The following is a 71,104-nucleotide window of genomic DNA, read 5'->3' as shown; positions in this document are numbered from 1 at the left end:
TTGGCCACTGAACTAACTGCCTGCCATGCTGGAAGCACCAGGATACAACTGACGAGGAACATTTGCAACAGAACCCTGTGACCCCATCTGTGGCTCGCTGAACACAGGGCATTCCCTAGCAAAGTGACCTGGTTGGCCACACCTGAAGCATACTCCTGAACCCATCATACAAGGTCCTGAATGTCCTCTTTCACACTGTGCACAAGGTGCAAAGGAGGATCCTGAACCAGACCCAGAACTGTTGTACCCCGAACTGTGACCACTGCTGGATCCGTACCCTGGTCTGAACCCTCGAGATTTGTGTCTAAAATCACTCTTCTTATTTCTACTTCTTCCTCTGTAATTACTCTGGCCACCACTATCCGGAGCACCCAAGTGGGGAACACCTGAAGAACCCTCTGCTCTGTTTTTCTTTGCTCTTCCGCTGTTATCCACAGCATAGCTAATCTCTATCTGTCTGGCTTGATCAACTACCACATCAAAAGACTGATCAGACATCATGGCCAGGTTTGCATACCTCCTGTCAAGCCCCTTTAGGAATCTCTTCACCTTCATAGTTTCTGTAGCTACTGCTGTAGGGGCATACCTGCTCAATTCCAGAAATTCTGTAGCATATTCATCTACAGACCTGCCATTCTGTCTTAAGGCCTTAAAGGCCCACTACTTTTGATCTCTAAAGCTTTCTGGTACAAATCGGTTGATGAACAGTTCCACAAACTGAGTCCACGACAAACCATCCATCCAAGGTAATACGTAGTCATTCATCCATTGTCTAGGCATAGGCCCCATGACATGCTGCATACACTCTATAAGTCTTCTATCAGTCAACTGCAATTCTGTTCCTGCCTGTCTGCAGGAATCCAAAAACCGATATGCATCGTCTGACACATCATAAGTACCAGGCACCAACTTCTTGAAATTTATGATCTGTTTGTAAGGTTCTCCTCTTGGTGCGGTGGACTGCTGCTGCTGGGGAGGGTGGACCATATACTGCGCCATCATATCGATGGTTCTCTGCAACCCAGTTAGAGTAGCTGCCATTGGGTCCATGGGACCCTGTGCCACAAAAGACTGATCCTGAACTGGTGGCAGCTACTCTTCTACTTGAGCAGCTCTAGGCCTCCTACCCCGCCTCCTCGGGGTAGGTGCCTCATCATGTGCTGACACCTCGTCAGGCACATCTGGTTCTGGTGCAGTGGCAGCTCTCCTGCTTCTATGTATTTTCCTGAAATTTAGCAGCATTAGCCCACAATATTGAAAACAGCATGTTACATAGCTCTATAGACTCATATTACACATAATTATATGAAGCAGAAACTAGAAGCAAAGATGACAATGTAAGACGAATGTGGACCCTATTTTCCGTATGTGACTCCTAGTAGACTCTTCCCAACACTTTAGACAAACATTCCCTATGAATCTGGAGCCTAAGCTCTGATACCACATTTGTCACGACCCAACCTATGGGCCGGACCGGCACTAGGACCTGGGCCAGCCTAAAGCCTCCAAGACCCGTAGTAAGCCTAACTATTCCTTAACCCAACTCTAAAGCCCATTTGGGCCCAATTTCAAGAAATCAACCGGACAGAGTCCGGCCATAAAATGGATCTTTCAACGGGGAGTTTTTGACTCACCCAACCTGTAAACACAATAAATACTCAATTGGGGAGCTCAGCTCACCCTTCACATACTCATATCATCATAAAAATAAATGGGAGCTCAGCTCCCTCATCCAGTCCATCAAACATGCATGTGATAATAAATTTACAGGTCCAAAATAACAATTTATATTACATTCCCAATTCAAATAAATATTTCTAACACATGCAAAAATTCTAGAAGTTTATAGAATTACACAAACATGAATAGATGAGCTGCGAGGGAGAAAAGCAGGTTAACCTCAAAAATATCCTCCTGTGGCCTGGAAAAATATTGAACAGGAGTGAGCGTTCGACTCAGAGAGTAAAATATCAATTTTAACCATAATCTCTATAACTATCTAAAGCTAATGCATCCTATAAAGTGAAATGCAACATCAGCAGTAAATTCACATCATAATAGCAAAAAGGTAATTTGGAGCACTCACACACCCAGTAATATCAACCATAATATATGGGAGCTGATCTCCTATACAGCTCTCTTAAATCCAACCTGTGCCAGCGAAGAACTCAAGCCGGACTTTCGCTTAATAAACCAAATCGGGGTCCCAGCAAAGAACTCAAGCCGTGTCTACCCCGAAAGATTGGGTCCCAGCGAAGATCTCAAGCCGTGTCTACTCGTCCTATCCATAGTCCACACCACATCACACGCACGCCAACGCACGCACACTGCTCTAAATTACCACAACAGCATCCATGGCACTTTAACAGTTGTGAATGCAACATAAAACGTGCCTAGAGTTTAACTACATAGATATATACATATAAGTGATGCATGGGTATGCTTGAACATATAATAATATCGAAATTACAATTAAAATTAATATTTTACTCACAGACTTGACAGCAGTCACTGTGGCGACTGGGCGGAGGAAGAAGGCTGTCCCGGCTCACTTGACAATTTTATTACAATCATTTAATAAATTGACTCAATACAAATCAAGAAAAGACCAAATACTTCCTAAGTCGTGCTGAAAATCTGGCAGAGTCTCTCCTATAACTAGAACCTACCCAACCTGTAAAAGGGCTCAAAACACACTTCTATATTCACAACCCATATATCCGCAACTCAATCACATCACACAGCCCCTCCTGGGCCCATCAAATCAGTCATCCATCACAATATGTAAAATTTCAATTTAGTCCTTATAATTGATCATTTTTGCAAAAACTGCCCAAATAAGCTCTAAAAATTATAAAACTTTGCCCCCCGGTCCTTAGCAATATTACTAGGCTATTGCAAAAAGAATCAAAATTTTCTGAGCTACCAAGAATATTTTATGGATTTTTAATCCTATTTAAGCACTAGAAAATTACGAAAAAGCAAGGTTTGGGTTTACCTTTGCCGATTCCGACTCTGGGGACGCACTCGGGACGTCTGACAAAGGTGGGGTAGCCAAAACCTCGATTCAATTCGGAGACTTTTTCCTGTAGCTGGTCTGTCTGGTCGGAAATTTATAGACCCGGACAACTGTCGAATTTCCGCAAATTGAAGATACCTACACAAAGCTCACAACATGACGGTTAGTACATAAATTTTACGAAATTTTCTAAACTCATTTAATGCTCATAAAAATACTACGAAGTTCCATGAGACCCACCGATAAACGGTGTTGGAAAAATTTGAAATTTATATCGCCGCGAAGCTCTCGACGAGTAGAACGCTCTGGTACTCTCGGTTTTCTCGTGGGGTTCACGGTTTGCGAGAAATCTAGCCCAAAAGTCAAAATGGGCTAAAAGTTCCCGGGCAAAAATTGTACAAACCGCTCAATGGATTTCGGTGTTCTTGTTGTCTATGGAAAGCTCTCAACAAGTAGATGGAGTTAGACACAAGACCCGGTCCGATTGGTGGCCAGATCGACCGGATTTCGGTTGGGAAGACAAAGCGGCTCCCTTGCGCGTCGCGTCGCTTCGGGCGCCTTTTGCCGGTGTTCCAGGCGGCGGCCAGAGAGGGGAGGTGTGCCGGTGGGCTGAGGTGGCAGGGGAGGCGGCGGCGCGGCAAGGGAAGGAGGGAGGATAGAGAAAACGGAAGAGAAAGAGAGAGGGGTCGGGACGCGCGCGGGGAGGAAGAAAAAGGAAGAAGCCGGTCCGATTCGATCGGTCCGATCTGGTCCCGTTCGATTCAGCGGTTCAATTCAGAATACAAAATTTTGAATTTTTCCTCTGCCTTGGGACCGAAAACGAGGTCCAAAATTTTCGAAAAAATTCCAGAAAACTCAGAAAAATTCGTAAACTCCAACTATATTTTTAGTTTTGCCACGTGGTCTTTAAATTAATTTTTAAAAATCATCAAAGTTTTATATTTTAGGGAAATCAAACCCGATTTCGAAAATCCGAAAAATTTCAAATAATTTCCTAAAATTTAAGTAAAATTAAAACATCAATATTTGCCCAAAAATGATAAATTTAAAAATTAGGGGTGTTACAAAATTAAATTTAATTAGCTTAGATATAGAAATAGACTAAGGATTAAGAGGGATTAATAGATCGATTAAAGAACTTAATGAGTCTTGGTTGATTTTAACTCTATGAAAGTAGGATTAAGTTAATTAAGGCACTCTTTGTCTCACTCGAAAGAGATTTCAAATGATTTTAAAATTGATCTCTTTTAAACCCATAAATTTCATAGATTGAGCTAGCTAAGAAAATCCTAAATTGACTTGAATATGAACTATTAACTCTAGAATTGTCTTTTATCAATTGTTGTTTGAAATTTTACTCTTGAGTGCTTAATTCACTCTTATTTCATCAATTTTCATTATTAATATTCTTAATTTCTTTATTTAGTCGATTATTAAATTAGTTATTGTTCAAATTTAATTTTGCATTCTCATATATTAAATTTCAAATTCCCAAATTTCTTTTATTTGTTTAATTAAATTACAATGTTAATATTATTCATTTTACATCAAAAATTCAATTAAAATAATAATTTTCTTTGGAAACGATATCTCTTCTGTGTTATTTGAATGGCCGTATACTTGCTGTAGTCCACGTCAATGAGTCATGCGTATAGACCAAACCCCCTATACAACCCTCTAATACCATCAGACTTCAGAATTTTCCGAGCAACATCCAGACCCCCATTATACTTTGCGTGTCCAGAATATTCTTATACCATCAACTTTTGGCTGACCTGGACAGGGCAATTACAAAGAAGTTCAATAGAATTGCTTCAAAAAAATTCAGCATTTATTTTCACTAGTTTTTTTTTTTCTTTTATGGCAACAAAAGAAAAGGAAACGGAAGCATAGTTACAAATTAAATTGGAACAACAGTAGTAAGTATATATCAATTAAACAAACGCAGCTTAGTTTTTTTTTTTTTTTATTATTTACTTTGGGTAGAAGGCCACAGTGCCCACAAGAGATAGCATGCCACATCAATTGGAACAAACACAGCTTGAGAAAGAAGTGATGCCATCATGCCAGCAATACCATTTGCTACAGCTGCTTGCACAGGTTCAGATAGCTTAAATGGTTCAACCATCTTGAAAGCAGCCACTTTTGCGGTCTCCAAAGCAGTGAGAAAAATAATCCTGACAGGAATTGCACCGGTAATGACTGTAGAAAACCCTCTGTAGAGACCAGCAATCCCATCTGTTTTCAGTATACCTCTGACAACAGAAAATGCATTTCTTTCAACAGTATCCTTTGCGGCCACCTGAAGCCTGGTTTTTACAACAGACATCGGATACAATGCCAACGTAATCCCTGTAAAGATGCCAGGTCCAACAATGTAAAACCTAGTCTTATCAAGCCTGCAAAAACAGGAGGAAATGATAACCACATGAATGATGCAGATCTACAATTTACAGCAAAAAAGAACCATCAATGGCAAGAAAGGTAGATATAAGTGTCCATCATAAGGCCAACCAAGATGATCAGAAAAGTAGGGGAAGCCAAAATCTGCATTACTGGAAAGAGAGAATCAAGAGTGTCCAATCATTTTGAGAAAGGATTAACCTTCTTAACCTCCAGTATGTCTCGAGAAAGCATATATCCTAGTAATTTCTATTCTTTTTTTTTTTTTAATGATAAGTAATTATATGTACTTAACCATCGTCCCTTGGTATGACAATAACATTTTGAAAGCTTGCTTAAGTTAAGATTAGCTAACAAGAAGTTTAAGTTCATGTTTAGATATGCATAAATCATGCTTAAATACATTAATGCAATATTAAAATGCGAGACAAGCTCATTCAAATGATATTGAATAAACTACAGGACATTCCACTGGATGCATTACAAAAATTTGCAGAAGTAGAAGTAACACAACAAGGTGCAGTTTGACCAGGACTAGTGAGAGATAGAATGGTGTCATAAAGAACAGAAGCGTGGATCTCATGGTTATCTGTTCTAAAATATTCCATATAATCTGACAACAAAACCACCACAAAAAAAATGATATATAGACACACGTAGTGAGAATACAGATAGCGTTCAATTACTGGGCTGATTGCTATAAGTTGTCTAATTCATTACTTGCTCATCAAATTCTTAGTACGATATATATCCAAGACAGGAACCAGAACATAGAATTTCAAAAGCCTCATGTTGTATCTGACAGTTCAAACTAAATGTTAGCAGTACTTTTCATCATAGCATACCATTCCAAGTTCCAACAGAAGAAGGTTAATTTCATTTTTTTAAAAAAAATGAGAATTGGATATATCAAGTTTTCAATTTACTCATTAATTTTTGGGAAAACATAATTTAGTCTCATAATTTGAAATGGGTCTCAATTTCAAATTCCAACTTCTGACAGTTGTCCTCTGAAAAGCTCAAATATTGGTCAATTTTAATACTATCTTAAAAAAAAGGGCTGAACCTAATTCACCAATAAAGACTAATTCAAGGGGAGGAATTTTCAAGGCCACATAAGAGTATATTACCTTATTTTAAATTAATGTGGAATCTTAATAGAGAAGTGATGAAAGCGAGTAGCTCATCCCGTAGTTGAAATTTACCATTGCTATCTTCACACACCAGTACTCCTCATGATTGAGCTTCAAATGCCAGTGAACTCGAATTGGGCAGGCACATATGGTGTGTGCATTGGAGAAGAGGTGTGGTTTCTTTCTTTGACTTGTTTGCTTCCACCGCTTTAGGAAATTTGGAATCACGACTTCAGGATGAGAAAGAGACGTAACCAGAAATTGTGAATATGCGCATAGTTCATAATCTCTTACAAGATTTTAGAGTTAATAATTTTTAAAATTTTTGTATTGATTTCAATTTTTAAAGTAGTGATATATGTGAAATTTTATTTTATTTAATTAAGTTTTAATGCTATATAAATAAAACAATCAATTATTACTTAAGTCGATTTGAGTTGTATAAAAAACTTCTTTTCATTCAATAAAAATATTGTTTGTTTCTCGGATTTTATTTTTGTAACACAGGTTACCTTCCAAGTCACTGTATAAAGAAAAAGAAAAAGATAAAAAAAAGAAAGGAGAAGTGTTATTCTCAGGCTAAAATCAACAACAAAGATATCATCATCTGTAACTGAACAAAGAAAAGGACAAACAGAACCAGCAAGGCACAGAAACTTACTCAGGGCTTGACTTTTCTGGCACAAGCTTTGCAGGGCCACAAGTGTATCCAGGTCCTGGACCAAGCAAGGTGAAGTTTTTGGGAAGTTTAACAATCTTATTTGAAGTACCAGCTAACCCAACAGTAATTTGTAACTGGGAAATAGAAGCTTCGGGATCTTGGCCCCATGCTGACACTACTCCACCTTTGCAACAGTTGGTGAATTGTTGGTTGTATGGAGCATCAAGCGTCCAATCTGCAGGAGTTCTCTTGCAGCAGTGAGGAATGTCGCTTTGAACTTGGAGCAGTAGCCTTCTTCAGTAGCTTGAGCACCAAGCATGGACCATATTATTTCTTTCTTCGTTCATGCCCAGCCTATGGTCCAGCCAGGTTTTAAGATGTGCCGGAACGTTTGGAATTGCACAATGTCACCAAAGCATGGAAAATATTTGCAACAGAACCATGCATATCATCACTGAGAATTTTAATCAAACAAGATTTGTTAGTTGGTGCATGTGCAGGCATGAGCACACTCCATCATGAGATTAGGTGTATCCAATTCCTGATCACTCTCTCCTCTCGACCGTGTTGCCACCTGAAGTCCAAGCCATGATATCCCATTGGATGCTGATATTACCAGCTGGATCCAAGGGATCATATGCAGCTGCAATCAAAACCAAAAGCAAGAGATTCAATAAACACAACTAAACAAAATCAAAACACAGCCTGTGGATCGCGAGATAGAGGGAAACACCTGATCCACATATCCGCCTATATTTTAATTATTTAAAATATAAATTTAATATTTTATTCATTAATAATCAATTTTACTATTTTTTAACAACATTGATTTTAAATTTATCTAACTCAAATTAAATTATGAAAATTTTGTTTAACTGTAAATTTTTTAAAAGATTAATATGATTATGATTTTTCTTGATTATATCCGAATCTATATAGATTTAAGATACAGGATGTGTGGTGGGATTCACGTGTTAAATAGGTGAATCTTATATATTTGTGTTTTATATTCATAGTAGATTTGGTTTAGGTCATATGACTATTTACCAAAGTTAAGGCTCAAAATTACTCTTTTGCCTTCAAAATAATTTTCAATAGCAATTTCAAGAACTCTCCTCAAACCGGCCATCAAGTGTTCAATGTTCTTATTCTAAATTGACCCATTCAACTAAAAAATCTTTTAATTTCTAGAATTTTGATCACCAAGTTGATTTAAAAAATTTAAAATAATAATAATAATAATAATAATAATACAGTGGGAATTAAGAAATAAAAAAGGTTACCAATCCATTAAGCTAAGTATATATTCGAGTATATACATTAAGTCAATCAATAAATGATGTATTAACTATAATTATAATAATTTTCTGTTGATAAATGTATATTGATTTGGTTTGATGTAGATAAAAATTTGTCGAACAAATGGCTTGAGATGAGACAAGATACATAAAGATATGCACTGCGAGGATATAAAAGTCAAATGGCATGATAGAATGACCTGCCTAGCCTGTGCCTATGTTTCCCATACGTCAAGGAAGCAATATTAAAACTGCCTCTTGCGTTTGGATTTAACGGATTAATCCTAAATTTGTCAATTTTTGAGAATATATTTCACTTCCAATCCATAACACATATATAAAATTTTCAACCGGTTTCATCGCCACATTAATTTTTGTATTTTGAATATTAAAAGGGAATTATAAATTGTAGTCAGATAGGTTCCAAAAGCTTTTACTTGTCAACAAGTTACAGAATTGAGTTTGTTGATAAAAACATGAGGCTAATGCCCCTGGTTTTGCGCCTGCACTAGTCGATATGGGTTAACTTCAGCCCACTGAAATGTGTAGCTTCAGGTTGCGATCAATGTCATCCCATAACACTATATATATATATATATATATATATATATATATATAATATATGCAAATTTACAATATAAATGAAATAGTAGTTGCCTGAACACTTGTGCCTAAAGTTGCAAAATCTTTCCAGGTAGGAGGAGCAATTAAAGCATTTCTTTAATTTCACATAGCTAGACTACAATTACTGTCTCATAATGGGGCGTTGGATGAAACCAGAGGTAAGCACTAATCAGGCATTAAACATTTTTATATTTATTAATTTCAATTCCTTAATCATTAGAACAGTAATTTTTGGCTTGTGCCTCCGTAATTATGAATATGTACATGTGATTATCTTATTACTCACATGTTATACCAGGTCTACCCTTTAATGGCTGCAATGACCTTTGTAACAAGCATGTGTATCTTCCAACTTACTAGGAACATATTACTGAACCCGGATGTCAGGTATTAAATTCAACAACAATTCTATTCTTTATTGGCAATGAAAGAACTAATTCATTAACTAAAATTATTTTATTTTCTTGACCAACGATATAATTCTTTGGCGCTGCAATTGATTCACAGGATCAACAAAGATCACCGCCGCATGGCAGTGCTGGAAAACGAAGAGGAAGGAGAGAAGTATGTCGAGCATGGCCTCCGGAAGTTCCTTCGAACTCGCCGCCCAGAAATCATGCCTGCCATTAACCATTTCTTCTCCGACAACGATAAATAATATCATGGCTCCAAAACATGTACAATCCACAGAAACTATACTTCCAAATATAGAAGCGTATTACGTCGGTAACTTCATTTTTCCAGTTTTTATACAGTTGTGCAAATTTGTGTTTGTTTCCAGAGACTGCCCTTGTAATTAGTACATTATGAATAGAACGAGGTTATTAAGTTGCTTCAATCGTAGACTAATAATGGAAAGTCTTCTTTAGATTACAAGCTAGCACTTACAATTTCGTTAATATGCTTGATATCCAAGATTTTTTTTGAAATCTTTATCATTAGGAAAATAGTTATAACGAAACGCAAATGACTAAGGCCAATCCTTTAACGTAAGACTTCCCTTTAAAATAAGTCACAAGGGATGATAGAGGATGTTCTCGCTTTCTTCACATCAACGGTCACAAGTGGAAAACATTTTTTTTTTCCCCCAAAAAAAGAGTTGCTCGAACCGAATCAATAAGCCTAATCACTGATTTTGGTCTGCTTCAAGGTTCAATGGCAAATATGGTTTTGGTCTGGCTTGAGCCCATGAACCATTAATCGATTTCGATCCCGAGTTTGATCCTAGCGCGTCTGGGCCCAATCCAGACTATGGCAGGGCTGTCCATAAGGATTTAGGCATGTCCATGGAAATTGGATCAAAACTAGTCCAATCAAATTTTAAATTTGCCAATAAATACCCACCAAATCAAATTTTCTTACCACACTAACAATTCTTTATTTTCTTCTCATTCTTCTAATTTCTCAAGCTCCGCTTATTCCTCTAATTTCGCTCATTTCTCATTACTTCAGTACCCACAAATCTCAAATAATTCATTTATTGACATAATTTTTCTCCCATTATTTTTTCCCAAATTCTCTATATTTTAAAATTATATTTTCCCAAATTATTTTTTCTTTTTTTTACTTATCCAAGCATTTAAAGAAAATGTCAAATAGAGGTTTTTCAAAGTGTTCAACAAGTTACAGGGACAAAGGAAAATTAGGAAAATTGAATTTTCCTTTGATCAAAGTTTTGGAACAATGGGTATCCATGCTTTTGATCAAATGTTTCAAAGTCAAATATCCTTCTCTTGACCTTGTCAATTTCCATCTTAAAAGAGTCAACACATTAATCTACAGATATATAAAATTTTTTTCACATCAATACTGGCGTCGATATATTTAATAATTTTCACTTAATCAGATATATGAATATAAAAAATTATTGTGTGTTTTTGTTTAAAAATAATTGAAATGTCTACAAGAAAATACTAAATATTTTACAAATTTTCAATAATGTTATGCACAAATTTTCTTGTGTTTATTGTCATATTGGTCATTTATTTCTTATTGAGGCTATTAATATATATTGATTCAGTTATTATAAAGAAATTTTATTTAAATTTTTTATTTTCTTAATTTTAAATAATACAACATAATTTTAAAAAATATACTTTTTTAAAAAAATTAATATTTGCCAATTTAGAACTAAGCCTGCTCAAACTTGCCACAGAAAACCACATACAACCTGGGTCGAAACTGTTAGAAACTGGCCTCATTCAATTTGGTTTATGTCCCTCCCTCTCATGAACCATAACTGCCCATTTCGATCAAAAATCAAACCAGAATCGATCCAAATTTTTGTTGCCAGCTTCATTGAATATTTTTTCTGTTGAAAAAAAAAGGAAAAAAACTTTTCTGGACCTTTGTTATTGTACTTAACAGAAAATAAACAAAAGAAGCTAGCTTATAAAATCAACTACTAAAAATGTTCATTTTGTTTCTCCTAATAGGCTAATATGCCCTTTCATAACGTGTTTGACAATGCAAAGAAGGCGTATTTAACAATACAAAGGCAAGCTGCCAAAACCCCAAAAGCTTTATAGCACTTTCCTATGGACATCAATGCAATTCGCTTAAGACTTCCCTCCTAACGTCCTTTGTCATTGATTTGGATGGCCAACCCTTCCCCATTTTGCTCTTTTTGGCATTTTCCATTTGACACTCTCGAACTTGTACATGATTTCCCTGGAATTTCCTCTGTTTCCTCGCCAGAAATCCCATAATCCTATGCTGTGTACACCTATCACTTCTACCCCTGCCCTTTTTTTGGGAATTCCTTTCCCTTGAATCTTAAAATTCTGAGTTCTTCTTCCATTAGCTTAGATGGGTATTTATCGAAACTTGATTTTGATCACAGCTTCATTGCTTGTTAGAGTTGCTGCAGCTTGCTCCAATGGAGAGTGCAGGGTATGTGCAAGTCTCCCTGTTTAAAATGTCAAGAAACAGTTTTCCTATTTCTTATTTTGGTAAAATTTTGATCAAATTAAAGAAACTTCTGATTCTGTTTAGTTTCAATATTTGTTTTTAGCTATTAGATGAATGCTCATCGGACCAAGATTGTGAAGCCGGACTTTATTGTTTCTCTTGCCCACAAGGATTTTCAGGTTCTAGATGTGTAAGATCAACCATCACTGACCAATTCAAGCTTCTGGTATCCCCTCTCTCTTTCTATCTCTCTTCATAGCTTTTTTCATTCAAGTATGGAGATAAACATTTGATCCCATGAAATGTTGATCACTAATAAAAACATGACTTTTAGGCAATTGGGCACTTTCCCACTTTTTCTCAAAGGAGTCCACAATTCACAGCCACATTACTTTCACATTACTTTCGCGTGATGTTTTCTTTTAATTTTTAAGAAATTAACATTGAGTTTAAATTTAATTTTTGGCGAGTAAACACATAATCATTGAACTCACTAACATATCATATTTACTTTGTAAAAAAAGAATACAGTAATATTATTTTCTCTCTGTTTGTAATAGAACAATTCTCTTCCTTTCAACAAGAATGCATTTTTGACAACCCACAATGCTTATGCAATTGATGGATATCCATCTCACACTGGAGTTCCTAGAGTCACTTTCACCAATCAAGAAGACAGTGTCACTCAGCAGCTAAATGTAAGCTTCCCGCAACTCAAACCATATTTCTTTTTTTTTTTTTTCCAGCAATTTTTGTACTTGATCATCAATTAAACTTTCAATATGTTTGGGTCTTTTTTTTTTTTTTTTTTGAATTTTCAGAATGGAGCTCGAGCCTTGATGCTTGATACGTATGATTTTCGTGATGATGTATGGTTGTGCCATTCATTTAAAGGGCAATGTTATGACTATACTGCATTTGTATGTATGCTAATTCCTTGGTGATTTTAGATCTTCTCATTCTTCAGTAAATTTTAGGCAAAAGTATGAAATGCATATCCATTTTTTCCCTTCCTAGTAGGGTCCTGCGATTGACACACTAAAGGAAATTGAAGCTTTCTTATCAGCAAATCCATCAGAAATTGTGACAATAATCTTAGAAGACTATGTTCAAGCCCCTAATGGACTGACAAAAGTGTTCACCGATGCTGGGTTGATGAAATACTGGTTTCCAGTCACAAGCATGCCTAAAAATGGCCAAGATTGGCCTCTAGTCAGTGACATCGTTAAAAATAACCAGAGGCTCCTTGTGTTCACTTCAATTAAATCCAAGGAAGAAAGTGAAGGAATTGCTTACCAATGGAATTACATGGTTGAAAATCACTGTAAGTTGTTCCCAATTTCATTGTAATTAAACTGATTGACCATATATTAGCGTGCAGTAACTATTTGGGAACATTATTTTGTGCAGATGGGGAAGATGGAATGAAGGCAGGAAGTTGTTCAAATAGAGGAGAATCAAGTTCCCTTGATGACAAGAGCAAATCCTTGGTGTTAGTAAATTACTTCGGGTCTATTCCCATGAAGGAACTCACATGTCAAGATAACTCCGGGGATCTCATAAATATGCTTCACGCTTGTTATGGTGTTTCTGGCAACAGATGGGCTAATTTTGTTGCTGTTGATTATTACAAGGTAGTATTACTATTGGTTGCAATCTTCAAGTTTCCCACCTTTACTTTTGAAAATTTACACTTGATTATTTATGCAGAGAAGTGAAGGAGGAGGATCATTCCAAGCAGTGGACACTCTGAATGGGAAGTTGTTGTGTGGTTGTGATGACATCCATGCTTGCCTGGTAATTAAGCTACCATTTTTCCATAGATTAATCTCCTTATCAATTATTATCAAGTTAATTAGTTAAATCTTCTTCCAACTTCTTGCAGCCTGGATCAACTTCAAGAGCCTGCACTTCCTGAGATAAATTTCTGTGAGATGAAATTTGCATAGTTGTTTTTGAATAAGATTTGGAGAGTGTTCTTTATAATAAAATTGAGATAGATTAATTTGTTAAAGTTGCTATATTGTTCTACACCAATCTTGATCCCAACTTATAATTGTGAAAGAAAGAATTGGCAGCTGCACAGCATCATAAATTTAATCTTCATGAAGAAAATTTCAATTCTGTTGAACTAAAATTTATAGATAAATTTAATTTATATTTCATTTATCTTATTTTAATTGCAAAGAGATCCCATTTGATCAACATTATAAATAAGATTAAACTATGGATAAAAATAAAAAATAACAGTGAAATATGTGGTCAATTATATGATGAACTCCTTCCCTCAAAAAATATAATTCAAAAGATGACCTCCGTTATGTAGAATCTTATTAATTTAATTCAAATTCAAATTATTAATTTTATTTTAAAATTTTATTAATAAGATGTTATAATAATGATGTTGATAGAGCAAATTTACATCTTCAATTTCCATATTTATACAGCCTCAACTCAAATTTGAATTATATTTAAAATCAATTCCCTCTCATTAAAAAATCAATTTCATTTTTTTTTTTCCAAAGCTAAGTCACATAAAACTTATTCACTTTAATAGAGTTAATATGCCAAATTAAAGATTATTATAAGTTAACTAAAACTTAAACAAATTTTACTAAAAAAATTATAATAATATTAAAAAAATCAAAAGGCCTATTTAGCCTTAAATTATTAGCTAAAATTCAAATAAACTTTTAATTTTTTTTTGAATTTAAAGAAGCCCTTATTGAAACGCCGTTTAAATTGAAGCAAACTCAACCTGCATGAACCCTGTAACGACGGCAAAGGCCTCTCCTATGAACTGTCCATTCTTATTGACTTCTTTTTCACCTTGTTGAGATAGCTGGTTATAAATAAGTACATCCGCAGTGTCTAATCCAGCAAAGAACTTGATGTCTATATCAGTGCAGTTGAAAGGAAGCCTCCTCAGATGAACCACTAGAAAGGCAGGGAATTGAAATCCACCACCATAGCTGTAAGGTTGAAAGCCACTAAGATCACTGCTCACCTCTAAATCCGTACATGGTTGTCTTCATGTACGTGGCATTTTTGGCAGACGATGAACATTTGGGGTCTGCTACAGAACCAAGAAGACTCCTTTGCCCACTTGAATTTTATGCATGGTTCCTGGGCCTGCATAAGTTGTGCATGAGCATTAGATATCAGCTTCACTTCCAATAAATTTATCACGATTAGTGGAGACAGTTGCAGCTTGCCTTGAGAATCAACTTGATCGCCCAATGAGAATAAAGCTTGGCAACATAGGATTTTTTTGGTCTTAAGATGACGATAGATTGTTGAAGGGAACAGACGCTGGTCATTACATGATCACATGACTAATGGTTGGTTTTTACATGAACTGATATATGTTAGTTTTGGAGTTAAATATGCTATTTTAAATAATTGAGGGCTTCTTTGAACCTACAAAGAGTTTAAGCGCTGAGTTTAAAGTCAAAATAGACCTTTTACATATTAAAAATTAGTATTAAGTTTTTTTTAATCAGAAAAAATTATTATTAAGTTTAAATTGAAAATTTTAAATTATAATTTCTTAAACAATATAGTCCAAATCGTAATTAATCAGATACTTTAATACTAAAACCACAACATAAATAGATATATTATATGAAATAAAATTTTACATAATAATAAGCCATCTACCAAGTCCCAACTACAAATAAAATAATCAAATCTCTTTATCAAAATAAATAAATAAAATAATCAAATCTTTCTCCCAACAATTCATGCTTTCATTTTCATGGCACCTCTCTACGCCAGTTTCCGTCTCGCTGATTGGACGCCCCAACCAAGTTTCAATAATTTTCTGGCATTTTAGTTTAGCATATTCTCCTGGACTTTCCTTTCCTTATCTTTGCCAAAACCTATCGATTCTACATCACACATCGATCCCTGCCCTTTTTGCCATTCCCTTCAATCTTTCCCTTAATGGGTCTTTCTGAAAGCTTTATTTTTATTACAGCTTCGGTGCTTACCTGCAGTCTTGCCACAGCTACAGCTTCTGCTTGCACCCATGGACAGTGCGGGGTTTGTGTCGAGATTTTATTTTCTTCTTCTTCTTCTTTTTCAGGTTAAGGAACATGCATATTCTTGCAGGTTTTTGTTTTGATTTGTGTATAGTTTGAATGATTTAGCTGTTGGAGAAATGCTCATCGGACCAAGATTGTGAATCTGGGCTCTATTGTTTCTACTGCGTTGAAGGATTTTCAAGCTATAAATGTGTGAGATCGACTGCCACAGACCAATTCAAGCTTCTGGTACTTTCTCTCTATTTCTTTTTTTTTTTTTTCTTTTAATATGCTGGAAAGGAATGGATTCATGGGAGTAGGATACCATTAGCAAACATGACTTTTGGGATTGGGCTGTGTCTAGGAAGTTCACAAGAGATAACACAATAGCCATTGGGCTATGGGTGGGTTGGTTTAGCGGTTGCAATAAAAAGCAAGGGCCATTCTCTGGCCTATTTTTAAAAATGAAGTTAATAGAATTTTTATAATTATTATTTTTTTTAAAAGGTATTATTATAAATAAAATTAATTCTTTTACAAAATTCTAAATTATAATATAAAAATTTTAAGAATTTAGAAAAATATATTTTCTTAGTTAAAATATAAAATTATTTAATTATACATTATTTAGATATAATTATTTCTAATATTTTAAATATAACTTAATATAAAATTATACCCTGCGAACTTTGAGGCTTAATAAAGCATATAAAGAACAAATATCCTGAGAAATTTGTAATTGAAGTTTCACATTTAGCATATAAAGACAGAATATCCTGAGAATTTTGTAGTTGAAGTTTCACATTTAGCTGCAAAATTACATTTTAATATTTTTAAACAATACCCTTTGGTTTGTTGGTTAACTAATGCAACTCTTACTATTTTTCCCCCTCTTTGTCAATAGAATAATTCTCTGCCATTCAACAAATATGCATTTTTGACAACCCACAATGCCTATGCAATTGATGGATATCCATCTCACACTGGAGTCCCTAGATTAACTGTTACTAATCAAGAAGATACTGTCACTCAACAGCTAAATGTAAGTTTTCTATTCCTTTTTCTTATGCATTCCTACACGTTCATTATTAATTAATTTTTCTTTTATCATTTATTCTTAGAATGGAGTTCGTGCCTTCATGCTGGATACCTATGATTTTCGTGGAGATGTATGGCTGTGTCATTCATTTAAAGGACACTGTTATGACTATACTGCATTTGTATGTATATTTATCCTTAAATTTTCATTTCTTTTCTAGTTTAGGACTCTGTTTTTGTTCTTTCTTTATGGGGATGTCTGAATAGATATATGTTTTTCCCCCTCCATAGTAGGGGCCTGCTATCGACACCCTGAAGGAAATTGAAGCTTTCTTATCAGCAAATCCATCAGAAATTGTCACAATAATCTTGGAAGATTATGTTCAAGCTCCTAAAGGATTAACAAAGGTGTTCACTGATGCTGGATTGATGAAATACTGGTTTCCAGTAAGGAACATGCCCAAAAATGGGCAGGATTGGCCTCTAGTCAGGGACATGATCAAAAATAACCAGAGGCTACTTGTATTCACATCAATTGAATCCAAAGAAAAAATTGAAGGAATTGCTTACCAGTGGAATTACATGGTTGAAAATCAGTGTGAGACTCTTAATTAACCGATTTTTTCTTCCAATTTTGTTCTTATGTAGCTATAGTGGTACTGTATATAATGATAGGACATCAATTAATTGTTTCTGCAGATGGGGATGGTGGTATGCAGGCAGGGAGTTGTCCTAATAGAGCGGAATCGCCTTCCCTCAATGACAAGAGTAAATCATTGGTGTTAGTAAATTACTTCAGGACTATTCCTATGAAGGAACTCACATGCATAGATAACTCTAGGGAACTCATAGACATGCTTCATACTTGTTATGATGCTGCTGGCAACAGATGGGCAAATTTTGTTGCTGTCAATTATTACAAGGTACGAGTTGCAAATTATATGCAAGCTTTTATTAAAATTCATGGCCTAAAGTTGAGTCGTGATACCACCTTGTCTTAATTTTAAATTTTATACATGTATTTATTTATTTATTTGTGTAGAGGAGTCAAGGAGGAGGATCATTCCAAGCTGTGGACACACTAAATGGGAAGCTCTTGTGTGGATGTGATGATGTCCATGCATGTGTGGTAAGCTAAAATTTGGCATTAATTGGTTGATTTATCAATCCCATATCAAAGATTTAATAGTTGCAATTTTAATAGCATGAACAAATAAATTTCAAAAAATCCACCCATGTGCTAAGCTTTGTCATCTTCGTTAGGGAGAACTTATCTAGCCCAGCAATTTATATTTTCTTTTCTCTTTTTTTTTTTTTCTCTTTTTTTCTTCATGCAGCCTGGAACAAGTTTCTCAGCAGCCTGCTCTACCCAAGATAAACTGCAGTGAAAGAAATTTTGCATTACACCTCAATTTGTGATATTGAAATGGATTAACACTTGAATGAAATGATAGTTTAGTATTCTGTTCTCTTGATAATCAGAATGTGTTTTAGCGCCAAAAGACTGAAGACACTTGCATGCAAATTGGGTGGGTGCCAGATACCATATGAAAATTTTTATTTTTATTATTATTAAAAAAATTAAGAGATTAATTTTTGCTAATGCTTGCCATCTAAATTTGAGATTAAGATACTTAATGTTTGTGTGCATCAATTGCACTGAAAGTTTATACTACATAACTGCAAGCTACTTGCTAGAAGAAGAACGGATGAAATTAAACGTGGGCTGGGAAAGAAGCCTTGGACCGCAGGGAATACAGACTTGATAGGCCTTGTTAAATCTGGGCTTCAATTCAAAGATCCACCATGGATTTGAAATTTCAAGTTCAAGATTATTCATTGGCTAAGAAAACTAAAAATCAATTTTATTCAAAAAAAAAAAAAAGTTACCACCAATCTGAAAATAATAATAATAATAATAATAATAATAAAATAGAATGTGGGATGACTTGCATTTCAAGAACAAATGGTCAATTGCACAATTATTTTCATATGTTCGAAGAATGAATACTTTATTTTATGAAGCATATTTGATTTATTTTTGCCTAATGCTTGTTTCTGTGTGACCAATGGGCTACAAGAGAAGAATGATTGAATCAAAGTAGGTTAACTTAATTACAAAATTTGGAAAAAAAAAAAAATCTCACTCTCATTTATCAGTGGAGATGGGCAACCAACCAACTAGCTGATCACCCAACAAATTGGGCCAGAGAGTAGGGAATCCCTACTGGCCTATGGCTTTGTCCATTTAATCAATAATTGAATTATCACTACCAAAATTTCTCACCTATATTCTTCAATACAATTCCTAATGGCATGCTTATCCCACAACATTTTTTTTTCTATTTAAACCATATATAATCAAATAAAAATACTATAATAAAATGATATTATAAATCAAATTAATTTCATTCACAATACTAAGTCTGTATTATAGTTTGATTAAAAATAAACCATTCCTACTAAGATTACAAGATTTATAAATAATAAAAAATATATAATTTATAGATTAATATTCTCTTAAATTTGAATGAATATGGTCTAGCATTTCTTTTAATAGAAAAAAGTTTAAGGGAGGGGAGTCTCTCCAATTCAAGGTCAGTATGTATTTTTAATTTGATTAAAAATAAACCATTCCAACTAAGATTAAAAGATTTATAAAAAAATAAAAAATATATAATTTGTAGATTATACTCTCTTAAATTTGAGTGAATATGGTCTACCATTTCTTTTAACAGAAAAAATTTTAGGTGAGGGGAGTGTCTCCAATCCAAGGGCAGGGTATACCATCAGCTTTATTAAGGAATTACACTAAAATTTACGGATCGCCCACAAAAAATTACGATTGTAAAATTTGAATTGTCAACTTAATTGGAGTATTATTGAGTCTTACTAATGATAATTAAACCAACCCTCATTGGCAATATGGTCTACCATGTTACAACAATCTCAATTAATAAATTTAAAAATAATAATTGAGATTTTAATTTTTAATAAATAATATTATCGTTAAAATTTTATTAAAAATTTTCAATCAGTACACATCTTGAATTAAAGGGTGAAAATCATTCAAACATGGTAGGTGACTGAGAGGATACAAATTCCTAATTTATAGTCCAATCCAAATTCCTAAGACAAACAAATACATACTTGAATTAGACAGTTTTTCTACCACCTATCAATCAATGGATGGTCTAATCTAGGATGCTAAGATAGATTTGGTTGATTGTGTAATTTGACTAGATATGCTTTTACAATTAAAAACTATTATCATTCTTTGGATTTATAATTTAATATATTAATTAAGATGTTCATGTGATATATATATGCATATATATAAGCAGAAAGGTAATTAGTGCTCTAATAACCACAATTAGCAACACGAACACAATCCCCCAGAAGAATAAGAAAATTAATTTTATCTTCACTGTGTCCACAGTAATGATGGATAGACACCCAGAATGCATGCAGCAGGTCTGAAAACTCCATTTTTATTTCTTTAAATCAGTCAAACCTAGCCACAAAGTCAAAATTTTTTTGAGGCTCATCAACTTTGGGAGAAACCAATGCAGTTGAAAGCTTGTATACCCAAAAATATATTGTCGAGGAGGATGTGAGTAGGTACGTTAGCAGGTATCTAACACATGTTACCAATCTTAAATTAACAAATTAAAATAATGAATACTACTATTACGCATAATAATGTGATTTTGTATCAGATCTGCATGATTAAGCTAACCCTACTTCCACTAGGAACATGCTTCGATGTTGCTTAATTTGTGTTTGAGAATAATGGATTGCATGTTATTAGCCTATAATAGACAAGAAAAAGCATAAACTCAATTCATTATAGGTTTGATCATTGTTTACCCATCTCAAGGTTGCATATTAAGAATATAGTTATTTTAATATGGATATATCTAATATAAGTTAAATTAAATATTTATATTAAAATTAAAAAATCATTTGAAGTTTGTAAAATGAGTATAACTTAATAATTATTAAACTTATTATCATCTTTAATAATTAATACTATATTGTTTCTTTTAAAGTTGATCAATACATGACCAGTAAACGGCGTCTGAACTGTGCTCAATGTAACTTAGAAAAGATTTAAGAATGTTGCAACATAACTTGAGATGCTTGTAGTGGGCTAGCATTTGAAAATTTAAACTACATTAAAATATAGATATTATTAGATAAAAGATTTACAACTCAGCAAAGAAAGTAGATTTTTTTTTTCTTTTTAATTTATCTTATTCACTACTTTAAAAATAATTCAAAGTAACATAAAAATTAACATAAAATCATTAAATTTTAAAATTTTTACAATCAAATCTTTTTACTCACAATAATTAATTTATGCAATTCAGAGTGGCAATAACATGGACAATTCTCTCTCCTCTATGCAAAACCTACTATGATTTTTTTCACAAATCAATTATGAAAAAATTATCAACCATAGAATAATATAACAACTGATTAAAGGGATTTACTTCCGAAAAATAATATCAATTATCCACGTTATCACTATTTTGAATTGTTCACATCAACTTATTACTTATAAATTTGTTATTAAAAGTTATAATGATTTTACTATATAAAATTTCAAAATTCAATAATTTTATGTTATATTCTTAAATTTAGGGACATATTTATTATAATTCTTAAAAATTACGATCAACTCTTAAAATTTATCTTAGTGGTATCTATCATGCTAGAAATGCATATCCATAACAGGGAACAGTAGAGATCCTAAAGTTCTAGACCAAAAACCTGATGAATTTCCAGAGTACTGATAGCCTTGTTTGACATTCAGGGAAGGGAATAATACCATAGTGTGCAGATCGCATCAGACATCAGTACTAAGCAATATTTATGAGGGCTTGAAGTATTTAATGGGATAAAACATTTGTTTATTTAACAAAAGCAAACCCTGTAATCTTCCACTTGCATGTGATCAGCAGCCATAAAGATATTCAGGGGATAGAATTAATCAAGATATATAATGGCAAAAATGGTCATGCGCTTGCTTTCTTTGCTTTTTCTGAATAAAATTATACAACCCACTTCAGTTTCAGATTGATTGATCAAGAAGACCAACAATTTGTGTATCAATAAAATTTTGGTATAAAGAAAGCATCCATGAACAAGATGAGAACAAAGGATCATTTTGTTTTCTGGGTGACCTAAAAAAAAATTAGAAGAAGGTGGTTCACAAACTGTCTGATGCTTTTCAATTGTCCTCAAAACGTACCAAGGACGATTACGATATGCCCACGAGGGGGTAACGTGCAATAGGGTCCCAATTTCCATTGTTGTTTCTTGCATTAGGGCAGACCCATTAGAGTCCCACCAGAGGTAAAATTTCATGTCCGTTGTGGCCAAGATCACACCAGATCACATGGGGTCTTGAAACCCTCTTCTCTCCCTTTTTAATAACGCAAAGTTACACCTAATGTGGGCTAAGTGTGAGAAAACAAAAGAAAATAAAATTTTCAAGCAAGAGTAAGAGAGAGAAACAACAGCAAAGACAAGCACTTAAGCATCAAAACAAAATGTAATGGGGAACTTAACACATGGGGAGGTGGAAATTGGGTGGCTTTGAGCTTGTGGAAGTGGAGCCAACTTAGTAAGAATCATTTGAAATACGTTTAATTTGGTTGCAAGCACACATATTGGGCGATGCCTTACATTCATATAGTATATATATTTGATTATCTCTATTCTGTCAATAATAATCTTTCTTACTTTCTTTTCAATATTAATTAGATAATGCTTCTCTTGATTTTATTTCATAATTTATGTGCTTTCTAGGGATGTCAGGTTCCCAAAAGTTGACACATAATCATCTATATCATATACTAATCAATGCTTCAAAGCTGGAAATGCTTGTTAATTATTCTTGTTAATTAATCAATCTTATTGGTGACAGCTTGCTTCTACAAAATTTATATGCATGCAATCAATTAATTGGAAGATTAATTGGTAGATTTCATTGAAATTAACAAATTAATTAAATCATTTCAACTTATGCTTGATCGTGATGAGTCCAAAAACAAATATACACTGAAGGGTCATTTTTCATATCAGCAAAACCATATTTTGTCAACGTTGACAGGCTTGTTTTTCTCTGCATACCATAAATCTAGTTAGCATGGCCAAGTTCGTCAAGCACATGCAAAGGTTAAGTTATTTTCTGCCTCTCCAATCGTTGGCTGTCAAATTTGTTATTATATGTCCTATGCCTACGAATTTCCAAAAAGGCAATTGATTGATAGGATTATGAGCTTACTGCTAGGTCATGTAGGATCAAAATCATGCAAATATTGTAGTCCACAATCACTGCTAGTCCATTGGACAATTGATCAAAAAGTAGCTACCCAAGGACCGCTCTTGTCTACTCAACCTAGCACATATTCATCATACATATATATCAAAAAATGTCTTTTCTGTTTAATTTGTTAACCTCAATTCTAACAATTAGTCAGTTGTCATGATCCTCTGCTGTCGTGCCATGAGATATATGGAATCTCAACTGATTGCTAAACATGTTCATCGATTGAGATTACAAGAGAGAAATTATAGCCCAACCGAGAGGGTTAGAAGTTGACAAAAGGGCACTGTGAAAAACAACAGGTTCCAATAAACTTGATGTGCTATAAAATAGCTTTCGCATGCACACGTATCATTGTAATATATAATTTAAAATATTATTTTTACAGAAAATTATGTTTAAATTAAAATTAAAGAAATAAGTTAATTAGAATATCAAAATTTAATGATATTAGAATGAAATTTAAAAAATAAAAAGTAAAATTGATATTTGAGAAATTTAAGCTAAAGAAATAATTAATTAAACTATATGACTAAAAATTTAAATTGAAATTACTAATTACCAATTTGGGATGATTTAAATATAACTTCAATAAAATTAAAGTGATTATAAATATAGGGTTTTTCAATATTGTTTGTATATTGTTTATCCTTAATTTAACCAAACACATGAGATTTGTAGTTTTGAATAAAATCAATTCTTTGTTCTTTAAAATTTTTCTCAAGCATTTCAAAGTTGGTTTTCATCAAATCAAAACTTATTTTTACAGTATTTCAAACCTAATAAAAACTTATTTAAAGCTGTAATTGATCTTTAAACTCCTCTTAATCTTCTTAACTTATTTTTAATATAAAAAAAACTAAGTTCATTGCAAGATTATATATTCAAAACATTCACTTTTCAGTCTATCTGTAAAGGATTAAGATTTAACTTAATGAGAGCATTTCATCAAACAAGACAATAAGCTCATAAGCAATAAATAAAAAAATGCAGCAAATCTCATTTAAATAGCGAAATCAGTTTAAAATCCCACATTACTAATGCATGCATTTTATATCATCATTTAGGTATAATTTTTACACATAATTTACTCTTGTTCATAGCTATTACTATAGATATTAGCATATATTTAGTCAATTTTACAATTTTACACTTCTTAGTTTAACTTTTGAAATTTATTTGTTTTGTAGGTTATATTTGGAGAAATTTGATATATTTTGATTAGAGCAGTCATTTGGAGGAAATTAGAGTTGAATTGCAAAAATTTTGAAGTTGAGTTAAAAAAAGGCCGAGAGCTGCACAACCTGCAGCACAACCGATTTAGCTTATGTCGTAGGTTGTGTCGATCGTCAGATATGCAGTTTTTCTCAGGCAGCAGGTTTCATAACCTGCGACACAATCCGCGACACAACTGATTCAGCTTATGTCGTTTTTACTGAAAATGGCTGACGTGGCATTTTCGTTACTCTGATTTAATACCTCATTTTCTCTGGTATCTTCCACCTTTTTACCCATTCTAGGGCAAATCTCTGACCCATATAAAACCTCATTTATCTATTTTCTTGCCATAAGGAGGAAGGGAGAGATTTTTGGCAAAAGAAAGAAGGAGAGGAAGAGGGGCTCGTCTGTCCATTTTGCAGCAGCAGCAAAGGACGTTCTGCAACTCTCCAGCAGCAGATTGATCAGCATTCTTCTGGGTTTTTCTATTCCTTAACTTAGATTCTCATTATTTCTTCATTTCTACACTTGGGTTTGACTTGAAACTATGATTTGTGAGTAGTTATTTGAGATTCTAGAGATGGGTTTATAAATATTGCTTTGTATTGTGGTTTTGAACTGATTTAGTCATTTAAATGAGGTTTGTTATATTTTGATTTATTGCTTGTGATGCTTGTTGCCTTGCTTGATGAATGGGTCCTCATTAAGTTAAGTTTTAATCCTTAATAGATGGACTGAAAAGTGAATATTTGGGAAAGATAATCTTGCAATAAACTTAGTTTTCTTGGTGTTAGAGATAAGCTAAGAGGATTAAAGGGACTTTCCAAAATCAATTAGAGTTTTAATTGGGTTTTTGTTAGGTTTGAAATACCGTGAAAACAGGGTTTGATTTAATGAATACCAACTTTGAAATGCTTGAAAAAGTTTTCAAAGAATTAAGAATTAATTTCTCTCAAAAATGCAATTCTCATATGTTTGGCTAAATTAGGGATAAACCACATGCAAACAATATGGAAAATCCAATCTCTAGAATCACTTTAATTTTTATTGAATTTATATTTAATTCCTCCAAATTTCATAAATAGCAATTTCAATTTAAATTTTGGTAATCTAGTTTAATTAATTTAGTTAATTGTTTGATTTAGCTTAAATTTCTCAATTACCAATCTTAAATTTCAGATCTCATTTTTAATATCTTTAAATTTTACCATTCTAATTAGCTTATTATTTTATTTCCAATTTAAGCATAATTCCTGTGGGAACAATATTATTTTTAAAACTATACTACTGTGACCCGTGCACTTGCAGACACAACATCAATTATAAGGCAATATTTACATGTCCATCTCTAGGATATCAAAGTTCTACTCACAAATCATGGTTTCAAGACAAACCCAAGTAGAAAAATGAAGAATAAATGAAAATCTATACTAAAGGAAAGAAAAACTCAGTAAAATGATGAAGAATTTGTTGAAACTCAGTAAAATGATGAATAATCTACTGCTGAAACATTGGAGAAGACGTTCTGTTCAGCTGCTGCAAACACGATCAAAGGATACCCTTCTCTCTCCTCTTCTCTCTAGCAAATTCTCCCTCTTTTCTCTTTAGGGTAAGAAAAAGAAAAAGATAATTTTATAGCCTTCAGGGGTCTGCCCTAAAAATGGGTTAAAAGACAAAAGATTATGGAGAAAAAAAATAATGTATTAGGTCAGAGGAGAAAAAGTGCCATGTCAGATTTTTCAGTAAGACAACACAAGCTGAATTGGTTGTGTTACGCCTTGTGTTGCAAGTTGTGTAACTTTTTGGACAATTCTGAAATTTATCAGGTGCATCAATACAGGCTAAATGAGGTTGTGTTCTTGTTTGTGTAACTTTCGGCCTGAGAAAAAAACTTTATTTCTACTTGTGACACAAGTTAGACAAATTTTTTTATAAGTTGTGCAGCTTTCTGTTTCTTTAAAACTCATCTTCAAAATTTTTTCTTTAAAACTTTGTAATTCGACTATGATTTCTTTCAAATGGCCGCTATGATCAAAATATTATCAAAATTCTTCAAATTTTAACCTATAAAATAAATAATTTCTATAAATTAAACTAAAAAACATGAAAATATAAAATTAACTAAATAAAGACTAATTTATACTATAAAAACTATAAATAAAGATAAATTAATTATAAAATTATAATAGTATGAAATGTATGCATCAAGAGTTCTGTGAAAAACAACAGGTTCCAATAAATTAGCTGATTCACTTTATACGAACAAGATGAAAAGATAGTAACTTTGAAATGAAAAACTGTGGATGGAACATGGAGACTTGAGCAGAGGAACCAGCTATGGACCAGCAAGCAGTGAAGCACACGTGAACTAGCTCTCTGCCTCCGATTCAACTATGCCACCAACACTCCAGTCCTGGTTTTTAACTTTTGTGCATTTCAGTAATTTTATTTCAAAGAGATATGTTTATTAATAAAATAATTAAGACTGAAATATAGAGAAGTACTGAATCTAACAGTCAATGATACCGAGTGCATTAATTGCCAATCCTCCATTGAAATTATAATTTTGCTACTCTCTTCTAAAAAGCACATTACCATTTTACCTCTCTCCCTTTTCTTTCTTCCTCTCTTACAATTTAAATTTCTTATGTCCAAATTAAATGATAATTATTTGTTAATAAATTTATTTTATTTCTTATTGATTAAATTTATTAATAAAATTATTTCTAAAATTATATTTTCCTACTTGTTATGCATTTCAATTTTATTAAACTTTAATTTAAATTTAAATTTGAGATCAAAATGTTAGTTTTCATTAAAAAATAAATTTAAAATAAAATTTATTTATTTAATTTTCAAATTTAAAAATAATTTAAAAAATAATTTTCTAATGAAAATTAACATTTTGATCTCAAATTTAAATTTACTTCTAAATTTTAAAAAATCAAAATATGGATTAAAGTTTGGTAAAACTAAATTAATAAAAATTTAAAAATTATAAATGAATAAATAATTTCATAATAGAGAATTAATAATTAATTTGATCATAACAAAATTAAGAATGTGAGAGAGGAGAAAAATGAGATTTTCTTTTTTAAAGAGATGGGCAAAAAGATATATTTTTTTTATTTTTAATTGGTGTAATTTATAATAGTTTTTCATTTAAATAATTGAATCCTATAATAATGAACATAAATTAATTTAAATACACCAACTCTGTAAGATATTTATTAGAAAAATTAAATTATGCAATTATGTTCTTCTAATACAAATTTTTTAAATAAAGAAGAGATATTTATATTAAACTTATAATTTAAAATGAATAATCACTAAATTAATTAACATGTTGATAATTTTTAAGTATATTTAACTACAAAATGCATTTTAAATTTTATTTTTATAATAAACATTATATTTTATTACATAATCTATTAATTATAATTTATTTTAATAAATAAAAAAATTGAGAAGTATAATTTAATTTAATGATTAAAAATATATTATTCATTTACTTTTTTTTTTTCAATTTTCCTGTAAAACAAATGAAGAAAAATAAAATAGGGTAGGGGAAGGCAAAAGATGGTAGAAGAGAAGAAGAAAGGGAAGGAATGAGACAGTTAGCTAAGAGACAAAAAAAAAAAAAAAAAAGAGGGAGGGGAGGAAATATCATAGCAGAGAGAAGAGTAAAAGCAAAGAGGCAAATCAATAATCAAACAAATGAATGAATAAAATCAGGTGCACGTGGATAGAGTAGCCACACGTGCACTCCACATCATGTGGGTTTCCCCACCCCAAAAGTTTTTGGGGAATTGACCGTACAGGGTCAATTTAAAAAAAAATAAACCGAAACGGGGTAGAGTTTGGGAAAATTACGAGAAAGGGGTGAGAAGGCCAAAAAACGTTAATAAAAATAGCGTCCTAACACGTCCCAAAGAAAAACGCTATTTTGAATAGCGTCCTGACGTAAAAACGCTATTCAAAATAGCGTTTTTACGTCAGGACGCTATTCAAAATAGCGTCCTCACAACAGCGCCGCCCGAACCAAGCCGAAGGACGGGAGGACCAAGCCGAAGGACGTGAGGACGCTATTCAAAATAGCGCCCCACGGCGCAACCGGCCGCCAAGCATGGAAAACGCTAATATGATTAGCGTCCAAGACTGTCCGCCGGCAAAACGCTAATCATATTAGCGTCCTCAACCATGAACCTGAAAAACGCTCCGCCGGCAAAACGCTAATCATATTAGCGTCCTCAACCATGAAACGATGACAAACCTCCTCATCCTGAAAAACGCTAATGATATTAGCGTCCGGAGACTGATTTTGTAAATATATTAAATTTATAATATTTTGATCGATCATTTAATTATAATTATTTATTATATTTTATAAAATATATTGATTGATTTTGTTTAAAGTTTATTTTATATTTTAGTAGTAGTAATATTTATTTAATATTATATATTTATGAAATTAATTTAATTTATATATTCTAAATAGAATATAATTGTACGGTTTAAAAAATATTTATATTCATAAAATTAATTTTATATATTTGTAAAAAAAAATTTATTAATCATAAAAATATATCTTAATTTATAGATTAAAAAATATAAATGTATAATATTTGAATATATTTGATTGATAAATTTAAAATTATGTTAGTTATAAAAATTAAAAGTTATTAAAGTATAACTAATATTAATTTTTATTCTTATTATAATTATGGATAATATATTTTCTTCATAGCAATTAATAAATGTAATTACTTAATTAGTTTTAATTACTTTATTATTTTCAAATTAATTAAAAATATATATATAAAATGTTTACTAACATGTCATACGAGCAATTGACTTAAAGCAAGATATAAATTAAGACAAATATTCATAATTATTATACAAATAAAAATAAATATTTAAATTAGTCATGTGCCACAACCAGGTCTTCGAATATGTCGTCTCGGTCGAAGAACTCGATGTTGTCCCCCTTCTTGCTGCTCTTCTGGATCACCTTGTGCATCTTGGGGTTGGCCAGGTTGCCCTTGTTGTTGTCCTGATGATTCCCCCCCTGCAGTATAATGCATAGCACCTTGTTCATGGTGTCCAAATAGACCTGCACCAGATGGAATATGGCCTAAGGCACCAGACTGATATAGTGCATAGTATTGATCTGAACCATATCCGCCAAATTGACTCGAAGCATATTGTGATGGCCCAAGGCTAGATGGTCTGCCAAATGGAGCAAATAAGCTACTCATTGGTGTATGTGGCTGCTGACTCTCAGTGAAGTCAAATGTGCTTCTGCTTTGCACATGAGAATGATATGTCATCCATGGTGTTGATGGGCCAGGTATTGATGGGGTAGGCATCCAACCAGTATAATGTGGGGGGATAGTTTCTGAATATGGTTGGAATACTGTGGATGGACTAGGATGAGACGGTGCAGGAGCTAAGGGAATAGGACCAGGCGCTGATGCCATGCAGAAAGGGTGAAATGCGACAGGTGGGGGCATAACATCATCAGGTGGAGAGGATTGACGCATTTGATGTTGACGACGTCGAGGAGGACGTGATTGACGTCGTGCTGGTCTACGTGAGGGGCCAGGTTGGTTGATGGGTTGGTCCTCTTCCAATTCATCATTAAAAGTTGCTGCTTGAGGTGCAGACTGAGGAGGTGGCATTTGGCAAAGCCTACTTTCTTGTTCCAGAGCAATCATCATTTTTCTTAATGTACGCTTAACTTCTGCCACGTTTTGTGTTGATGGATTTTGTAATTTTATCAAACAATCCTCAATTGCGTCCTCCTGTAAAAATAAAAAATATATACATAACGTTACATTTTATGTTAAAAAATACAAAATTATTATTATAAGTATTTAATAATGAAAAAAATACATGTTGTTAATCATTACCACACAACCAATAGCAGCTCCACTTATTGAGATCCAACGTCTACCAGCTCGACGGTACCACTCCATATATTCAGAATGATGGTGGAGTGGTTGTCCCATTTGTTGCCCTTGAACAATATATTGTTCTCGCCTATTCCAACGATGAATATATGTTGCATGGTGGTGTGCCCAATTACTCGCCCTGAGTCGGAGAGTAATATCGTGCAACTCATCTGTTTGCATCGGTGGTGCTGGAATAGGCTGGGCCAAACCAAACTGCCTCATGACTCTGTCAGGTTGGTGCCATTCAATAATATGAAAGCAAATTAATGGCACCACTGTCTTCCAACTGGGACGACCTTGGATACACATGTCTGGCAGCTCATCAAATAATTCCTCACTATATGGTTCCCAAGTGATCTGCAAGTGAATATTAGCAAAACATGAAGTGATTATAAAGGTACGGAAAAATATAACATATTATTTTAAGTCATATTATTACATCTTCAGGTCGCATCCGGTCAAGGTTGTACCGAATTTGTGGCAGTACATGAGTTGTTACTTCAGTGATTTGTCGAGCTCTACTCCACCTGTTAGTTGATAAGAAAATTAAAAATATAATACAATAAAAGGCAATTTATTCATTGCTTAATGGATAAAAATATAAATTTAATGACATACCTAGCACCTAGAGGTGCATCATGAGGAGCTGATGGATCCCTTATTGATGGAGAGATTATTTTAAATCTCTCCCAAGCCCAGATCTGCAAAATGAATAGTGGTCCTGAAATCTCCTTTGTTTCAGTAACAGCAACACGGCATAGCTCACGATAAAGGAAGGCTAAGCAAGCTCCACCCCAACTGTATGTCCCAGCTTCCCTCAAGTCTTCTAGAAGGGGTAGAAACATCAAGTTGACACGTGAGTTTGTCTTGTCGGGAAATATCGAACTAATGAGTCGTAATATGAATGCTCTTGCATGCCATAATACGGTTAAATCATCAGCTTGATGTGGAATATCTCCAAACTCATCAACTAGCCACGATAATTTGAGTGTATGTCCTCGGATCATTTCTGGGGGTGGTCTAGCTCCCAATAATGTCTCACAAACTTCGGCGATCGGCGTGACATTCGATTCTGAGACCCATGTACCGCAAGCGGAAATAATGCTGACATCCTGAAGAGTGATTGTGCACTCACCAATTGGCATCATAAACGTATGGGTTTCCGGTCGCCATCGCTCAACAAAAGCACTGATCAGGTGCCAATCAAGAGAAAAAAACCCTAGTCTAGCAAAACTAATAAATCCAGAATCACGAAGATGAGGAACAATTCGGTCATCAATGTCAGTATGTAATATTAGCCCCCGCCTCTGCATGTAACCACTTCATGCTCAACTGCACCATTCCAAATCCCTTGAGCGGTGTTGTGGTGGAGTCGAAGAAGCTCTTTATCTATTGGACCAGGCACAATGTAATCTCTTCTTTCTTGTTGTGTAGTCATACCTATTTAGTATTACAAAATATACATTTTCAATGGATCTTTTGATAGGTAAAACAATGCACATATGTTTTATATAAATACACGAATGGTAACAAAAACATATAATGAAGGAATTAAATTATATAAATAAACATAGTCAATACATTACTTAAAAGTACAATATTGTTGAGTACATCATCAAAACATATAAATATACATGAAAAACACATATAAATATTACAACTAATTAGGTCACCCTGACTATTTGATTCACAGGACATGATCTAATTAGCTCATCATAAAGGTCTTTGTCCAATGTGTAGTTGATTTTAGGTAACATGGGCTTCAACAGAGTATGTTTGTTACTATCACGAATTTTTATACCACTTGACCGACACATTGTCGTGGTGGACAACTAGCATATTCTTTTGCGAATCCCTTAATTAGCGATAAATATGATGGGGTACGATTAGCTTCTAATTTTTGCCATACGCGGTCAAGTATACCCTTGTCGTGGATCTGACTAAAAGTGACCTTAAAGCCAAATATCTAGGTTTATCTCATAATAGCTCTCCTTCCCATATGATTTGTTGAATGATCCCGTTGACCCTTATCATATGCTTTTAAATGTAGATTATGTCATTACCTGTATTTGAGGGTGTTTCTTCCTTTGTTAGATTATTATTATTCTTAATTAGTCGATGTACACTTTCTCTTTGTTGTTGATTGACAATCCTTTTTGGAGTGCATTATACGAGCCATTATATTATCTACGACATAAACAAAATGGAGCACAAATAAATATATGAGAATCACATGATAATGCAAACATTATGGGAGATAATGTACTTGATAATAATACATGTTACATTTACACATAAAATTAAAATATAAAAATAAATACATTCCGCAACAATTTATAATAATGATACATATTAACATAATTAACTTATGTTGTTCCTTCGCATGTGACAATTTTTTTTTGTGTGTCCTTGTACATGACATAACGAACAATGATTTACACTCCAATCCATTTCATTCTTCTTCCTTGACGAAATTGGTCGTCCTTTAGACCTTTTCTGGGTTGGGTCAGGTAGAAGAACTGGATAATTATCTGTTGGCCAATCATCAGGATGTCCAAGAGCATGAAACTGCCACTCATAGCACTTAAGTGTTTGCTCCAATGTGTAATAATTTGAAACGTATTGCTCATAATTAATTGACATTGCTTGGCATGCGGCAATCACATGAGAACACGGAATGCATATTTCTTCAAACTTCTTGCATGTGCATTGCCTTTCATCAAGTTTGACCACATGCTTCATTTCAGATCTTCCCTTCCAAACTTCAAATTCACCACAATCGCGGTTAAAGATTCGGACATTATATGAGCTTGCTTCATTTAAATTGTCAAGTAATATTTGACGACATTGTAAATTTGAAGCCCATTTGCGATTGCTCACGGAGGGTCGTGCGGCGTGTGTCAAAATAATCAACACATCGAAAAATATTTTTCTACCATTGCGATTATGGGTAAAGCACGGATCCCTTTGAGTATTCCATTAATGCACTCAACGATTAGTTGTCATGGAGCCATAACGCTTCCTCCATCATGAGAACGTGTCCATTTTTCCAAAGGTATCTTTGTAGCCCATTCAAATGTATCCGGATGCTCTTTCTTGATTGTGTTCATGGACTCATAAAAATTTTTTTCCAATTGTTGTCTTTGTAAAATAAAAAGCCATGTTATTTGTTGGATACACATGTCAACTTTATATTTAGATTACAAGAACAATAAATAGTCAACTTAGAAAACTAACTGCCTTTCTGAGAGCTTCTTTCATATTAGTATTCTTAAACTTTGTGTTGTAATTGCTGATGATATGTCTTAAGCAGTATCGATGATGCCCAGCAGGAGGCTGCCACCAATCTTGATTCATTGCCTTTTTTATGGCAATATGTCTATATGATATAACACATATTCCATTACGATCATCACAAACACCCTCAAACAAGACATAAACCAATCCCGTTCCTTGTATTTTCATCGACTATTGCCCACGCAATTGGGAAAATATGGTTATTACCATCAAGTGTTGTTGCACAAAATAAACATCCTTTGTACTTTCCATATAAAAAAGTTGAGTCTATGAATATAACCGGTCGACAGTTCTTGAATCCTTCTATTGTTTGTTTATATGCCCAAAACATTCTATCGAAAACCCGATAAGCAGGATCTAATCTATTATTAACAAAAAAAGGATCATCTTCAATCAAGAACATACTTTCAGGGTTCTGTTTGCACAAAGCAAGCATAAATTGTCGCAACCTTCCGTAAGATTCGTCCCAATCACCAAAGATCTTAATAATTGCATCGTGCCTAGCCTTCCAGGTCTTTCGATAACTTGGCATATATCCAATCTTATCTTTTATTTCAGACTGTAACGCTCCTATCTTCACATTGGGTTGTTCACGTACAATGGCGAGAATGAAATCAGATATAAATTTGCTATCCAATTGCTTATGATCTTGTGACAGTGATGGATTAACACATGTATGTGGTCCATTATATCGCGTAATTTTCCATATATCACTTCCTTTCCCTCGTGAGGCACGCAATCTCCACTTACAATTGCTCGTTGTGTCTTTGCACCTGATGGCATATGTTCTACTCTTTGTCTCCTCATTACAAAACTCATGGTGCCTATGTAAATGATATTCTTTGGCAGCTTTTTGGACATCCTCTCTAGATGAGAATATCATTCCTAATTCAAACTCTTTTAATGGATCCCACATTGAACTACACTGTGGTGTTGACCATGGATCAACCGTTAGCAATGAAAAATCTATTTCACTATAAGGCGGAGGAGGGACAAGCGGCATTATTGGGTTTGCAACATGAGTATTATAGTAAAAAGGCAAATCTACTACTAACTCATTATGATTACCACTATCCTCATTCATGTCCCAGTCATCACTATCAATCCATTCTTCATCAGACTCCGCATCATCCTCATCATCATGATGACAATAATCATTGCTAGCGATTCAAAATCATCCGTACACTTGATTGCTTGATGTAACAATTATTTGATGGGCCCGCTTCATCAACAACATTTGCGATGGTCGAAAAATTTCAATATATAATTCAATCGATGACATACCTCCAATTTCATCAATGTAATTAAACATAATATTCACATCGTCATCGTTTGTCAAACCCATGCAATCCCATTTAAATGAGCCATTTTTTTCAATGGGTTGTCTGAATAAGATTTTCGATATAAATTCATGTCCACCTTTAAGATTAATTCCACGGACAATTTTCATTCCTAAAGTACCAAAATCCATACGTTTACCAATAGTAATGACGGTTGATGAACCCCCATAATATTCATAGCCTTCATCATTCATAATGATTTCTCCATCCCAATATAAAGTAGCAAAACTTGGAATTGACATTTCTGATAAAATAAAAATCGTAACAACTATCAAAGATAAACGGTTGACAATACGTTTTACATTGTACATTACTAATTTTTCTATTTTTTTAATTTTAATTAATAAAATAAATTAATATTTTATTTCTACTAATTATATTTTAATTAAATATGCAATGATTTCGACATATTTTTATGTTACTCTTGTTTTAATTTTTTAATCATATTTTAATAATATTAATTTTTTTAAATAATTACATATTAATTGTTATATTGAGTTTCGCCAATTTTTTTTATTTTATTATTTTTTATTTCTTCCATAATATATAAATCATATAATTTTATAATTTATTTTTATTAATTACATTTTAATTAAAATGCTACTTATTAATTACATTGTAATTTTTTATATTAATAATTTTTCTTTTTTAATAATATTTTATATAAATTTATATTTTATTTTTATTACATCATTTTCTATAATATATTATGAACACAATTTTCTATTAATAAAGAAATTATTTTCAACAACATTTTACATTACTAATTTTTCTATTCTTTTAATTTTAATTAATAAATTAAATTAATATTTTATTTCTAATAATTAAATTTTAATTAAAATGCTACTTATTTTTTTTGGCAATTTTTTATATTACTAATTTCTCATTTTTATTAATATTTTATATAAATTTATATTTTATTTTTATTACATCATTTTCTATAATATATTATGAACTCAATTTTCTATTAATTTTTCCCTTTCTTCTATAGCTTTTACTAATTTTTAAAAACTTAAACTATTATTTTATTTTATACTAATATTCTCTGTTCAACTTATTAAACTATTATATTATGAGATACAAAAATTATATGACTTAATATAAAATTTATTTTGTAACATAATTTACATTTATAATTTTTATTTTCTCTTTCCTAACATTTTCTTACTACTACAAATTTATATTATTTTTTCTTTAGCTTCTTTACTATTATACACTAAAAATATAATTTTTTTGTATTATTTTTCCCAATAACTAATACTCATTTTATCAGTATTATGCTATTACTATATATATATCAACTTGCTCACAAACATACCAACATGCATGCATAAAAAAATATATATCTATTATTTTCAAGATAATAATTACATTAATACTCAAGCATTGTATATATTGCATGTTAAAACTTGTAACGAAAATTTATTTCTTAAAGAATATTACATTTTTTTCACAATAATATACATTATTATCACCTAAGCATTTCATATATTATATGTTCAAAATTATTAAACAGTCAAAATACATACCTTAATATAATTTTTTTTCAAATTTCTGAAAAATCTTTCCTTGTGATCTACCACTGCCTGCACCTTACTCTTCTCCTTCTTGCTCCACAGGCTCCACCAAAATGAGACACTGGAGGAGGGAATGAAGGAGCGAGGGAGACGATGGACGAGGAATGAACGAGAGCGAGGGGCTTGAGGGCGAAATGAAATCAGTAAATGAGAGCGCAGGGAGAGAGAGCATTAAGAGCAGGGTAGAAATGGTGATCAGCATGCACACGGGACGCTAATAAAAATAGCGTCCCACCTTTACTGAAGATTCCTGAACCAGATTGGACGGGGCGAGGATCAGCACGGGACGCTAATAAAAATAGCGTCCCGCGTGCAGGAATATTCCCTGCGCAGATTGGACTTGCGGCAGGCCAGGCTTGGGTGGGACGGACTGCAGCAGGCTCGGGAGGACACGGGACGCTAATTATATTAGCGTCCGGAGCAGATGGGACGGCCTGCAGCTGGCTCGGGAGGACACGGGACGCTAATTATATTAGCGTCCGGAGCAGATGGGACGGCGTCCTGCACTGGCTCATTCCGGACGCTAATATGATTAGCGTCCAAGCTTCAGCTCCATTCCGGGTGCCATTCATAATAGCGTCCCTTGTTCAGACGCTACTGTAGCCACAGCAACCCGCCCCCTCTTGGTAATTTTTGTTGGTGTTAGCCTATTCTGGTATTTTTTCATTATGAGTTGCCTTAGTACGGTCATTTGCCCAAAGTTTTTTCTCTTTCCCTAAGGTGATAAGACGTTGGGATACCATACAAATATGCTGACATTCTCTCTCTCTCTCTCCCTCTATCTGTGAAAGTGGGCTCTCACTCTTCTGCTTCCTCCTCCCAACTTTTTTTTTTTTTAATTTTATTTTTACTTTTCCTTTATTATAATTGTGGTCTATGTCTAAGCAAGTTTCCTCTCCCATTTTAGTTTTGGTTTTTTGGGATTGTTTGTGGGTCGAGAGAGATGTTTCACCTTGCATTGTGCAAAGAGATTTTAATCGATAAAATATTTGAATTTAATATAATATTGAAATTTTATAATTTTTCATTTAAAACGCGAATTTAAATCTTTATTCATGTCAAAATTCATTGAAAATTTGTATATTTTGGATCTTGCTAAATACAATTATTTTTTTTTATCGCAAGATAATTTTACTAATAAAGCGATTTAATGCAATTAGGGCTTTAACACAAACTCAAAATCAAAAGTTCAAAAAATACAGAAAAAATAAACATAATAGCTTGAGGCTCAAAGAAAAAGCTAGCCCTAAAACAACCAAAACTCAAGGCTCCAAAAAAATTCAAGCTAGCTTAAGAAGCAGTAGTACCATCCAGGACATCAACTGCTGACTGGAATGTGAAGAACATATTTCTAACCAACAACCAAGGACTCAAGCACGTCAAAAAATAGAGTAATTGTCTATGAATGGCAAGAGTTGAATGGTATAGCTCAAATGGTGTGGTAGCCTTCCAGGGTCGGTGAGCCATATCTCAAACTAGCAATGGGACCCTGAGATACCACTCCTCACAGTGACCATGCACCCTCCCGTGCCCTATCAAGGAGATAGAGATTATTGATTTCAAGCAAGGTCGATGATCCCCCCAAGCTCAAACAACAATGCAGAGACAAATGCTTGGTTCACAAGCCACAACCCAAACGAGACTAGAGTGGGGAGAAAAGGATCCCTCTCCTAGATGCGTTGAGCCTACAAAAAAAAAATTACAGCATACCTAAAAATGGATAGAGAGAATCTATTTTCGAGCAAAAGAGAAGAGCCATCTCCTGCCCAAATGAGGTAAGGGAGGTTACTAAGATGGCAAAAATGAAGGAAACGAAAGCTCTTAGAGACCTAAGAAATTAGAGAAAAGTCTCTCTAAAAGTTAAAGAGAGAACTCATATATCATAATTCAATTGAGTAAACAGAGTTTCGAATTGAATGTTGATAAAGTTAAGGAAGTCTTCTTTTTGTGGATAACATTTATCAATCAAATAATTAACAATTTATCAATCTCTTAAATATATTCACAGACATGTTGTGCAGAATTGATTTTACTAATTGAAGGCTAAATTAGATTGAAAATGGGTAACCAAAACAAGATTCCTTTTCAGTAGGTTAGAAAATCTGTGCAATAAATAAATGATTAGATAGTGCCAAAAATAATCATCTGCCAAGAATCATGATTGAGATGGTTGATCAGCGAATGCCATATCCAACAGAGAACAGAAAATAATGAAAATTTTGGTTTCCAAACGGAAAGGGACAAAAGAAAATTGAACAGAAGCAACTAGTAAACCATAAAAACCATCAATGGACAATCAATAAAAAGTCAACCCTTTCCTGCAATCAAGAAACATATCACTGTTCTTCACTGCTAATTTCGTACCCTATATATATATATATATATATATATATATATATATATATATATATATATATATACACACACACACACACCTAACCAGTGGAATCATAGAATCCCCCGTACCCAATTTTTGATATGTTGATAATTCAAGATTCTCCTTTCTCCATGATGTCTAAGGAAAGAATAAGATTCTGAAATCTAAAGTTTTGATTTTTGTTTTTTAAATTGAATGATATTCAGTTCATTAAAAGTGGATTACAGAGCCTAGCATAGGATAGGAAAATGACAACAAATCTTGGAAACTCCGTAATCAAACCTCGATAAAAAGATTTAATTATAATCTAAAATGTTGAGTTAGAGGGAGTGGCTCATACGAGGAATATTATTGAGCATTTAAAGTTTAATATGGTGGAAACATGGTCCATCTGTTATGATGTATTTACTATTTAATATTCCTTGTTAATGCATTTAACGTATTGGAGTTTAAAAAAAAAAAAATAAAGCAAAGAAAAATATAGGTCTCCTTCTTGTAGGATAATTACACATATGGATTTACATAAAAACATCAAGGCATAAATCAGACGTGTGAATGCAAAGAAAGAGAAAGAGGATCAATAATTAGAAAGAAATAATGTTGGGGGAGAGAAGGAGAGGTACCAAATTATGGCAAAAGAAAAGCACAAGAGAACAAATTAAAAAGAGGTGCTCGTGTGACGAGAGTTATCAGACATACTTCTCCACGACTTCATTTGTTGTATTGTAAGTCATCATCCATCTGCATGTGTGGTTCTATGTGGACTCCCTCTCCTTTAATTTCCACCATTCTTTTTATACCTAAACCAATCATTTCCATTAAAATGAATGCATATATATATCCTTAAGTTCATTTCAAAATTACAATTGATGATGATTCATTCAAAAACTTGAATCTATATATAGACTTAAGTTTTACGATTACAATAACTCAAGAACTTAATCTTAAATGAAATTTGGAGGCCATTCAAACATGGACCTGAACCTGCAAATAGCATATACAAAAGTGGTGGTTGCATGGAAGAATTAATGGGGATAAAAAGACAGAAGGCACTCGTGTGCACCCAAACCAAAACCAAAACCAAAGAGCTATAATTGAATCTCACGTTCACATCCACTATCTTCTTGCTGGCTGTTGTTGTTTATCTTTCTGTAGATGCATCATCTTATTTTGTTTTCATCTAACAACTACCTATTATGTCGGCAATATTTTTGAAGACACCCATATGATATTTGAACACGTACCACATTAATTTTCCGTTTCCTAGACCTGAACCAAACTTCTTGTCTCTTATTTACATTACCTGTTCATGAGACTTCAATCACCCTTTGGAAAATTCAGTTTCACCTAACTATTTACACAATTTGTCCAAATTTGAATTCATTGCACATTCCTTTTTTTGCTTTTTCGGCCGGGATCAAGGTGATTGAATTTTAGTATGAGGTGGTAAATTCTGGTTTCAATCATTAATTATATTTAAATTTGTTATGAAAAATAATAAAATTATTTCATAAAACGTAACCCTTTTTGATTTGGCGTCTTCTTCTTTTGTGTCACCCCCTATCCACCGCTAGCTAGCAATGGTAATACGTTAAAGGCTTGCCTAACCCATGAGTATATGAATTTCTTGAAAGGGAAATCATCTCTCTCTCTCTCTCTCTCATCGGTGTGAAAAAGATGGTTGAACAAATTTATCACTGTAGAAATTTAGTAAAAGGGCGATTTGCATGTTTTTTGTCAAATCCTTTTCTGAGGATCCCCCAATAGATACCCACTTTTCTTCAAGTCACTATCAAATTCATCTTTAATGGCATGTCAAGACAAGCCATCAGTTTCAATGAAAACAAGTCAAAAGTATTAAAATTATATATATATATATATATATATATAAACTTTACAAGACATGCATATATATGCATAACATTTTGTTGATTAGATTGATGATCATGTACACCTACTGTACGGAGCTGCCCAATTATATAATCTACATTTTGCTGCTTCTTGTGCTTTCTAAGTTTGAAACCCACTTGATCATGGAGATTACTGGAGCTTCCCTCCTTGTAGAATAACACAGCAAGATTTGGTGGGTATACTGTCCATTCCATTATAAACACGGGTTTCTATTTTGGCCTTTTATTCTTTAAAATTCAAAATTAGATTACATACACAATGATCATTCAAAATTGAAAAAACCAATCTGAAATAAATGAAAACAAGATCTATAATATCTTATAATTTAATTATCTGTGAGTTGATATGTCAGGTTCAAGAAGTTATGGGAGTTTTGTTCTGTTAATTACTTTCCTATTTTGGAAAAAACTAATTTAAAATACTATAATCCAAAACTAATCATATATGTTGTATTCATTCTATTCTATCATTTTCTTTTGCCATTTTTTTTTAATTTTTAATAAAGGAAGCTTTATAGATGTATTACTTTTTCATTATCAAATATCACTATCATTATATTTTCCAAGGAATTAAAAAAAATAAAAAGATGCATATAATTAATTGATATATAGACCTTAATATAGATAGAAATATCAATTCTACTTTTATTTACTCTTTTAAATGAATCAGAACCGGTCCGGTGTCCATTTCTAGTTGCAAATAGCAAAGATTCCATTCCAAGTAATTGATTAAGTGGGTAGTGAAACCCCACGCACGGGCACTGGGCCAGCACTCTCAGACTGAGACTAGCACAGCTACATCTTAAATACCTTGGGGATCATCTCAATTCTAATGCACACATATCTATGCATTTCTATACGCATTTCTTCTATCTTCCTTGCATTATCGATACCTTCTTTTTAATCCACCTTTTCACTGCTTCCTTCTGTGTTGCCCTCCGTCCAAGGATAACTTCGCCGCCTCTCATCAATTCTGTGCTCAATCCAATCCATATTCTAGCATTAAATTATTCAGAAAAAAAAAAGTATATGATGCGCCGTCCTTTGTATTAATGTCCCTTCATATACTCCATTTCATAGAAATGAACTCATTTTTCTTAGATAAAAAAAAAAAAAATCATTTTCCCTTTTATTTATCACAAATTATAATTTTTTTTAAAATTATAATTTATAATAAATTTTGATTCAATTGTATTAAATTCTCTTTTATAACTGTAAAGTTATGAAACTAAACTTTAATTAAAACTTATATATAAAAAAAATATAATACAATTAGTTTAAAATTTAATAAAAAAAAGGTTTTATATTCAAACTTCACCGTTCATCTGCTAGTATAATAGCATATTTATATTTAATTAACTCCATTCATAAAAATATTCTTAGTTTTAGTCTTAATAAAAATATGGTGGCATACTTTTAGATAAGTGTGTGTAAAATGCATAATATTTCTTAGTAATCATTGACCAATTTATTTATATGCTCATTAAAAAAAAAAAGCTAATAGTTTTCTTTTCTAAAAAATTTTTGATACAACAACTAAAAAAAATTATAAGAATATCTTTCTATTTTTTATTGGTTCCATAAAGTTTGAGGTAGTTTTTATAATTCTCTTTAAACTTTAACTCATATTCTACTTCTATTCTTTAATTTCAATTTATTATTAAAAAATCACTTAATATTATTTTTCTTCATAAAAATTCCTTTAACAAATTATAGTATATTTTCAAATTAGAAAAAATAATTAATTTATTTTTTTTATCTCTTTCTCTTTGACATTCAAAACAAAAATACCAATGTCACCGACATGATATCTTTGTGGAAATATAAAGAATTTATTTTTTATTAAAAAAGTGTTGAAATTGTATTCATATAATATTGCATGTTAGAGAATCTTTTTTAATAAAATTAAAATTTAAAAATTTTTAATAACAAGTTAAAATTAAATGATAAAATTAAAAAATGATGCATGATTCAGATACGGGTTATAAAATTTACCCACAATGTTCGCAAATTTGGCATTAAGAGAGACAAATTACTCCACAGCGATGAGGTTTCTTCTTTATTAAAATATTTTTCTTTCATAAATAATACTTTCTGCTCTCCTTTATCAGTTTTTTATCGATATTAATTTGGGAGACAAATCAACTACAAAGTCTAATTATATTCAAATATCATTTTTTTTCTTCAATTTTTTCCTAATTAATTAAAATATTTCATCTCGTGATCATATATAGTACACAATTATCAAATCTTTGTTTTATATTATAAGAGAAAGAATTATAATTGATAAATTAATACAATAAAATATAGAACTCCAATGTTAAAAAATTAAACAATTAAGGGAAAAAGATTATGAGATGGAACATTAGCATGATCCAACAGGAAAATTTTTATATTTCAAATATGTTTTTGCATATAGATCAAACCATTTTGAATTTTATTTCCCCACTCGTGTTATATTATATACAATTTTTTTTTAATTTTAATTTAAAATATTTCAATGTCATTTGTTTGATAAGAAAATTCAATAAAATGATCAATATTGTAAATATTCCTTGCAAATCTCGCGATATAGAGTAAAATTTTGGCAATTATATATATGTTCTTCAACAGTAAACCACTCAAAACATCATTTAAATTAAGATGAGAGTTTGAATGTTATGTATTGTAAATCATAATCAGTAGCATGTCTCAATTGACCTAGGAATAAGAACAGTATGTGATGGTTCTCTACGAATGAGTGAATTAGAGTTAATCCCTACTTTACGGTCAAGCATATGAATTAGGAAGAGGGAAGTCGAGTCAAGAACAGTATGTGAAGGTTCTCTTGGAAATAGTAAATTACAGTCCACAACTTCGAAGGGTCAAGAGCAGGTCCAAGTTTGGAAGTTGCAGTTAGAGTGGAACCACAAAACTCTCTCTCTTCACTTATGCACATGGTAACTAGGAAGCTGTCTTGTAGTGGTATTTGTAATTCCATTTGCACAGATCTTGTTGACAGGCATGTGAAGAGTACTGCTCTGCCCTTTTCTTTTAGGTCCAATGGGGTGGCGTGCATGTGCCTCTTTTCATGCCTTTTTAACCCTTCAGTTAGCCATTTTCTGTCCAGTTTTATACCTATAATACCCAAATCATTTCTTGGAAGCGCCAATACTCAGCATAAACAATTCTCCCCCTCCACAAAATATCATTTAATTTTTACTTTTTTTAATAATTTTTTCGCATAATACTAACATTTATGCCGCAAATCTTCGAGGGTCAAGTTCAAATCTCTGTTGAAGCGAAGTGGTTGGCTCAGTTTAATTTTTTTTGGGTTAAAATATTTTTGCTCATTTAATTTCTCTGTAACGCTTTTATTTACCCCAGGGACTAGAGTAGGGTCTCTTCCTTGCAGGGGTTATGGGTTGGCCTATCTAGCTATTCCCTATCTCCTCCCTCGATGTACACGTATGCTTACTGGTTCAAAGGCCTATATATACCTATGCACGCTTCTGAGCAGCTTCAGCTCTCTGTGGAGTGGACGTGGAGTTTTCTGAAAGCATCAAAGGTTGTTGTCATGGTGGTTCTTGTAATATTTCTCTTGCTGCTCTGTCTCTCCTCTGCTTTGTTGAGATGGAATGAGGTGAGATACAGGAAGAAAGGCTTGCCTCCAGGTACTATGGGTTGGCCAGTTTTTGGAGAGACTACTGAGTTTTTAAAGCAAGGTCCAAACTTCATGAAAAACCAGAGAGCAAGGTGATTATTTCAAATTAATATTTATTTTTCTTTAGATGGCTGCTATTGTATGCTTCTCTGCTTCTGTTCTGTTTCCAATATTTTATGGATTAGGAGGTGTTATGTTTTTCTGTTCAAAAGGACTTCAGTTTTCAGCCTGTGTTTATTTAAGTTTGGTAACTGCTTATGTAACACTTTTAAGTGACTTAAATGTTTAAGCATATAACCTCTTCTATTTGTATTTACTACTGATTTTTCTTGTTTTTAGATGGCCCAGCTAAAACCCATTATAGAACTAACAATTGATTGTTTTTTTCAAAGGTGATCTTTCTTTTTTCATTTTTTTTTTTCATTTCAATCAGGGATAAAGGTAACATCCCCATCCTCCCCTTTCCCTGTGGGCTGGGGATTGGTCCATGATAACCTGCAAAAGATAGTTATAATGCCAAAATTCAATCATCTCATCAAACTATATAGCTGTTAGTTAGAACAGTTATAAAGGGTTTTCTTGTAAATTTTATCATATTGTAGTTTAAGATGGTCTAATATGCATTGTTCCTTTTATTAATACTGTGTTTATTTATTTAAATAGGTATGGCAGTTTTTTCAAATCCCACATTCTTGGGTGTCCTACCATTGTTTCCATGGATCCAGAGCTGAATAAATACATCCTCATGAATGAGGCAAAAGGGCTTGTTCCTGGTTACCCTCAGTCCATGCTTGACATTTTGGGCAAATGCAACATTGCAGCAGTTCATGGCTCCACTCACAAGTACATGAGAGGGGCACTTCTTAGCCTCATTAGCCCCACCATGATCAGAGAACAACTTTTGCCTACAATTGATGTGTTTATGAGAACCCACCTCAGCAATTGGGATAACAAAGTTATTGACATCCAACAGAAAACCAAAGAGGTGCATATTAGTGTATTCACTATTCACATTTAATCAGAAACTTAATCAAACTATGTTTCTAATGTAAATATGGTTCCATTATTTTATGCAGATGGCACTTCTCTCGGCGCTCAAGCAAATTGCTGGCAGTGATTCTAGCTCAATATCTCAAGCTTTTATGCCTGAGTTTTTCAAGCTGGTTTTAGGCACCCTTTCATTGCCAATTGACCTTCCTTGCACAAATTATCGTCGCGGACTCCAGGTAAAATTTTCGGGAAATTTTTTAAAAAAATTTCCGTATCTTCTGCAAATTTTGTTAACGTTCAGTAGTTTTCACTTTGTTATACAGGCTAGGAAGAATATTGTGAGCATGTTGAGACAACTAGTAGAAGAACGAAGAGCATCGAAAGAAACCCACCAGGACTTGCTTGGTTGCCTGATGAAAAGTGAAGAGAGTAGATACAAATTAACTGATGAAGAAATAATTGATCAAATAATCACCATTTTATACTCTGGTTATGAAACTGTTTCTACTACTTCAATGATGGCAGTAAAATACTTGCATGATCACCCCAGAGTTCTTCAAGAACTAAGAGTAAGTTGAAAACAATAAATTGAGAAAAAAAAAGTCTTTGCTTTTTATTAATACTGTTCACATACCTGTGGTATTGACTGAATGTTTAATGTATGCAGAAAGAGCATTTAGCAATTAGAGAAAACAAAAGGCCAAAGGATCCTATTGATTTAAACGACCTTAAATCTATGCGTTTTACTCGTGCGGTGAGAAATCTTTGTTTCTTGAGAATAGTCATATTTTCTGATTGGTTGATGAAGAAAAGTTGAATATGATTTTAAGCTGTTCTGTCTTTTTATCATGCAGGTGATTTTTGAGACCTCAAGATTGGCTACAATAGTTAATGGGGTTTTGAGGAAGACTACTAAAGAAATGGAACTAAATGGTTAGTATTATTTATTAAAAAGAAAAACTAAAAAAATTTAGTAGTATATTGCTCTTCTTGTTTTTGTGGGCTCAAGAAGCTTTCTTGCAACTATTTTTTAAAGCCTTGTCATCACAAAAATAATGTAATAACATGTCATGGATACATCTTCCCTCCTTGGTGGACCTTGCACTATTATGATTTACGTGTCATACCTACCAATCCTGCTAGACCACTCCATTGTTGCCCCAACCCTTGTTTAAATAATTTTTGACAAGAAAGGGAGCTTTTCAGTGTCAAGAATGTTCCTATCTTTGTAAATATAAGAATCTGAAATTGATTTTTGACACAGAATAGAACTTTTTTTTTTGTATAATAGTTTTTTGATAAGTTGGTGGACCATGGTTAAATCAAAGGTTCATTAGCAGAGAAACCCCTGATCCTTAATTTGTACTTAATATTGGCTAATCACTGGTTTTTATCTCTGTTTCAGGATTTGTGATTCCAAAAGGGTGGAGAATCTATGTCTATACTAGGGAGATAAACTATGATCCCTTTTTGCATCCAGAGCCATTATCCTTCAACCCATGGAGATGGCTGGTTAGTGACTGTTAAATCATTATTTCTTTGCCTATTCATCCATGGTTTCCTTGCAAATCAACTAATATAGCTTTGTTTGGTAATTGTAGGATAAGAGCTTGGAGTCTCAAAACTATATGTTCATTTTTGGAGGAGGTACTAGGCAGTGTCCTGGAAAGGAACTAGGAATAGCAGAAATTTCTAGTTTCCTTCACTACTTTGTAACTAGATACAGGTAAAATTAGAGAACCCATTTATAATTTTGATCCCCTGTTGATGGGTAAATCAAATTTTAATTGGACTAATTTGGGTTAATGTTGTACTTGCAGATGGGAAGAAGTTGGGGGAGACAGTCTAATGAAATTTCCAAGAGTTGAAGCACCAAATGGGCTGCACATCAGGGTCTCATCTTGCTAACTAAACTATGAATGTACATAAGAAGAGAAAAATAGCAAATATCGGAAACAGGGACAAGGATGTAAAATGATCTTCTAACATATTAGAGAGTGAATGACACCGAACATTTCCATTTTTGGCTATAAAAAGCTTGTAATTTTCTTCTTCTCCTTCTTCTTCTTCTTCGTTAGTATATTAAATGATAGTGCAAGAGATTACGTGAGATTATTTTTCCTCCAAAGGGTGCCTTATAGTCCAACAAAACCCACAAACAAGTATAGTGGGCTTGATTTTATGGCTGAATCCACTAGATTTAGCCCAAATTGTGGCAGGACGTGAATTTAAGGTTTATGAACAGGGAGAAGTATTAGTAAAAGTATCCATCTTGTTTCTATAAAATTAAATTGATGAGCTATGTCATCATAAAAAGTTGAAATACTTTTCTTGCAAAGATGAGAATGATTAGTGAATGCTTAAAGAAATGAAAGAGGAAAAAGAAAAGCAGAGAAGCGCAATCAAATGCGCTAAAGAGGAAGAGTTATGAACTCCAATGGCGAGTTTCTGTACACATGAGCCTTTATGTTCCCACGCGCTCTCTCTCTTTAGTCTCCGACAAATTCCTTCTGTCGGTCTTTCTCTCCACATCATTATATTTTCCTTTTCTTTTAATTATTAAACCCTTTGATGCACACTTTCCATCCATTCTTACATAAAACTTTTTCAAAATAAAAATTGAATTCTTTATTAAAAAAATATATAATTTTTTCCCTCGTACCTGTGAAATAAGCACTAGACATTATATTTAGGATGACAATGGTCGCGTTTGAGAATTGCTCTCTCTTTTATGTCTTATAGAAGTGGGACAGAGCGATTTCCCCAAGAAGTTTTCTTTTTATTTTTTATTTTTTATTTTTTTATTTTAATTTATTAATATATAATATAAATTTATTGATTAAAAATTAGATGCAATTAGAAATATAAATTTTAGAGATTATTTTAATAAAAAATAAAAATATATTACTATACGGATGCGTTACGAGAATTCGGAATATAAAGAAAGTTTTTCCATTTCTACCTGCACAAATGGACTTTGAGGTGAGACCAGAAAAATTGATTTACTATCCCTTATACTTGAATAAAAGAATTTTTTTTTTTTTTTAAGAACATACACAAGTGGAAACTAATCCTTCTTGTATTTTGAAAATAATAAGCAAATTCAAAATTAATTAGGAGAGTCTTAGAAGAAATTAATGAATTTGAGAGAGAAATTTTCTTTAAAAATAATTTTGCGGAGGTAAAAATTTGCATTGGCTTAGGCTATTGTTTTTGCCCTAGCAATCCATGGAGTGATGATAAGCTACACGTGCTATGACCAAAAAATATCAAGTAAAGTGCATTTATGGACAATCCCTAACGCTGTTCCTAAATCTTTGACCAAAAGGGGATGCGAATCATTATTTTTTTACCAAAATTTTCATTTTCAATGTAATTATATACTTTATTTTATTTTTAATTTTTTCAATTGATTTTAGAATTATAATATTAAATTTAAATTTTAATTGAAATTAATTATATTAAAAATAAAAAATAATTATTAATAATATTAAAATTATTTTTAAAATTACTAAATATAAAATTTGAATTTTAATTAAAATTAAAAATAATTAATTACTATCAAAGAAGATAATATATCCTTAAAAATATTAAAATAATATTTCTTGATAGCCATATTAAGGGTAGAGAATTTTCAAAACCAAACAAAGCGAATAAATCCAATTGGTTGAAATGGAAAGTTATCTCTTATTAAAACAATATCTTTATTTAGATTGATATAAATAAATATCCAATTTAGTCATTAGAGTTTAATTTTAAAACTTTCAATAAACAATTTTAGGGTTTGATAAATATGTATTTAAAAGCAAATGATTTGCCATCACAATTATAATATATTAAAAATAAAAACTTTTAATTGTTAGTTACAAACATTTGATTCTCAAAAGTTAATTATATATATCTCAAAGTCAAGTTAAAAAAAAAGGCTTCATGAGAATGTGTGTAGGCTAACTAGGGGAGAGCGGTTTTCGGTTTAAATCAAAAAATCGAATAGAATCGATTCCATTCGGTTTAATGGATTCGATTTTAAAATTTAATTCAGTTTGATTCGGTTTATAATTTTGATAATTTCAATTAATCGGTTCGGTTCGGTTATTTTCATAAAAAATAAAAAAAATCGAACATAACTGAAATCATTAATATATATAGGAAATCAAAGAAAATCGAACAAAACTGAATCGAACCGAATCGAACTGAACCAAAATCAAAGAAAACCAAACTGAACCTTAAGATTTTTGAGTTTTGATTTCTTTTTTTTTTTGTTTTTATGTTTTGTTATTTAGATTTAATGTTAAAAATACGAAATTTTATAAATTTCGGTTTGATTATTTTAAAATAGAAACGAACCGATATTTATCGGTTCGATTCGATTTTCTCTTATTAATTGATTTGGTTCGGTTTTTAAAATTTTTTATTTTAGATTTTTGGTTTTATCGGTTCGATTTGGTTCGAAACTGAACCGACCGTTTGCACACCCCTATGGCTAACAAGCATTTGTAAAATTATTATATGGTACATCTTTTATATATATATGTAATTATTCACTAAAAAAATTATTTAAAAAATTTAAATATATATTTTTAAAAATTTTCTTATATTTAAAATATAAAAATTTTAATAGTGATAAGTCTAAAATCGTCAGGTGACATTTGTATTTTCTTTTTATTTTGTTTATCATTCTATTGGTATATGTCTAATAATTTAGAAATTAATTAAAAAATCTATTAATTAATTTATTAAATTTGAAATAAAATTATAAATAATTAATATTTTCTTATTATTAAAATTTTATAAAATAAGTTTGAAATTACGAAATATAATAAAATATATATTAAATTATATTATTAAAATAAAATAATAAATAATTTATACAATGCGCAAATGAAATGACTAATTAATTATAATCATCAAATCAAATTAGTGTTAAACATATTTAAAAATAGTTGCCAAATTGAAAACATAGTAACATAATATTTATTCTAAAAATAAAAAATCCGAGATATCTTATAGATTTAGAAAATCAATTACAAAAATTAGTGTGAAACTTATCCTATTTAAAGATATTTTTATTTTTAATTATAATTAAAAATTTATTAATTTACTTTAAATATATCATTTTTTACAATCGAGTCGAGTTGAGAGTAATGTTGAGGTAAGGGCCTCTTAATAAAGACTACTTAAGAATTAAAATTCTTAAATAAAATTTGCATTGTAGATTAGCTCCAAATTACTTATCTAATCACTTATTAGTGATTAAAAAAAATATATTTAGTTGTAATCAAACAAAATTAGAGTCTCGATTATAGTGAATTATATATAAAAAAAAACCATTATCGAGTCATTGAACTAATTACATGTTTAGAGAACTCCAAGTAACTCAAAACTTTTGAAAATGTTCTGAGTAAAGAAAAAAAATACATCGTCATGTACGAGACATCTGATTTTACCTAGATTTCCATCGATAATTAGAAAAAAAAAAGTGATGATAAAATTAAAACTCCAACATATCATTATCTTCCCGAAAGAATCTATGGTTAGGCAATTTGAGGATCACATGAAGTGTTTTTATTATTATCATTATTAGAAATCTCCCTCTACGCTTGCAATGTTTGCCTCTAAAAAGCCATAAAATTAAAGAAATCTCATGCACGCACGACACTAACCAGCAACTACAACTCATCCTATAACACAACCACCTCAAAATCTCTTTATTTTTTAAGAAATTAAAAATTGTAAACAAAAATTTTAAAATAAAATAAAATAAAATAAAAAAGTCTCCTCTCCCTTCAACTCCAAGCTTGAAGCTCCTTGCACCCTCCCCTCTATTCTTTGAATAAGTCCTCATTCCCAGCAAAACTCAGACACGTCTCCTACTCTTCCTCTACCCCTGCCGCTTTTTCCGCTTCGCACGTGCCACTTATCATCCCTCCTTGTATATATATATATACCCCTCTAATTTCTCCTCTTCTTCTACGATCACATCCCTTCCTACAGGCTTCTTCTTCTCTCTGTTTCAAAATGGTAGAACCTGCAAGAGATACTCAGGCAGCGACAAAGGTAGTGCCTTTGTTGAAGGATGAGCTTGATATTGTGATTCCCACAATAAGGAATCTCGATTTCTTGGAAATGTGGAGGCCTTTCTTTCAGCCTTATCACCTTATCATTGTTCAAGATGGTGATCCCTCAAAGACCATCACTGTCCCTGATGGTTTTGACTATGAACTCTATAACAGGAATGACATTAACAGGATTCTTGGTCCTAAGGCATCTTGCATCTCCTTCAAGGACTCCGCTTGTCGCTGCTTTGGCTACATGGTTTCCAAGAAGAAGTATATCTTCACTATCGATGATGATTGCTTTGTAAGCTTTATTGATCTGCAACTCTTTTTTCTTCTTTATATTTTCTTTAATGTCTGCATCTGGTTTTCGTTTTTTCATGCCAAATTTTAGATCTTTTTGCCTCGCTATTGGCTGATTGTGTATCTTCGATTTTGGATCTTGTTTGTTTTAGTGTACATTGTTCCCCTTTTCTTATCTGTGATTATGCATGCAATTTATGTATCTGCTGCATGATTTTAATCTGCGTTTTCTTTGATAAATAACTAGCTAAAACATAGTTTTATTTTTGAAAAATGGGTCTTCAAAATCTATACATCCGTTAATTGATATGCATTAAAATAATTTCGTTTATGATCTTTGAGACTCACAGAATTTCTTGAAATTTCAAATCGAAACGACTTCGGCAGGATAATTTGTATCAGGTGCTATGAAATGTGCATTATAATTGATACCAATGTGATCTACAGCTGTGAATTCTCATCTCTTAAATGATTAAATTATATAATGAAGCTTTTCTCTTTCTTGTTTTTCTGTTGGTGGGTCTCAGTTGGGAGTAAACTAAAATGTGAAATTGAATTTGAAAGTTAAAATGGATGACCCTGCACTAGAAAACTCTTCCTTAGTGAATAGTCAATAGTTAATTGTAGTTGAAAGGAGATTAAGGATTTTCGCTGTCTTGATAAAACCTATGAATATATTTGATTATCACATGGGTATGGAGATGTGGTGGAAGTTTTGAATTATTGCAAGTATTTTATTCACACTTGTTCTATGAAAGTAGATATATCCAGATTCAAGCCGTCAGCTAATAATAATGATAAAAAAGAAATAAACTTTTTTTAATATTACTTCCATGTTATATTAGCTGGAGTCTAACCAGCTGGCCTTGCATAATTATTTATCTATGATGACACTGAATTGTCAGGATTTCTATACATCAGCATGTGTGTTTTAACAGTTAACAATAATTTTAGGTTGCTAAGGATCCTTCTGGGAAGCCAATCAATGCACTTGAGCAGCACATCAAGAACATTCTCTCCCCATCCACTCCCTTTTTCTTCAATACCCTTTATGATCCTTACAGAGAAGGTGCAGATTTTGTGCGTGGATACCCTTTCAGCCTTCGTGAGGGTGTCCCTACTGCTGTTTCTCATGGCCTTTGGCTCAACATCCCTGATTATGATGCACCTACTCAGCTTGTCAAGCCTCTGGAGAGAAACACTAGGTATGTGATTGATTAGTGAATAGCAAATGGTCCTTTCCTTTGTATGATATTTGATTGGGCTTTCATGACATACTCGTGAATTATCAGGTATGTGGATGCTATTTTGACAATTCCAAAGGGTACCCTGTTCCCTATGTGTGGTATGAATTTGGCATTCGACCGTGAGTTGATTGGCCCTGCAATGTACTTTGGTCTTATGGGTGATGGGCAGCCAATTGGTCGCTATGACGATATGTGGGCTGGCTGGTGCACAAAGGTACGTTTCTTCCACCCCAATTTTCTTCACCTTATTCATTATAGGAGATCAGATTTAAAATCCTGAAACCATATTATTTAAGTCAACATATCTGCATATTTGAATCCTCACAGCAGTTAGTTGATGATTGTTTATAGGTTATATGTGACCATTTGGGACTAGGAGTAAAGACTGGTCTTCCCTATATCTACCACAGCAAGGCAAGCAACCCATTTGTAAACCTAAGGAAGGAGTACAAGGGCATCTTTTGGCAGGAGGAGATCATTCCATTCTTCCAAGCTGCCACGCTTCCCAAAGATTGCACCACTGTTCAAAACTGCTACATTGAACTGTCCAAGCAGGTTAAGGAAAAGCTTAGCAAGGTTGATCCCTACTTCGATAAGCTTGCCGACGCTATGGTCACTTGGATTGAGGCCTGGGATGAGCTTAACCCCCCTTCTGGAGCTTCTGCCAAAGTTGCCAATGGCAAAGCATAATTGTAATTTTTTATTAGTGCAAATTTTCATCTGAAAATTATTAATTTAAATACCATTATCCTGAGCACAAAAAAAAAAAAAAAAAAAAGAGGTTTTCTTGACCAGTGTGGTCAAATGCTTGGGTTTCTGGATTAGTGCATGTAATTTTAATTGTGTTTTTCAATTAACTTCTTGTTATGAGCATTTCTGCAAATAAAAAACATACTTGGTAGCATTTTAGAAATCTTAGTTCTTCATTTTGTTTGTCTTTCTTTTCTGTTCTGAGTATTTATATTTGTCTTTGGACAAAAATGATCATTTTGAGTATTTGCTGGCATGATTCCTTAATATTATTAAAATGCCGAGTGCTATTGCATAAACAAGGCTCAAAGAGCAACATATGTAAAAGTGCCTAGAAACAAAGATATAAATAAATGCAGAAGGCCCAAATTCAGTAACCACAACTCAAACACAGAGCCTCTAACCCAAACCTACGAGTTCTACTCAGAAATACTAGACAAGAAAAAGGGCTTAATTGCACTGATCGTTTCTGAATTTAGGAGTTTTTTTTATTTTTATCTCTAAACTTTAATTTCTTAAAATAAAATCATTTAACTTAAGTTTTAGTTAAAGAAAAGTCACTTTCATTTGTAATAACATGTTTATAGGTTAAAAATAATTCAAATTACTCTTTTACTCTTCTTTCTTAATAAGAATAAAAATATTATTTTACCTCTTCTCAATTTTTTACTCAGCCCTGCCCTTCTCCTTTCGACCTTGGTCCCCTTCCTCCTCTTCATATATCTATCTTTAAAATGATATGGACCTGAGGATATGAGAATTTTTTTTTTTTCTTTGAAGAGGATGTGGGAAGATGAAGAAAGAGTTGATGAAATTGTGTGGAGCAAGAATAGAGGTTGATAGCCAATTTGATGGAACGGTGCTTATTAAGGAAGAAGGAAGAAACGACACAAGGGAAATGTTAAAGATTTAGCTAAACGCATAACAAATTCTTGGAAAGCAGTTGAAGATGTTAGAACAGATGTAAGAGGTTTTCTTGACCAGTGTGGTCAAATGCTTGGATTTCTGGATTAGTGCATGTAATTTTAATTTTGTTTTTCAATTAACTTCTTGTTATGAGCATTTCAGCAAATAAAAAACATACTTGGTAGCATTTTAGAAATCTTAGTTCTTCATTTTGTTTGTCTTTCTTTTCTGTCCTGAGTATTTATATTTGTTTTTGGACAAAAATGATCATTTTGAGTACTTGCTGGCATGATTCCTTAATATTATTAAAATGCTGAGTGCTATTGCATAAACAAGGCTCAAAGAGCAACATATGTAAAAGTGCCTAGAAACTAAGATATTAGTAAATGTAGAAGGCCCAAATTCAGTAACCACAACTCAAACACAGAGCCTCTAACCAAATCTCCGAGTTCTACTCAGAAATACTAGGCAAGAAAAAGGGTTTAATTGCACCAATCGGTCTTGAATTTAGAGGTCTTTTTATTTTTGTCTCTAAATTTTAATTTCTCAAAATAAAATTATTTAACTTAAGTTTTATTTCAAGAAAAGTCATTTTCACTTGCAATAACAGGTTTACAGGTTAAAAATAATTCAAATTACTCTTTTACCCTTCTTTCTTAATAAGAATAAAAATATTATTTTACATCTTCTTGATTTTTTATTCAGCCCTGCCCTTCTCCTTCCCAACTCTCTCCTCCACGACCTTGGTCTCCTTCCTACTCTTCATATATCTACCTTTAAAATGATAAGGACTTGAGGATGTGAGAAGTTCTTTTTTTTTTTTTTTTTTTTCTTTGAAGAGGATGCTGGAAGATGAAGAAAGAGTTGATGAAATTGTATAGAGCAAGAATAGAGGTTAATGGCCAATTTGATGAAACGGTGCTTATTAAGGAAGAAGAAAGAAACAACACAAGGGAAAGGTTAGAGATTTAACTAAACGCATAACAAATTCTTGGAAAGCAGTTGAAGATGTTAGAACGGATGCAAAAGTGGCATATCTTCTCTTTGTAACTCTCTTTCTCTCTCTACTGTAACTCTCATTCTCTGTCTACTGTGGTTCTTCTTCTTCTCTTAAACATTTTCTTTGCAATTCTTGTTCATGTACAATGAGTTTGTGTTTATGTGTTAATTTTTCTTCTCTTTTGTCTGGTGGATCGTGAGTTTTGTTGTTTATTTTGCTTTATGATGTGAGTTTTGGGATTAGACAAAAAAATTTTCAATTTTTTATTTAGATAAATTTTTTAATTTTTTACTTAGATCTAATCTATTTGATTTATTTTCATTATTTTCTCAATAATTTTTTCTACTCAATATTGAAACTTTTCCTTTAAAGTATTTCTTCACTTTATAATCAACGATGAGATGAGATTTTATAGTGGCATAAATTTATTCTCTGCTCCTCTTGAAGAAATTATGACTAATCCATAAATAAGTTAAGTCAGAGCCTATTATAGAGGATGATTGTAGTGATGAGGAGATGCTTCTTTAAAGATAGGAATAAAATAATAATTTTATTTTTTTTAACCGGTAAACCGACTATTATAGGTAAAAATGATTTTTTTTGAAATAAAATGCAAGTTGAATAATTTTATTTTAAAAATTAAAATTTAGGGATGAAAATGAAATAGCTTCCTAAATTCAGAGATGATTGACGCAATTAACCCCAAGAAAAAGAGACCTAACTCAAGCCTCTGAGCTCCATTCAGATACTCTAGACAAGCAGAGGACTAGCAACGCCACTCACATTTATATACCTTATCGGCCACCGACGGGGATGAAAAAAATCACTATTATCCAAAAGAAGAAAAAACTATACAAGCCCAATGACTATCTTTACTTAAACCCAAATAGCTCTTGACCTCTTGTTTTCTTCACAATCAGTACCCGCTTTCGTGACTAGGAAAATGGCGCGGTAGAACTTACCCAGCAAACAGCAACGGCTTGTTGAAATTACGCCTCTCAATCTCCTTTTAGACTTAGGAGAAAACCTTCAACTAGAAAAGAAAGGCTCTAGCTCTATCCTAAAAATGCTTGAACCTCTCCAACCAAACAGCAATAGTAATAAACCTAACAAAACTTCAACACACCAGCTCTCTTGGTGTCTGATACATCTTCCTCTTCCTTAAAGCTCTAAGATCAACAAACTAAAACTCAAAACCAACACTATCAAGAAGCCATCCCAAAGTGGGAGGAAGCCCAAATATCAGTTGTAACAAAACAAGGAGCCTTTGGATAAGAGAAGCCAACCAGAAAACATGAGACCCAATGAATGATTGAGAGAAAAGTCTCTCTTTTAGAAAGAGAGAGAGAAAGAATGATTTGCTAAAATATGCTTAAAAAAAGTAATTAGTAGCTATTTGGTCACTAACAAATACTAATAATAATAATGCTCGTCTCATCCAGGGAAGGATGAACCCCAACTGGTCAATAATTCAATTAATTATCAAATAACATTTCTGAACCGAATAACAAACAACTAGAATAAAAGCAATTGCGTTTTCGTGTACAGATAAGGGAGTAAACCATAAACAGAAAAAAGCTAAATACCCCAAAACCAAAACAAAATAACCTTAATTTTAAATGAAAAAATTATCGCCGTTGCCGGGGATCGAACCCGGGTCACCCGCGTGACAGGCGGGAATACTCACCACTATACTACAACGACTTGTTTAAATTTAATGGTTCATTTATAATATTTCAATCAATTTTCAATCAGACCGTAAAGCTACAACGGTTCATGGGGAATTTGCGTAATGAATATAAGATGTACGAAAATTTTGATTATTGATTTTAGTAATTTTGGCTAAATAGTCTTTTAAGAGGGGAGGGGGAAAAGTAAGCTTTAATTTTTGGGTTATAATAGAGTTTTCCATTAAACCTAAGGTGTTGAAGTCTCAAACGTGCATCATCTCTCACCCCCAGTTTGCACATATTTTTCATATATTTATGTTATTCATGACAAAACGAATGTATAAAAGAAAAATTTTTTTCAGAGGGTAAAGGGGCTTTCCAAAGATCATTGCATGAATGGCCTACAGCTTTGGTTTAGATGTCATGAACTAAGCCTCGCCCAAACGAAGACTAATACAAATCTTGAGTTTCCTTACTCGTTTATCAGGGAAATAAACAAGGAAAATGGTCACAGCAAATACCAAGTCAATAAATAATGATGTTGATAGCTTGAAACAAATAAAATCTCATAACAAACTCAAAATTGGTGCAAGATAGCTTCTAGTTCTGCCACGGAATTGTCAACTTCAATAGCATTTTGAGATTTCATTCAACTGGAAGCACTTGGGGGAATGCATGATACCTTCTATCTGCATAAAATATATTTTGACTATCGAGAGCAATGGGAACATATAGGCCAGCTCAGGTTTAGTGGCGTACTATTAAACAACTGAACTTCATTCTCATGAAATTGACACAGGAGCCCCCATATCCTCCATCTTTTGACGCTTGGCTTCAGGGTCTTCGCTGTTTTCATGGTTGAGATGGCCATTCACCGCCTCAGGACCCAAAAGAGAGACGTGTTTGCTAGTAATTTGACGACCTGCCCTAATTTTTGGCCCCCAATGCCTTTCAGGATTTGGAAGGAAGCGAGCAACCTTCTTGGCTTGTGCCTTGCTAAGAGATGCAACAGCTCGAGCAAAATTTGCCTGCCAAAAAGAAAAGCTAGAGAATTCAGGCACACACCATATACAAACCATACGCAAGTGCAATGTGAACAAACATACTGGCATCATCTGGCTGGCCTTTTCTAGATTTGGTCTGCACCAGCATGAATGAAACTCTCTCTCTCTCTCTCTCTCTCTCTCTCTCTCTCTCTGTCTGTGTATATATATATATATATATATTAAATTTGCAATTTTAGAAGTAAAACATACTTGAAGAACTGGTTCTTTGGCAAGTATCACACTTCCTGGTTGATCAGGCAGTTGAGCTTTCACAGGATGAATTTTCACCTGCATGAATGGCCATGATCCATAATTTTACAATGCTTTAACAGCAGGAAAAGATGAGAATGCAAAGAGCTCAATCAAATTAAGAACTTCTTTCCTATTCAAATCACAAAGGTAGACCTCAAACATGAGTCCTTACCCAGCATCTCATTATATCCCAAATGACATCCATGGGAGCATCTGATTTTAGCCCCAGTGGATTTACATGTGTTCCAGAGATGCGATATCCTGCATTGATCACAGCAGAACGGAAGATTACTGCTTGTGGGGAAGTGCATTTTAGTGTTGCGCAAAGGTTGTGCAGACTCAAAAAGAGCGGAACATCAGGCAATTCCTGCAAACAGTACAACATGGGAATAAGAACAAATTCGATTTTGGCAAGCATTGAACCCTTGGTTTTCTTTTCTCCTTCAGCAAAATAAAGGCGAAGGAATATTCTTATCAAATTTTGTTTTGTGTAGTACAAACTAAGGGGATCAATTTGTTAACACTTAACAATGAGACAGAAAAATGTAAACAAATTAAGAAAACATACCTCAGATATTGTCGTCAATACTGCAGAGATGTGATCATAAGCAGGATACCGGTCCTTCATGCATTTTACACCTCCTAGTATGGAAATCACCCATTCTTGATCATGAATGGGAGCAGACCATATAGGTCCACCCATGTTAAATTTCTTCCCACAGTGACTGCATTCTTGAGGAACAGCAGGACCAAACCCAGGCAGATACCTTACACTGTTGTTCTGAAAAATAAAAATGAGATGATCCATTTTGCACAAGTTTGAAGAAGCAATTTGAACAAATAACATATCACATTTTTATAAATTTCTATCTTTAAAATTGCCCTTCTAAAAGTGAAATAAAAGGGGAAAAAAAAGAAAAGAAAATAAAGTTTCTCAACAAGTCAGAAAAACTACAGATAAAAGTGAAGTGATCAGATATGAAAATCTATTTTATGCAAATTAGATGAGCTTGTTCCAGTACATAACACGCCAATAACAAACAACTATCGCAGTAGCAAAACAAAACGGGACACTTACCTTGGCGATTGTCCTCCCAATAGGCTGTAGATGAAAAGAATCACAACCAATGCATTGATAAACATAGGAAAGCTTAAGAGGAGTGTTTTTCATTGCACTTGCAGAGCTGCAAACAACAATTTGAACTTTCTGTCAACACGATATTAAGGTGCCATCTTAATTTTATTATTTTTAACGTAAAATATCTAAATATTGAAAAGTAATATCACATACGTGTATATACGAACAAAAACTCGAATGTAGAAGTCTATTTGGACAGATAGCACAGGGACAATGTAACGCTTGTAGCGATTTGCATGGCTCTGCGGTATAAAGGGAAAAAATAGAAAGAAAAGAAAAATAAAAAATTAGTCCAACAAAAGACTTTCTAAAATACAAGAAATATGATTTCTGTCAAGGGAAAAATCCTCAAATCTAAGTCAAGGACCAAATGAGGATTCAACAAATTTATTTTCAATGAAGTGCCCAAAAAAAAAAAAAAAAAAAAAAACAACAACAACAATCACAATCCAAGCAGCACATAGAATGGTCAGGTAAGATCTATCCAAACCTCATATGAAACCCCTAGAAATGCATTCTATAACGAGTTAAATGCAAACTAAAAATGACACATCATACCAGCAGAAACATCAGCCAAGCTGCATGGGCTTTAGGACTCCTGACATCTATTATAGAGTCTTCACAAAACAGTAGTCTGAAGCAGGATGATTTTACAATTTTAAAGAAGTATGCATTAGTGTTCATAAGATGAATTGAAGGATTTGTAATATATCCTCTAGTGAGTCCTTGAATTGGTCATCATTTCACCAATGAATAAGAAAACATGAAACTTTGAAGAACAGCTACCTAGGAAAAGCATATTACTCAAGAAAGCACAGTCAAAACTTCAATAGTGCTCTCACAAAAAGCAATGGAAATCACATTTCTTGGGGGAGAATAAACAGAGATAGAAATAAAGAACTCGAAAGGTTTTGTGAACTTAAGTTTCTAAAAACTGAATATTCACAGACAGAAAGAAGTTGACAAAAAAATATGAATGTCACTTCTTCACCATTTCTTTTAAACAAAACATGCCATAACATAGTTTATTATTTGATAACAGAGACAACAATTTTCAAAGACATGAAAGCACCTCTATGCTGGCAAGAAGGATCCTCAAAGCCATTTCATGGCAATATTTCCCTCTCAATGGATAAGAGCCATACCTAATTCCAAAAGTATTAGTTAGAAGGTAAGTAATGAATGACGAATCACAAATCACTATCCAAATGTAAATAAGGATGTGAAATCTTACTTGGAATAGCAAACCTCGCCATTACCTCCACAAAGCACTGCCATATCGGTTGCTGTACACATCAACAAGCCACCATCAGCAACAGATTGAACTGCAGAGTCCAAGAATATCGAAGGTGATCCATAGGGATCAAGATCAACCTGAAAAAATATTCACCAATAAAGAGAACGAGAAGGTACACCAGAGCATGTTGAAATGAACGAAAAAGCACATCCATCTTACATGCATATTTAAAGGAAACAAAATTAAACATGGAGATAATACATGCATACCACATCAAATTCTTTTGGGTGCGTGAGCATATATACACGAGCATCAGCAAGATGTGATTCCACCTTTGAAATTGCAACTGAACCATTAAACTTTATGTTTCTTCTGCAAGCTTCAACCGACGCTGGAGAAGGAAAATAACAGTATAGCTTTTCTGACACATAATTTATTTGACTACCAGTAATGAAACAAATATGAAAATTGCACTCTATATTATAAATTGTCTAAGCATGAATACATCTTTCATGAATCAAGGAACAGAACAAAGTCTTCTAGAAGAGATAGAATCCAAAAAAATTACCTTGATCATTGTCCAAGGCCACAACTTGACCAATCCCTTCAACCTCACGAGCATATCTTAGGGCTCTCAACCCAGAAGCTGACAGTGCCTATGTATCCAGAATGAAAGTACTTGAAGATAATTCAATAACAATACAAAATATGTAAAAAATGAAACAACAAAGCTATTAGCAAATAATTAATGAAAAGAGCATAATAATATATAAAAAACTAGATATTCATAATAAAACCTCAAGAACTGTTGGGGGCTCCAGCTCCTGTCGAACTTTGCACTCTGTGGTCTTCATTGGTTCTACTGATATGCTACCAGGTTCGTCCTTTGTTATCTCTTCTGGCACATCACATTCTCCGTCTAATTTTTTATCATCCAAAGCAGGTTCATTAGAGACCTCTTCAGTAGCAGATCCTGAAGCATCTTTCTCAGATACCTTTTCTTCATATTCTCCATTTGCTTTTTCGTTATTGAAAGCAGGCTTATTAAATGCTTCTTCAACAGGAGATCCAGAAGTGTCTTTCTCTGATACCTTTTGTATTGATTTTGTTCTTCTGGACATCCTTGCTTCATGTTCCTCTTTGCGTTTAGATATAAATGTCCTTAGGACAGCAATCGATAAGTCTCTGTTGTGAACCTGAGTAAAAAGTTCAATTTTTAGGACTTTTATACAACAAAATGAAACCATAATCCTAGCAGTAGCAGGAAAATGACTCCATACAAAAGCTAACATGACTCATATCCACAAATATAGTTTCAACTACTGATCTTAGTAGCCATGGTGGGCAAGGTGAGTAAGATGACAAATGTCAGTCTAGAGTATGCCAGCTCCCTTTTGTTTCTTGCTCCTCATAACGAGGCATATAATATGATTTCCAAATATAATTAAATGAAAACATGCTTTGTTAGTTGTCAAAAAAAAAAAAATCATATTATGTTTTTTACATTATTGTTTGCTCTTCACCATATCTCAGTTGAGCTTCTTACTTCAATTAGAAAGCCAAATTCAAAAAAAAAAAAGCCTTTTAGTTGCCGGCAAAAGAAGATATAGGCATGTTGAATTTTACAAAATTACTTCCTTCATGATTAGAACAGAGGAAGCTCTGTTCTCCACCATTGTGATAAAATATCGCTTTAAAAATTCACATTAGGACAATGTAACACAATCAGTCTAAGATCAAGCTCAATTATAAACAGACAACTTTAAGACGGCAACTTCTTCCAATCCAAAAGGTTCAACTCTCTACTGATCGTCTCCTAAAAATCGTAATTCCATCCCCAAAAACTCACGTCAAACACAAAACCCAACTCAAAATCAGCAGACAAAACAAGCATAAACAAACATAATTAACCTTTCAAAAAAATTATAAACAAAAGATTTTGAAACCTGGGCGTTGTTGAAAAACACTTTATTTTTGTTATGCATGAGAATCTCAGCCTCTCCTTCCTTGATAATGGTATAGTCATCGAGATCCATAGTCAATATTTCTCTGTTTTCATGCAGCAACAAAAGATTACTCTTGTGGGTCTCTGCTTCTTCTTCAGCAGATTCTCTCTTATGCTTGTCTTGAGGTTTCTGCTTCCTAGAAATTGAAGATAGAAACTTTAGCAATGATAGGCTCAGAGTATTTATTGAGGAGAGATCTTTTTGCAGTTTCAGGGTTCGTGTAACTGTCAAGTTCATGGAACTAAAGAAGTTTATATATGTGGGTATCCACTTCCTCAAATTCTTCAAAATTTGCAATTTCCCTTAAACCCTAATTTCTCACCCTAGTTTACGTTAGAATATCCTTATACTTTCTTGCTAAAGTGAGCTGGAGTTTGGGTTTTTCAAACTTTCCCGGTAGAAGTCGGGTCGGGGCTCTGATCATGGACCTGGACCTTCAATATTTGGGCTAATTTTGGTGCTTGGACCCGCCTAGTTGAAAAGCATAACATGCTATTTATTTAAGGAATTTATTTATTAATTAAGAAAAACAAATATTTATTTTTTATAGAATTTTTATTTTCCTATTTTCTTTTAAATTATAATGCATTTTAACAGAAAATTATTTGAAAAAGAAAAATAATTATAGTCATCCCTCTTTTCTAAAGATAGTTGATGAATTAAAATTCCATCAATAATAATAATAATAATAATAATAATAATAATAATAAACCAATAGAATTCCCACTAAATTATTATTTTTTTATATTTTCAAAATTGTAATTCTAATCCTGAAAATTGTATAATTGATTTTTGATATACTATTGAAAATTAAGATATTTTATTTATTAATTTTTTATCCTTTGACCACTAAAAAATTAATATTTAATTCTCACCAAAAAATGTTAATATTTAATTAATAATCACTAATAACTTATTATAACAGCTATGATAATACAAAATAATTTCAAATAAATTATTAGTTAATAGGCAAATTAAAGCTATTAAATATAGTTTTTTCGTATAAGCAATTGTTGAATGTTTTGAACCCAACAACTGTTGATTTTATTTTCTTATTAAATAAGTTAGCCTAACTGTTGGGATCAAACAATTAATTGCTCCCAATGCTTAATTCAAGCATTTTCTAAGATACCATTTAAAGGAGGAATCAATCTATAGGTGTTGACTTTATATGAGAATTAATTTAATAATCCTTCACATATTATATTTAGATTTGTGTAAAATTAATTAAATATATATAATAAATGTATGAATTTAGATGTACATATTTAATTTAACGGTTATTAAACTTATCATGATATGAGGTCGAACTCTCCAAAATCGTACCCTACATGTACTTACATTTTTTCTAATATGTGATGAAGGGTTATCTCATTTGCTTGCTTCCTCTAATTTGTAAGGGATTTTTTTTTTTTGGGGTAAATTTGCAAGGGATTTTGATAGCAAGACATGCTTCACCAGTCACCCACCTTTTATCCCTTGATAATTGAGTGATCTTCTCTAAAGCCACTTCCAGGGAGGCTAACTGTATTTTGGACATTCTTAATAGTTACTCTCAAGTGGGCAAACGATCAATTATGATAAATCTTCTATATTTTTCAGTAGAAACACTTCCCATAGGTTTAGAATTAGTATTTCCCAAGTTTAATTACATGTTCAAAATGTTGGAGGATTAGATAAATACTTAGAACTTCCTTCTATTATTTTCAAAAAGGCATGAACCTTTGCAACCATTTAAGAGAAAGAGGTAAATTGGCAGACTGGAAAGAATAACTGTTGTCACAAGGAGGGAAAGAAACTTTAATTAAAGTAATGGTTTCAGCGATTCTAGTGTATGTTATGGCTTGTTTCAAGCTTTCAAGGAGATTAATAGCATGGTATCCAATTTCTGGTGAGGTCAAAGAAAGAAGGAAAAAAAGCAACATTAGATTGGTAGAATATGCGTATGGACAAATAATTTGGAGGGTTGGGCTTCGGGACGTCAATAGCTTTAATCAAGCCTCCTAACAAAGTAAGGCTGGAGAATCTTAAATGAAACTAATTTTCTCTTGGCTAATTTCCTTAAAGTGAAATGTATAATAAAATTTTAAATTTACTTTTCTATTTAAATTTTTAGAAGATATTTGAGGAAGATACATTAATAGGATTGATACTAGCTAACTCCAAATAAAAAATCCAATTCCTTGGTTATATTACTAGTTAATATCTTTTTATTATGTATGCAACTTTTTATTTCACTTTCTTTCTAAGTACATAATTAAAAAATTATCACAATAAAATTTATAATGTGTTGATTTATTTGTATAAGTTGTTAAAGATTCACAGTCAAATGTTTGAATGAAGTTGAGCAAATTGAGATTAGAAATTTTGAGCAAACTTGGGTTGGTGTAAATGTAGGTAACCATTAGTGGGGAGGTAGGATTACGTCCAAAGTATAGAGATATTTTGTTTGCATTATTCCCAACATGTAGCTGAGGTTATATACGTAGCACAACAGTAAACTAGTTGTCGTATGTACGAGTATGACTTGAAAAATGAAATTAAGTAGTGGAAGAGGTAGGCCTAATATCTTTAACCATCCCACTAATTATGGTTTTGGTTTTAGTATTAGCTCACTTTCATGAATAACATGCCAATTTAATTCCACAAATTAACTAGAACACTCAAGCGAGAGAGAGAGATATGTCACATATGTTTAATGTTGATTTAAGTGTATTTTATCCCACTTTTCGTAATTTAACCATTGCATAGACACAATTTATAACGATTAATTATATTATTCCCAAAGAGAGAGCTTAGGGACCATTCTTTCATGGCTATGCTTAAAAGCAGGAACACATATTGATTAATTGGAGGAAAGATATTAAAAGCAAACAAAACCCCATATATGTTATATATATGGGGTTGTATATATAACTTCTGAAATGTGAAACTTATATTGAAATTCAAAGCTAAAAATGAAAACTCTAACCAAAGTATTATGTAACACCCCAAAATTTTAAATTTATTATTTTGTGAGTAATATTAATATTTTTATTTTATTTAAATTTTAGGAAATTATTTGAAATTTTTCAGATTTTTAAAATCGGGTTTAATTTCCTGAAAATATAAAGCTTTGATGATTTTTAAAAATTAATTTAAAGACCATGTGGCAAAACTAAAAATATATTTGGAGTTTACGAATTTTTCTAAGTTTCTAGAATTTTTTTTGAAATTTTTAGGCCTCATTTTCGGTCCCAAGGCAGAGTAAAAATTTAAAATTTTGTATCATGAATCGAACCGGACCGGATCGGACCGATCGAATCGGACCGGCATTTTCTTTTTCTTCCTCCTTCTCCCTCGCGCGCCCGACCTCTCCCCTTCCCCTCCCATTTTCTCTCTCCTCCCTCACCCCCAGGCTGCGCCGCCGCCTCCCCACCTCTCCGGCGCGCCGCCCTACCACCTCCTCACAGCCTGCCGATGCTCCAGGCGACCGGAAAACGCGCGCGAAGAACACCCGTTTTGTCTTCCCGGCCAAAATCCGACTGATCCGGCCACCAATTGGGCCGGGTCTTGTGTCAAACACTATCTACACCTCGAGAGCTTTCCATAGACATTAAGAACACCAAAATCCATCGAGCGGTTTGTCCAATTTTTGTCCGGGAAGTTTAGCCCATTTTGACTTTTGGGCTAGATTTCTCGCAAACCGTGAACCCAACGAGAAAATCGAGAGTACCAGAGCACTCCACTCGTAGAGAGCTTCGAAAAAATATAAATTTTGAATTTTTTCGACACCATTTTTCAGTGGGTCCCATGGAACTTTGTAGTGTTTTTCCGAGCATTAAATGAGCTTAGAAAAATTTTGTAAAATTTATGTACTAACCCCCGTGTTGTGGGCTTCGTGTAGGTACCTTCAATTCACGGGAATTCGACAGTTGTCCGGGTCTGTGAATTTCCGGCCAGATAGACTGGCTACCGAAAAAGTCTTGGAATTAGATCGGGATTTTGGCTACCCCACCGTTGTCAAATGCCCCGAGCGCGTTCCTGAGATCGGAATTGGCATTAGTAAACCCGAACCTTGTTTTTTCATAATTTTCTAGTGCTTAAATGAGATTAAAAATCCATAAAATATTCGTGGTAGCTCAGAAAATTATGATTCTTTTTGCATTAGCCTAGTAATATTGCTAAGGACCGCGGGGCAAAGTTTTAGAATTTTTAGAGTTTATTTGGATAGTTTTTGCAAAAAGGGTCAATTATAAGGGCTAAACTGTAATTTTACATATTGTGATTGATGACTGTTTGGATGAGCCCAGGAGGGGCTGTGTGATGTGATTGAGATGTGGATGTATGGTTGGTGGATATAGAAGTGTGTTTTAAACCCATTTGCAGGTTGGGTAAGTCCTAGGTATAGGGGAGACTCTGCCGGATTTTCGGCACGACTTAGGACGTCTTTGGTCTTTTTCTTAGTTTGTATTGAGTCAAATTTATTAAATGATTGTAATAAAATTGTCAGGTGAGCCGGGACAACCTTCTTCCTCCACCCAGCCGCCACAGTGACTGCTGTCAAGTCTGTGAGTAAAATATTAATTTTAATTGTAATTTCGATATTATTATATATTCAAGCATGCCCATGCATCACTTATATGTATATATCTATGTAGTTAAACTCTAGGCACGGTTTATGTTGCATTCATAACTGTTAAAGTTCCATGGATGTTATTGTGGTAATTTGGAGCAGTGTGCGTGCGTTGGCGTGCATATGGTATAGTGTTGGCTATGGATAGGACGGGTAGACACGGCTTGAGTTCTTCACTGGGACCCCGATTTGGTTTATTAAGTGGAAGTCCGAGCTGAGTTCTTCGCTGGCACAGGTTGAAATAAGAGAGCTGTATAGGGAATCAGCTCCCATATATGTATTGTTTGACATTATCGGGTGTGTGAGTACTCCAAATTACCTTTTTGCTGTTATGATGTGAAAATATTGCTGATGTTGCATTTCACTCTACATGGTGCATTAGCTTTAGATAGTTATAGAGATTTTGGTTAAACTTGATATTTTACTCTCTGAGTCGAACGCTCACTCCTGTTCATTATTTTTTAAGCTACAGGAAGATTTTTGTTGTGGTTAACTTGCTTTTCTCATTCGCAGGTTATTTATTAATGTTTGTGTAATTTTATTAACTCCTAGGATTTCCGCATGTGTTAGAAGTATTTATTTGATTTGGGTCTGTAATATAATTATCATGTTGGACCTTTAAACGTGTTATTATATGCATATTTGATGGACTGGATGAGGGAGATGAGCTCCCATTTATTTTTATGACATTGAGTATGTGGAGGGTGAGCTGAGCTCCCCAATTGATTATATATTGTGTTTACAGGTCGGGTGAGTCAAAAACTCCCCGTTGAAAGGTCCACTTTATGGCCGGACTCTGTCCCGTTAAATTCTTGAAATTGGGCCCAATGGGCCTTAGAGTTGGTTTAAGGAATAGTTAGGCTTACTACGGGCCTTGGGGGCTTTAGGCTGGCCCAGGTCCTAGTGCCGGTTCGGCCCATAGGTTGGGTCATGACAAATGTAGTATCAGAGCTTAGGCTCTAGATTCATAGGGAATAATTGTCTAAAGTATTGGGAAGAGTCTACTAGGAGTCACATGCGAAAAATAGGGTCCACATTCATCTTGCATTATCATCTTTGCTTCTAGTTTCTGCTTCATATAATTATGCATAAATATGAGTCTATAGAGCTATGTAACATGCTGTTTTGAATTTTGTGGGCTAATGCTGCTGAATTTCAGGAAAATACGTAGAAGCAGGAGAGTTGCTACTGCACTAGAACCAGATGTGCCTGACGAGGTGTCGGCACAGGATGAGGCGCCTGCCCCGAGGAGGAGGGGTAGGAGGCCTAGAGCTGCTCAATTAGAAGTGCAGTTGCCACCAGTTCAGGATCAGTCTTTTATGGCACAGGATCCCATGGACCCAATGGCAGCTACTCTAGCTGGGTTGCAGAGAACCATCGATATGATGGCACAGTATATGGTCCACCCTCCACAGCAGCAACAGTCCACCGCACCAACAGGGGAATCTTACAAACAGATAATCAATTTCAAGAAGTTGGTGCCTGGTACTTATGATGTGTCAGATGATGCCTATCAATTTTTGGATTCTAGCAGACAGGCAGGAACAGAATTGCAGTTGACTGATAGAAGACTTATAGAGTGTATACAGCATGTCATGGGGCCTATGCCTAGACAATGGATGAATGACTACATATTACCTCGGATGGAGAGTTTGTCGTGGACTCAGTTTGTGGAACTATTCATCAACCAGTTTGTACCAGAAAGTTTCAGAGACCAAAAGCAGTGGGCCTTTGAGGCCTTAAGATAGAATGGCAGGTCTATAGATGAATATGCTACAGAATTTCTGAAACTGAGCAGGCATGCCCCTACAGCAGTAGCTACAGAAACTATGAAGGTGAAGAGATTCCTAAAGGGGCTTGACAGAAGGTATGCAAACCTGGCCATGATATCTGATCAGTCTTTTGATGTGGTAGTTGATCGAGCCAGACAGATTGAGATGAGATATACTGTGGATGACAGCGGAAGGGCAAATAAAAATAGAGCAGAGGGTTCTTCAGGTGTTCCTCACATGGGTATTACGGATAGTGGTGGCCAAACTAATTACAGAGGAAGAAGCAGGAATAAGAGGAGTGATTTTAGACATAAAACTCGAGGATTCAGACCAGGGTACTGATCCAGCAGTGGTCATAGTTCGAGATACAGCAGTTCTAGGTCTGGTTCAGGATTCTCTTTGGCACCTTGCGTACAGTGTGGAAGGGGACATTCAGGACCTTGTCTGATGGGTTCAAGAGTATGTTTCAGGTGTGGCCAACCAGGTCACTTTGCTAGGGAATGCACCGTGTTTAGTGAGCCACAAATGGGGTCACAAGGTTCTATTGCAAATGTTCCTCGTCAGTTGTATCTTGGTGCTTCCAGCATAGCAGGCAATCAGTTCAGTGGCCAACAGGGCCGGGGACAAGGGGGACGTGGATTTGGAGGCAGATCAGGAGGTAGAAGTCAATATCAAGGTTCTGTCACCCAGGGTAGGGGTCAAGCTCAGGTTTTCATCTTGACCCACCAGGATGCTCAAGCTTTCAATGCAGTTATGGCAAGTATTCTTCTGGTCTGTTCCTATAAGGCTCGTGTTTTAATAGATCCGGGTGCTACGCACTCATTTGTCTCTCCAGTGTTTTCCATGAGATTGGGTAGGAACTCTACAAATTTAGAATGCCCTTTGTCTGTAGTTACCCCGCTTAGTGACAACATAGATATAGACATGGTTTTTCCGGGTAGTCCAGTAGTAGTGGATGGAAAGATCCTCCCAACAGACTTGGTTCTACTACCAGTAATAGATTTTGATGTAATTTTGAGGATGGATTAGTTGGCAACTCATTATGCCACTTTAGACTGCAGGAACAAAAAGGTATATTTCCACATACCTGGTGTGGAAGAGTTTAGCTTTGATGGTGACAGGAACGTGGCTCCATATAATTTGGTGTCAGCAATTAGTGCTAGAAAAATGTTGAGGCGTGGATATCAAGGGTATTTGGCATTGGTAAGAGATACATTTGTAGAAGGTGTCAACACGGAAAATGTTCCTGTTGTCAGAGAATTCATGGATGTCTTCCCTGAGGAGCTTCTAGGGTTGCCTCCAGGAATGGAAATAGAGTTTTGTATTGATGTTGTGCCGGGTACAAACCCCAT

General features: G+C 33.4%; 7 protein-coding genes and 1 non-coding gene across 8 annotated transcripts; 5 read left to right on the top strand and 3 right to left on the bottom strand.

Annotated features, from left to right (window-relative positions):
* Positions 1 to 9,161: 9,161 nt before the first annotated feature.
* Positions 9,162 to 9,976, top strand: LOC110647656 (uncharacterized). The gene is made up of 3 exons (XM_021801604.2): positions 9,162 to 9,296; positions 9,437 to 9,525; positions 9,646 to 9,976. Exons 1-3 carry the CDS (start codon positions 9,273 to 9,275, stop codon positions 9,794 to 9,796), a joined length of 264 nt encoding a protein of 87 aa, XP_021657296.2. The 5' UTR covers positions 9,162 to 9,272; the 3' UTR covers positions 9,797 to 9,976.
* A 1,675-nt stretch (positions 9,977 to 11,651) lies between these two features.
* Positions 11,652 to 14,062, top strand: LOC110672389 (PI-PLC X domain-containing protein At5g67130). The gene is made up of 8 exons (XM_021835156.2): positions 11,652 to 12,030; positions 12,152 to 12,274; positions 12,609 to 12,746; positions 12,870 to 12,968; positions 13,069 to 13,372; positions 13,459 to 13,682; positions 13,759 to 13,845; positions 13,934 to 14,062. Exons 1-8 carry the CDS (start codon positions 11,947 to 11,949, stop codon positions 13,964 to 13,966), a joined length of 1,092 nt encoding a protein of 363 aa, XP_021690848.2. The 5' UTR covers positions 11,652 to 11,946; the 3' UTR covers positions 13,967 to 14,062.
* Positions 14,063 to 15,777: 1,715 nt separating this feature from the next.
* Positions 15,778 to 18,589, top strand: LOC110672388 (PI-PLC X domain-containing protein At5g67130). Its single transcript, XM_021835155.2, has 8 exons — positions 15,778 to 16,092; positions 16,200 to 16,322; positions 16,978 to 17,115; positions 17,195 to 17,293; positions 17,406 to 17,709; positions 17,811 to 18,034; positions 18,154 to 18,240; positions 18,449 to 18,589. The coding sequence occupies exons 1-8, from the start codon at positions 15,994 to 15,996 to the stop codon at positions 18,497 to 18,499; spliced, it is 1,125 nt and encodes a 374-aa protein (XP_021690847.2). The 5' UTR covers positions 15,778 to 15,993; the 3' UTR covers positions 18,500 to 18,589.
* A 10,982-nt stretch (positions 18,590 to 29,571) lies between these two features.
* On the bottom strand, positions 29,572 to 30,749 carry LOC131183177 (uncharacterized). Its single transcript, XM_058153409.1, has 2 exons — positions 30,579 to 30,749; positions 29,572 to 30,470 (listed from the first exon to the last, which is right to left on the bottom strand). The coding sequence occupies exons 1-2, from the start codon at positions 30,675 to 30,677 to the stop codon at positions 29,592 to 29,594; spliced, it is 978 nt and encodes a 325-aa protein (XP_058009392.1). The 5' UTR covers positions 30,678 to 30,749; the 3' UTR covers positions 29,572 to 29,591.
* A 13,396-nt stretch (positions 30,750 to 44,145) lies between these two features.
* On the top strand, positions 44,146 to 47,809 carry LOC110648160 (cytochrome P450 85A). Its single transcript, XM_021802298.2, has 9 exons — positions 44,146 to 44,856; positions 45,428 to 45,749; positions 45,841 to 45,990; positions 46,078 to 46,323; positions 46,422 to 46,508; positions 46,609 to 46,687; positions 47,160 to 47,266; positions 47,356 to 47,480; positions 47,575 to 47,809. The coding sequence occupies exons 1-9, from the start codon at positions 44,561 to 44,563 to the stop codon at positions 47,660 to 47,662; spliced, it is 1,500 nt and encodes a 499-aa protein (XP_021657990.2). The 5' UTR covers positions 44,146 to 44,560; the 3' UTR covers positions 47,663 to 47,809.
* Positions 47,810 to 51,613: 3,804 nt separating this feature from the next.
* LOC110672393 (UDP-arabinopyranose mutase 1) lies at positions 51,614 to 54,273 on the top strand. The gene is made up of 4 exons (XM_058153408.1): positions 51,614 to 52,114; positions 53,068 to 53,318; positions 53,406 to 53,574; positions 53,712 to 54,273. The coding sequence occupies exons 1-4, from the start codon at positions 51,773 to 51,775 to the stop codon at positions 54,048 to 54,050; spliced, it is 1,101 nt and encodes a 366-aa protein (XP_058009391.1). The 5' UTR covers positions 51,614 to 51,772; the 3' UTR covers positions 54,051 to 54,273.
* Positions 54,274 to 57,648: 3,375 nt separating this feature from the next.
* TRNAD-GUC (transfer RNA aspartic acid (anticodon GUC)) lies at positions 57,649 to 57,720 on the bottom strand. The gene has a single exon. It is a non-coding gene; the product is annotated as a tRNA-Asp (tRNA).
* A 354-nt stretch (positions 57,721 to 58,074) lies between these two features.
* Positions 58,075 to 63,628, bottom strand: LOC110672437 (tRNA (guanine(26)-N(2))-dimethyltransferase 2). The gene is made up of 12 exons (XM_021835218.2): positions 63,306 to 63,628; positions 62,157 to 62,555; positions 61,928 to 62,015; positions 61,629 to 61,750; positions 61,357 to 61,496; positions 61,195 to 61,267; positions 60,276 to 60,364; positions 60,063 to 60,168; positions 59,553 to 59,765; positions 59,157 to 59,351; positions 58,943 to 59,020; positions 58,075 to 58,714 (listed from the first exon to the last, which is right to left on the bottom strand). Exons 1-12 carry the CDS (start codon positions 63,600 to 63,602, stop codon positions 58,469 to 58,471), a joined length of 2,046 nt encoding a protein of 681 aa, XP_021690910.2. The 5' UTR covers positions 63,603 to 63,628; the 3' UTR covers positions 58,075 to 58,468.
* Between the last annotated feature and the right edge of the window lie 7,476 nt (positions 63,629 to 71,104).

This window comes from Hevea brasiliensis, chromosome 9 (genome assembly GCF_030052815.1).
Source record: "Hevea brasiliensis isolate MT/VB/25A 57/8 chromosome 9, ASM3005281v1, whole genome shotgun sequence".
Lineage (NCBI taxonomy): Eukaryota > Viridiplantae > Streptophyta > Magnoliopsida > Malpighiales > Euphorbiaceae > Hevea > Hevea brasiliensis.
Note: the sequence above shows the minus strand (reverse complement) of the source record. Positions and strands in the feature narration are given on the sequence as shown.

Excerpts from the sequence above, each read along its gene's own strand:
- LOC110672437 (XM_021835218.2), bottom strand. The coding sequence starts at position 63,602 with ATGAACTTGACAGTTACACGAACCCTGAAACTGCAAAAAGATCTCTCC. Across the intron at positions 62,556-63,305 it reads TGTTTTTCAACAACGCCCAG|GTTCACAACAGAGACTTATC; the intron begins GTTTCAAAATCT and ends CTTTTTACTCAG. Across the intron at positions 59,766-60,062 it reads TTGGGAGGACAATCGCCAAG|AACAACAGTGTAAGGTATCT; the intron begins GTAAGTGTCCCG and ends TTTATTTTTCAG.
- LOC110672389 (XM_021835156.2), top strand. The coding sequence starts at position 11,947 with ATGGGTATTTATCGAAACTTGATTTTGATCACAGCTTCATTGCTTGTT. Across the intron at positions 12,031-12,151 it reads GCTCCAATGGAGAGTGCAGG|CTATTAGATGAATGCTCATC; the intron begins GTATGTGCAAGT and ends ATTTGTTTTTAG. Across the intron at positions 12,275-12,608 it reads CTGACCAATTCAAGCTTCTG|AACAATTCTCTTCCTTTCAA; the intron begins GTATCCCCTCTC and ends TGTTTGTAATAG.
- LOC110672388 (XM_021835155.2), top strand. The coding sequence starts at position 15,994 with ATGGGTCTTTCTGAAAGCTTTATTTTTATTACAGCTTCGGTGCTTACC. Across the intron at positions 17,116-17,194 it reads CTGTCACTCAACAGCTAAAT|AATGGAGTTCGTGCCTTCAT; the intron begins GTAAGTTTTCTA and ends ATTTATTCTTAG. Across the intron at positions 17,710-17,810 it reads TTACATGGTTGAAAATCAGT|ATGGGGATGGTGGTATGCAG; the intron begins GTGAGACTCTTA and ends TTGTTTCTGCAG.
- LOC110648160 (XM_021802298.2), top strand. The coding sequence starts at position 44,561 with ATGTACACGTATGCTTACTGGTTCAAAGGCCTATATATACCTATGCAC. Across the intron at positions 46,688-47,159 it reads TAAAGAAATGGAACTAAATG|GATTTGTGATTCCAAAAGGG; the intron begins GTTAGTATTATT and ends TCTCTGTTTCAG. Across the intron at positions 47,267-47,355 it reads TCAACCCATGGAGATGGCTG|GATAAGAGCTTGGAGTCTCA; the intron begins GTTAGTGACTGT and ends TGGTAATTGTAG.
- LOC131183177 (XM_058153409.1), bottom strand. The coding sequence starts at position 30,677 with ATGGGACAACCACTCCACCATCATTCTGAATATATGGAGTGGTACCGT. Across the intron at positions 30,471-30,578 it reads GAGCTGCTATTGGTTGTGTG|GAGGACGCAATTGAGGATTG; the intron begins GTAATGATTAAC and ends TTATTTTTACAG.
- LOC110672393 (XM_058153408.1), top strand. The coding sequence starts at position 51,773 with ATGGTAGAACCTGCAAGAGATACTCAGGCAGCGACAAAGGTAGTGCCT. Across the intron at positions 52,115-53,067 it reads CTATCGATGATGATTGCTTT|GTTGCTAAGGATCCTTCTGG; the intron begins GTAAGCTTTATT and ends CAATAATTTTAG. Across the intron at positions 53,319-53,405 it reads CCTCTGGAGAGAAACACTAG|GTATGTGGATGCTATTTTGA; the intron begins GTATGTGATTGA and ends GTGAATTATCAG.
- LOC110647656 (XM_021801604.2), top strand. The coding sequence starts at position 9,273 with ATGGGGCGTTGGATGAAACCAGAG. Across the intron at positions 9,297-9,436 it reads GGCGTTGGATGAAACCAGAG|GTCTACCCTTTAATGGCTGC; the intron begins GTAAGCACTAAT and ends ATGTTATACCAG. Across the intron at positions 9,526-9,645 it reads TTACTGAACCCGGATGTCAG|GATCAACAAAGATCACCGCC; the intron begins GTATTAAATTCA and ends ATTGATTCACAG.